The 72,089-nt window shown below is 37.2% G+C and overlaps 2 protein-coding genes across 3 annotated transcripts; one reads left to right on the top strand and one right to left on the bottom strand.

The window, feature by feature from the left end:
- The first annotated feature begins 23,410 nt into the window (after positions 1-23,410).
- Positions 23,411-24,478, top strand: LOC136771431 (apelin receptor A-like). Its single transcript, XM_066723748.1, has one exon. It carries the CDS (start codon positions 23,411-23,413, stop codon positions 24,476-24,478), a length of 1,068 nt encoding a protein of 355 aa, XP_066579845.1.
- A 15,010-nt stretch (positions 24,479-39,488) lies between these two features.
- fam107b (family with sequence similarity 107 member B) lies at positions 39,489-67,562 on the bottom strand. 2 transcript variants are annotated; one of them, XM_066723981.1, is made up of 4 exons: positions 67,366-67,562; positions 46,830-47,016; positions 40,876-41,029; positions 39,489-40,519 (listed from the first exon to the last, which is right to left on the bottom strand). In XM_066723981.1, the coding sequence occupies exons 2-4, from the start codon at positions 46,955-46,957 to the stop codon at positions 40,400-40,402; spliced, it is 402 nt and encodes a 133-aa protein (XP_066580078.1). In that variant the 5' UTR covers positions 46,958-47,016; positions 67,366-67,562; the 3' UTR covers positions 39,489-40,399. The 2 variants fall into 2 exon arrangements, with proteins under 2 accessions (XP_066580078.1, XP_066580077.1); XM_066723980.1 differs by lacking the exon at positions 67,366-67,562 and adding an exon at positions 48,004-48,160.
- Positions 67,563-72,089: the final 4,527 nt, after the last annotated feature.

Raw genomic sequence — 72,089 nt, 5'->3', positions numbered from 1 at the left:
GGGTACCACTCATCTCCACTACAAATAGGAAAAAGAGGCTACAATTTGCACAAGCTCACCAAAATTGGACAGTTGAAGACTGGAAAAATGTTGCCTGATTTCTGTTGAGACATTCAGATGGTAGAGTCAGAATTTGGCATAAACAGAATGAGAACATGGATCCATCATGCCTTGTTACCACTGTGCAGGCTGGTGGTGGGGGTGTAATGGTGTGGGGGATGTTTTCTTGGCACACTTTAGGCCCCTTAGTGCCAATTGGGCATCGTTTAAATGCCACGGCCTACCTGAGCATTGTTTCTGACCATGTCCATCCCTTTATGACCACCATGTACCCATCCTCTGATGGCTACTTCCAGCAGGATAATGCACCATGTCACAAAGGTCGAATCATTTCAAATTGGTTTCTTGAACATGACAATGAGTTCACTGTACTAAACTGGCCCCCACAGTCACCAGATCTCAACCCAATAGAGCATCTTTGGGATGTGGTGGAACGGGAGCTTCGTGCCCTGGATGTGCATCCCACAAATCTCCATCAACTGCAAGATGCTATCCTATCAATATGGGCCAACATTTCTAAAGAATGCTTTCAGCACCTTGTTGAATCAATGCCACGTAGAATTAAGGCAGTTCTGAAGGCGAAAGGGGGTCAAACACAGTATTAGTATGGTGTTCCTAATAATCCTTTAGGTGAGTGTATATACACCAATCAGCCATAACATTATGACCACCTGCCTAATATTGTGTAGGTCCCCCTTTTGCCACCAAAACAGTCCTGACATGTCGAGGCATGGACTCCACTAGACCTCCGAAGGTCTGCTGTGGTATCTGGCACCAAGACGTTAGCAGCAGATCCTTTAAGTCCTGTAAGTTGCGAGGTGGGGCCTCCATGGATCGGACTTGTTTGTCCAGCACATCCCACAGATGCTCGATTGGATTGAGATCTGGGGAATTCGGAGGCCAAGTCAACACCTTGAACTCGTGATTCATCAGACCAGGCCACCTTCTTCCATTGCTCCGTGGTCCAGTTCTGATGCTCACGTGCCCATTGTAGGCACTTTCGGCAGTGGACAGGGGTCAGCATGGGCACCCTGACTGGTCTGCGGCTACGCAGCCCCATACGCAACAAACTGCGATGCACTGTGTGTTCTGACACCTTTCTATCAGAACCAGCATTCACTTTTTCAGCAATTTGAGCTACAGTAGCTCGTCTGTTGGATCAGACCACACAGGCCAGCCTTCGCTCCCCACGTGCATCAGTGAGCCTTGGTCGCCCATGACCCTGTTCACCGCTTTTCCTTCCTTGGACCACTTTTGTTAGGTACTGACCGCTGCAGACTGGGAACACCACAAAAGAGCTGCAGTTTTGGAGATGCTCTGACCCAGTCGTCTAGCCATCACAATTTGGCCCTTGTCAAAGTTGCTCAGATCCCTATTCTTGCCCATTTTTCCTGCTTCTAACACATCAACTTTGAAGACAAAATGTTCACTTACTGCCTAATATATCCCACCCACTGACAGGTGCCATGATAACGAGATTATCAGTGTTATTCAATTCACCTGTCAGTGGTCATAATGTGATGGCTGATCAGTGTATATGGATACTGTAGCCTGTGAATTGTGTAATTTTTTTAAGTTGCTTCATTAAAAGTGCTTCACTTCTTCAGAGGAATATGTTGCATGGTCACAGATATGAACAGCACTACAGCAACAGTGGGATCCAACATTTATTCTGCCCAAGAATGAGTTTTGTAAAAAATGGGATTGGAAGTCCATTAAAAGAAAAAAAAAATACAGGAAAAAAAAATATTGTTTATTATTATAGTAGGAAGCTACATTGTCTGTGGATCAGACTGGCAAAGCACTTAGCCATTGAGATCTGGGTTCCGGTTTGGTCTCAGCAGGTCCATTTAATCAATATATTGTCTGGTCATTGTTAATTGACTGATTGATATCACTGTATGATACACAGATCAAACATGGTGGTTGTTTAGGAGAGGACACAGTAATCCTGTCTGTAAACTGCTTAAGACCCCATGAGCAGAAATCCATGTAACCTTCTTTGTGTGCAAAACACCAGTCAATACAATAGCAGTGCCTGAGAATGACTGGGGATAAAGCTTCATTTTATAATTGTCTGAGAGCAAACAAACCAACCCTGGACATGACAATACAGGGGATTGTATTTACACTAAAATAATTGGTAAAAAATAGTTGTTGGCATTTTTAAACGTTTTCTCTAATTATTATAAAACAGTTATGTAACAGGATAGTTATGTCATTCAAAAAGACATATAATTACAAAAAGTCTATCTACGTTCTACTGTTGTGATGTTATATTACTATATCAATAAATACATGCTTATAAGAAAGCAGATGTGTGTGTTTTGTGCACAGTTTGGCTATTAGATTAAAGACAATGAGGAAGTGCATTTACGCAGTGCCCAAATTTCTGGGAAATTCAAATGAGATTTACAGTTTAAGCCCTAGTTGTTTCCCTGTTATACATCACAGTACCTTTATCTGAATGTAGTCTAGAGGTCAAATCTGATTATCTCATCCTGTCTGCTACTATGATACCATCTCCTTAGAGACGAAATGACATCTCACAATGTACAGCCTTTAACTACAAAAACCAAATGCTCTGTTTCCAATACAGAGCCAAACTGAAAAAGGTATAAATTAACCCATGCAAATAAATTAATGCAAAACCTCTCTTAGTTTTCTTTTCTTAAATCAATGTGATTTATGGATTTGATGTATTTCACAGATTGGCAAAAGTCTTTCACATCACTGATCCTCTTTCTGTGCCATTATATTACTTCAGATTCTTGCCAATTGCTTCTTCTCAGCATTGCTTAATCACCCTGAATACTTGAAAATCAAACTGCAAACACAGTTCAGATTCAGCACAACTGCATGTATTTTTAATGAATCAATGTTTCAAGATTGTTTGAGAGTTGAGGTCATACTAAGCCCTCAAATGTAATTAATTCTACATCTAGATCATGATATTGGGTAGAACAAAATGACTATATGTTTGATCGAGCCCTTCTGGAAATCCTCACACTTTCCCCACATTACCACTTGGGAGCAAACAAGATCATCCTATTAACTGAAAATTACAGCTTATCTCAACCCTGGGGCAATCCAAGCAGTGAGATTTCTTTTTAACCCTTTTGCCCCACAGAAATATTCCCTACCAGTATGATTCAATTGTCAAGATAATACTTGTCTGCGGAGGGCTGGGCAGCCACATGTGACAAATTGCAGGAGAAGCACCAGAAGCTGTAACTATGGTGAATAAGCGAACAGGTTTATAGGTTGCCCAGCGTGAGGCATCGGCAGTCATACCCCTGTGGGTCCTGATCTTGTTAGCCAAGCTAAGCTGGCCCCAGTCATTTCTATGATGGCACCTCAGCCCTGTAAGAATATGTGTTTGGTGGAGAACTCAAATCATTTTCTGGGGATAATCTTGATGATCCTAGGAAACACAGCAAGTTAATAACTAAAGCCAAGACCTGGTATCATACCAGGCATTTACAGATCGCAATATGCTCTGATACTGCAGTTTTTTTATATAAACCTAGTGGAAGGAATTTGGATTTCCCCGATAACGTCTTCCAGTTTCCATTGGTGTGTTCGGATTTCAGATCAATGCAGCTTCACTGCGAATCAAGTCTCAGCACTGTCAGTCAACATGATGGGCAAGTGGGATACCAAAGCTACTGCAGCTACACTGAAGATGTTGGAAACTGACACTACCTAAACTGCTTAATAAGAAGCTATCCCTAAGGTGAGAGAGGGTAAATAAAAATGCCCCGAGTCTTGGTTCAAGTGTGTTGCTCATCCATTACCTAAAGAAATATGCTGGAGTCAGTCCCCCAAGAACTTGGCACGAATCAATCAACAGATGCTAGTTATTTCAAAGGGGGAGAGGAGGAAACGGTAAGGCATTTTGTTTCTATGGCAGAAAACAGCAGTGAAGTTGCTAGAGTGCAATTGGAATATTGTTCAGTACTGCATAATAGGGACATAAGACAAATATTTCATTTATGTAAAACACAATTAGCATTTTATCACCCAAATTAACAAACTCAGAATCATATCATAAATATTCATCAAGGTGCAAAATGTGAAACAGCTTGAACAGTGTCCTAGTAAAATAACACTTTTAGGGCTAAAACTAAATTTGAAAATTATTATAAATGAAGCATTAAGTATGATAAACATTTATATAATTTGAGCTTGTTTTATGTTGAGTTTTTAGTATTATTATTATTGTTCAGTGTAAATTAAGACATGTTAGTTTCTTTCTGGGTGCATAATAGCCAGTCAATCAATAACTCATGTTTTATTGAGCACCTCTGATGGCAAGCAGTATCTCTTATATTATTATTATTATTATTATTATTATTATTATTATTATTATTATTAATAATAATAACTCCTCTTTAAGAGTAACTGTCAATGAGTACCAGAGTGCAAGGGTGGTAAGAAACTATTGCAATTCTCCTTCAGCAAACAAACGAGGGTTAGCCTTAGAAGCTTAATTAAGACGTGTCAGACATTTGTCCAGTTCTTTTTAAGGAATGTGAAGCAAAAATATTTCAGTTAGGGTACATAGTGCACACAGAATACACTAGCAATCATTTTTTAACCTAAAAGAGGGCTTCAGTTTTCAATGCTGGGTTAGGGTTTAAATGATATGGAGCAAAATGAGCTGAAAAACATCATTAAATGTATTAAATAATTTGTTTGGAACTCTAATTGTAGTATTGACACATTCCTGGGCATCAATGCACACACACACACGCAACATGCAGGTAACCATAGTAACATACAGCACTGGCAGGTGCAAGCCCAGGTACCAGCTGTATAAACCCATATGGAATAGGACTTTGTTGTTATATATACAGTTCTAACAAAGTACAATGCAACCACAGCATGCAAGTGATATCGGTTATATCATTAAATACCCACAACATCCTGCACATGTGCTGCAGAGTTGGCATCCATTACCCACACGGATTTAAATGAGCCTTGAAATTTTGACTCCACCAGCAAAAAATATTCAAAGACAGTTTAACCTAAGTCCTGTCACAAATAGGCGATCAGATTGTGCAGCAGCCAGGCTGGTAGAGAGAAAAGGTCACAGTTCAGTCGTATGCCCACTCATTGTCAACCGCTTCTTCAACATATTTACAGTGTTTTCCCAAATGAGGCAGCAATAACAACCTTGCAAAGGCACTGCAAACCTGCAACCTAAATCAAACACAGGCTTTCATCATTATAATTTTATCATCCTGTAATATATTTGTCGGATACATCTTCTGCTGAAACGCAAAAAAGAGACGCAAAAATCAATGAGCTGTGTCTCAGAGAACGCAGAAGTACTTTTCATGATTAAGTCAGACAAATAACTATTTAGAAGAGCAGACCACATCAAAATGAATACAAAGTACACAATCAAAGCCAGGATATTATAAATATACAGTAGTGATGAGTGTTAAATGAAAGTACTACTGTACAGTTCAGGTATCAGTTATCTAGTCCCTTCATTACAGGAAGAGAAGAAATGCATGTTAATAAGAATTTTGACAAGTACCTCCACAACCAGAGCAATGCATGCATATCACACAGCTCTGTGAGGTTCCAAAATAATGCAAAAAATGCACATTTTACTTACCATTAGCAGACTGAGAGCCGAATCAGGCATGAGCTGCACAGCCATGGTGTTTCCTCTCTGCAAGGCGAAGATGTTTCAGGTAACTTCACTCTCAGCCAGCAAGTCCCTGGCCTTGGACTTTAGCACAGCTTTTCTGACTCTCACAGCTTGCTGGAATAAAAGAAGCAACCAACACTTTATTGTGTCTACCAGCCAAGCAGGGCATCAGTATCTACAATCAGGAGCTTTAGTCTCAAATTTGAATTTCATATCTTGAAGCCAATATGAGAGATGGAAAAAAAAGAAAGAGGAAAGGAGAAAAAAAAGAGCTGGAGCTGAGCAGGTTAAGAAGCCAGCAAGAGATTTATGCGAGGAATAAAGAAGCCCGCCCAGTCATGAAGAACGCAGAAATCATATCAGGCACTGCATGGCTGCTTAGAATATAAGTAAACACACCTCAGCGCACTTAATGTAATTGGGCTTTTAACCCTCAGAGAGCTATAGCATTGCAGTGCCGGTGATAATCCAGACTCCATTTTTTTTTAAAGATGAATGAGCACAATAGATAAATTATTCAAAAAGAGCTACAGCAAGATGTTTTTTTTCCTTCCTTGTGCCATCCTCCAAAGACAGAAAGGGAAAGAAAAGAGGAGAAGATGACTGTGAAGGTGGATGCATACAGTACGAGTGTCTAAGCAGCACATTCGGCAGTGCAGGAAAAAGCTAGTGGATGGCAGGGGAGGAAAAAAAGAACATATATATTGCTGGCATGCAACTATTACTGTACTGTAGTACCTCCGTCTCATCTGCATAGAAATCGGGTTAGGCAGTGACCCTCTTTCACCTTACAAAAAAATCTGTTCCCTATTGAGATGGGTTAGAAAGCAGCATGGTCCCTCTGGGGCTAACACACTTTCTCGAAACATGCAATTATACGGCTGGATCTCTGTTAGTGCTCCCCTCGTAGTAGCTGTACCAGCTGCACCTCGCAGACAAAAACCATCCCCCCTTCTCTCGGCTCTATGGGGCTCCATGTTACAAATCCCAACAGTTTTTTCCTCCTTTTTTTTTTTCTTTTTTTTTTTCCTTTCTCCACCACGGCATACACATAGGACTAATTATTGCAGTGGAGGGCTGTTAAGACACAAAGACAAATTAGCCCTGAACATTTTCAGTGACTGATTCGACTGGTACTAGCAAGAATTCCAGTAAGGGATAGAAAAAAAAAGTTAATAAAAAAAATGTCTAGACTTTATTATACGGTTGCCTGCCTGTGTTTTCTAGGAAGTCTTATGGGGATAAGAGGGAAACCCGGCGTTAAACTGAACCACCTCTCTATGAAAAATAATTGGCTGCAAACGTGAGTGAATAAATACCTGCATTGTATGGTAGTCTAAGGTAACTAGGTAATTTGCACACCTTCATTTTATTATACAATTACATCCATGGATTGCCAACGACCCCAACACTCCTCCACTGCTCTTGAAAAACTTATTTCTCCTTAATAGTCTGGACTTCACCTCAATAATTATCTTCTCAGTCACGTAGTGTCTAAGCCAAGTGATATGCAAATTCTAAGCACAGCCCTGACTTAGCTTTGAAAGAAGAAGGCCTTTGAGGAATTACAGGACTGTCGGGAATTACACATTTTTCTGTCTCAAATCCCACACATTTACTCAAGCAATAGGGTTCCACCACATGGACTCTCCTTATTGTCTTTGGAAGTGACAAGTGAAAATTTCCCAAAGTCATCTATGAACCTCATGTGCAGAATAGGTTGCAGTCAATTTGTCTTTGAGTTAGAATATGTATTTAACATTAAACAGCATGAAGAGAAATAATTATTATTATCTGGACTTGATCAGCTTTTCAGATTGTATGCGTAAACATTTTTTAAACCGAATAAAAATGTGCCAGATAATCCCTTCTCACAGCAAAAGGTTAAATATGTCTTCAGTTAATAGAATACTTTAATGTACTCCATAATGGTATTTATACATCAAAAAATGAAATACTGATTCAACTTAATCTGTGTCTATAGTTTACCCTAAATCCATATAATTTTACTTTGGAATGTTAACTTTCTCAGATACAAAAAAGGACTACTAAACTATTTCCTTAATTTGCATTACTAGCTGTTGGCATAAACAGAAGCAAAACTCTTAATTAATCAACATAAATTAAAGATCATAAAAGATATCTATACAGCAAACTGCTATTGTGCGATTTCAAACCAAAACCAAATATATATATATATATATATATATATATATATATTCATTGCGTTTTAAGTCTTAGAGAAACATATATTTCATGTTTTGGTTTCAAGTCCAATCACAGGTGGGGAAGCAGATGTATGTTTGGGACAAGGCTAGGATTTGTAATCCCCCCAAAAAAGCAAGCAAGAGAAAGTTAATGGTTTTGGATGGTTCACTTCACTGTGCCATAATACCTGCTGACTTCCAAGAAAAAAAGTGCTGTGTCAGTACATTGACACCTGACCCAGCCACGGAATGGAAGCATGACTATATTTATATTTAAAGCATGTTTCAGTCATGACATTCAAAATGAGGTTCAAGGTTTGTGTGTTTAAAATCTTTCAAATTCTAGGTTTGACACCTGATATTTAGACTATATAACATGGAGCGTGGACCATCTTGCATCATGGCCAGGAATGGGGGTTTAGTTTATGGTTTTATTTTATGGTTGGAATAGTTTCAAATACATCTCTGACACCCTCTATAAGTGAAATAGGTTGTCTAAAACCTAGGTTTTGGTCCATGGGACACGATTTGCATTATCCAACTCATAAAACACATACATTTGGATGGGTTTCATATAAATGTCAGCAAAACCCTGCCTGACACGAGTTACATTTGATATCAAATTACACTTCTGTATGAGAATTAAGCTGTGCTTTTTTTACTGGCACGCAAAAAAAAAACAGATGGAAATCAATCTTGTGGCAATATTTATTTATTTTTTGGTTCTTTACAAGAGCTTTACTCACTATTACCAAGAAATCCATGCATGCCACAATGATTAAAGTCTGCGAGATAAAGAACGCTGCATGTTCTTAACATTAATCAGTGTACATGAAGCCGGCAGCATACACATTTATCTGACAGCGCTACACTTCCTCTCAGAGCCTGTCATGTTATAGTCACAACTGCAATCTGCAGCCTTGAAAAATTAATTTGTGGTATACATACATTTGTCACTGGCAGCAGATAATTGCTTATTGGGTTGTTTTATGTTTTTTTCTGTTAGTTGTTGTTTTTAATAGCAAAAACAAAAGTAATAGATTTAAGAAGCAGTTAACTACCAGAAAGCACAAGTAGTTTTCTGTGTGGAAGTGATGTAACGGTTATTTTTCTACACAGTTGCCCTTTATGTATATATGCATCTCATTCAAGAACAATAAGCTGGTAATTAACTAGTCTATGGAGGCCCCAATCTGAAAAGGAAGAATCTTGTTATTTTTAATGGGTCTGTCAGTTGTAATAAGGTTCTCAGAGCAAGCACCCCTAACTCGCCTATAGGTGACCCAGGAGGCAGAAGGGTGAAATGGCTGCCAAGTGGAAATAATGATCTTCCCCAACTTGCTCCATAACCTGCAGCTGTACTCCAGGAGGGAAGCATTCATCTCTCAGTGCCTGGACCAGCACATGGACGCTGATGGCAAAGCTGAGCTACACAGAATGCAGATGAAATCACAACCCTATTTATTAGTTTTTCCAACCTCTTGTATATTCATGAGCCTAGTTAATTAAAAAGATATTCTATGCTCTTTATTACAGTGTCCTGAAATAATGCCATGGAAGAACTGAAATAATGCATTTTAAATCACTGAATGTGCCTGATGAGACTGTTAAACACACACACACACACACACACACACACACAGGCATTATGTCTTCTTTCTAATTGAAATGACATATTGCCATGTACTAAACTTCCAAATTGACGAGCAAGAACCAGTGGATCCCTTGTGGTTCTTGTACTCCGTCTCCATTTTGTTACACCTTAGCCCCATTTTACACACTGTGGTGGCACTAAAAATAACTTGAAAAGATCTCTGACACTACAGCAGATATGTCTGAGGAGCATTTGAGCATCTCGTGTGAAAGATAGCCTTCCCAGCACTTCTCTTGCGCCTCCCAGTGCAGAACTTTACACTCAGGGCATTTGTTCTCCAGCCACATGTCCCTCATAGGATTATTAGTTTTACACACATAAAATAAATACTGTTGCAGATATCCGTTGATGAGAATTGTGTTCCTTTTTTGGTTTGTTCTACGTTCATCAGTAATGAATGACAACATGAAGCCAATAAAATGCCAAGTAAGACCAAGATATGGTGGCCCAATAGCTAGACATGACTAAAACACTGATGGAAATTGAATGAAAGTGTAAATCACCACTTTTCTGTGACAATAAAAGTAATAGACTAATAAAATGCTGCCTTCAAGGTCAGTGTATTTGACAATGTATGAATGGTGGGAGCCTGGCTTCACTGTAAAATATCTTGCCTTGACGGATTTAAATAATGAAGATTTCTGGTGTACACTATACGTCTCGCTTTTACACCTTCATTTAAATTGAACATTATACAATCGGTATATGCAATGCTTTGAAACCCAATATCTGAGTGAACAAAGCCTAGGCTAAAACTCTACAATTTTAGTCAACTTGACTAAGACTGAACTAAACAATAACAATGGGCTAAAACCTGATTAAAAGAAAAGAAAAAACATTTGATTTGATGTGGTTAGGACCATGAATTAAATAAAAAGAAGCAGACTAAATAAACTCTGCAGCTGTGCTAGGAACACCTTCCAACTTGGCAGCTTTATGGTAAGCACTGTCTAGCATCTGGCAGAATGGTTTCAACCTATCTCTTACTTATTCTGCTCATTTAGTGTCACAGCTCATCAGTTCAGCCTGTAGCTTGTCGCTTTCAGCTATAATACCTCACTCCATCTACTCCAGCTGGACAAAACCTGGACGAACCGGTCCCACTTAATGAGTTGCAGGCTCCAGACAATTACATTCATGCACACGCCAATAAATACCACAGAAAACGGACAGAACCAAAACTTCACAGTGACATTATTTACAAGAACAACCCACAACAAATACGGAATTGAACTGACAGTCTGCCACTCAAAGTCCAGTTCAATTGACTTCCATGTACAAGTGCTTTTTGTGTGTGGGTTTACATAATTATATTACAATCATGCTAACTGCCTGTGACATATTTTTAAATTACAAACATACTAAGGCTGGTAGAGGAAGAAGGAGATTATGCACCAAAACCACAGCTTAATTTGTTCAGTAGATGGTGAACAACGGTACAATAAACGAAACAAAACAAACATAAAAAAAATACTATACTTCAAAATATAATGTTACACTGTGAGAGCTGTGGGCAAAATTGAAATGTACAACTATACACTGTGTAAACACAAAGATTTGATACAGATAATGGTGGCATTTCCATTAATGAAACGAAAATCTAGCAAACTGACAAATAGTCATTAACTATTCCTAGAGTACAATAAAGCAGACCCTTACTGTCTTGACTTGAGCCATATATCAACATAATTAAATTTGTTTAAATGAGCTGACATTCTAGATGGATTCTATATACTGGCCCGTGGCAGCACAGACAGGAAACACGGGTTTCATTTCCTGCTTAAATTAGGCTTTTAAATCCAAATGACCATAAATTATGGTCAGTTCAATACAGTTTCTGTTACCTAATACCCATTTCTTTCCTGGTAAATATAGTGTAACAGACTCATATGGCTCATACAGACTTTGACATAAACAATGTTTTTACTATCTGCTATAAGTTAATGGGTCATGTTAAGAAGGATCTCACTGTGCAAGAGATCTGCACAAACTGCACGAAATTACATCTATTATACAATGAGACACTCCTTGCATGACCTACCTTATTATAAATCAGACATTAGGATTAGACACACAAATATTTTTACAGCAGGGGTCTCCAACCTTAGGGCTACCTGAAGGGTAGAAAATAATATGGAGGGCTACTTGTTTCATAACCTACCCGAAGAATATTTATTTGCTTCGTTTACCTTAACTTATGCATATAATGCAGCTATTAAGACATTACTGTCTATTTTCTCTGAGTATTGTTAATGATTCCTCACAATCATTATTAATGTTTTATTCACCAAGTGATCATAGGAAAACGTGGACATATTTAAACATGTAAATGTACAATGTTTTCTCTGTTAATGAAAAATTTAAATACTTCCCTGAACATTTTAAAGTAATACAGTATCACAATATAACATTTGTATAAAATTATATTAAAAGTTTAATGTGAAAGTTACAATTTCTGATTTTGTGCAGTTGAAATTACTTTGATATTTTAAAGCAAAAAAAAAAACTACACTGCTCCTGTAAAGGTCTTTTAGAGGGAAACCTGGCATTGCATATTGTTCACTTGCACAGTATAAGCGGACACTGCTACTCTGGTTGAGTCCTCTAGATGTGTATCAGTAAGGCGTGTTTCATATCTGAAAATGCAGATTCTGCATTGCAGTGCATTGCATTGCTGTGCAAACACCTTTGTACTTTTCTGGGTCAACAAGGCTCCAAAAGTTAGATGACCCCTGGTGGGCTCTGAGGTGAATGTCACTTTGCAAAGTGAGAATTTCCATCTCTACCTCACTAGAATCCAAGTTAAATGCTTCACTTAGCTGCTCAGAAATGCATGGCATGTCCAATTGCATGAAAGGATTTGAAATGAATGACACACATGGCTCCAGCTTATCAAAGTCATTGTTCATAGCCCTGTCCAATGCCCCAGATGCAGAAGCATTGTTATTTAGCAATGACTGGACAGAGGGAAAGTGAAGCAATTTCTTCCTCTGTAAATGCACAGAGAAATACATGAAAGTATTATGAAAAAAAAAAAAATAGGCTATTTTTAGAATGTGCTCTGGGGGCGACTGCTTTACAGTTAAAAACATTTAAATTCAATTTGGTAGTCAATCTGCATTGTATTTTCATTCTAGTTAAATGTATTTAAACTATTAAAAACAAATGTACATCCTGTGAAACTCGCAGCACTAGCATTTAAGAATCCTGAAACATCATTGGTAACTAAAGAATTTGCCCGGGATGACATTTATACACAAGATAAGAGCTACAGGAATTGGCCAAAATGCATGACATTTTAAACACATACTGGAATTTCCTCTGTTCAGGTTCAGCTGTCCAACAGAAGGTTGTTGTGCATATAAAGATGGGTAGTTCATATGGTAGTGCATATGGGTAGTTCATGACTGGCTTTGTGATGCCTTACAGAAAATAATCATCAGTTGTTATGCAGTCCTCGTGGTTGTACATTTTGGGATTAATTTTCGTAATAAAAACTATAATAACACTATGTAAACACTATGTAAAACTACTATACACTTTCTAAAAATTAAGAGTGCAAAGCTTTGATAAAATTATTTTAAGTCCACAGACATTTTCCCAGTCTAACAATCTGTGCTCAGGAAGGCCTGTTTACCTTGATATGAAGGATTATAGCTTTGAACCTTTTGAACATCACAAATATGCTTAAAGTGGCAATTTTGCAGACTGAAAAGCAAACTGTAGCAAATTCATTTTTGATAAACAGGCTATATTTGGTAGTAAACCAGTGAATACAAGAAGCTTTCACAGCAGGTTAGCTATAGATCCAGCTACTTGATTTATGTTTGTTTTAGGTTTATTTTTACTGTTTCCGACACAGAATATCCGAATCGCTTCAGGCACAATTCACATAACAAAATGCTACTGTACTTCCACCCACCTACTCCATGCTTGACAGTGACCTCTTGTTTCTACCTATCGCAAACCCACTGTCAGGTTTTGGGAACCTAGCCTGATTTTTTTGATTGGTGGGTGGCATACCACTGACGTTTTTCAAATTAAAATGCCCAGTATGGTAACATGGTGTCAGGTCAAACACAGAATTATACCCAAAGTCAGTCTCCTTTGTGGAGAGATGCGTTTGATGTGTCTTTATCCCCACATTAAACCCCAAGCCTCTAAACCATTATATCGATACTGTTAAAATAGAATAAAGACGGTCTTTACTTTTTCAATATTTCTGCATATAATTTGCGGTCTTAAACTTCTCCCTATCAACAGAGCTGCCTACTGAAGCCCCCCTTTAATAAATGCACACAATAACTTCCTCTACCTGTATATTTCAATATTTCACTGAGTAGAAATGTTTAGTATCAAACAAGACTTGAACAAGGTCCCCTCTACCTCTATCAATCGCTGCATGGATTTATTCTGTCTAAGTAAACACACTCCCTAAATGACTTCACCACTTTTTTGTTACTAGGAGATTTGTGACATTGTGCACAAATTGGCTAAATTTCTTCTACAACCTCCTGGGTCAAATATTGATTCCATACTGGAAAGCTGTCCAGGTGGCAGAGGAGTTATATCTGAAGTGTATAATAACAAATTGTCTCTACACTGTCCCTCTATCCACACTAAAAACACCTCATGTGAACAAGATTATGGAGAAAACCGATGATATCTGGTAATCTATTCTGCCCTGAGCACATTGCTGCTCAGTCCATGCTCATTATGGGCCGAATCCATTCACAATTCTACAAAAGGGAAGGGAGCTATCCTGTGACAGATTCAAACTCATTCAGATGTTCTGGTCATGCTCCAGGTTGACTCCTTGCAGGACTACTGTGTTTGAGACAGATCTTACAAGTGCAGATTGATCCCATCCCTTTGATTCTGTTTTTTGGGTTAGTGCCTGATAATGTCAATTTTTTTAGACTATATTCAAACATACAACATCGTATCTACTCATACCAGTACTTTAGTACTTGATACCAATCGTAAACATTGCCCGTATAGTCCAGTCAGAGGACTTGTGGAGGACAGAGTGGGTGGGTTTAAGTGGTACCATTGGTTTGTCGCACAGCACACCAAACCACTCACAGTGACGTTATGCAGACTCAGGAGGTTTGAACTCCAACACTCACTCATAAATCACCCACTGATTGCAATTAAAAGAAGGAAAAATATATAAATTATCTTACCAGGTAGCTTTGACAGATTATATTTTGTTTGAATCATACTCCTGGAAATGCACAGTATAGAAAACAGCACAATAAATGCACTGCTCTCACTGTAGCTTTGGCACAAATCCTGAGGTCAATATATGTGGTTCTAGTTTAAATTAACAAGCATTCACATGTTAGTTTTGATGAACGCTAGCATCCACCAGTTCTAGTCTTGGTTTTATTTCAGACTCAGATATGTTGGACTGCAATCCAACACTGTTATTGTCAGTTGAGTTCATTCATAAAGGGGTCCACTAGCATTGGTTAAAACTTAGAAGGTATGACAATCCATCAATAAATGAATCAAACACAAAATAACTTGTCACTTTGCATAAAATGTATAAACCAATTAAAATATGCTAGTATTAATAAAGATTATTATATATATGATGTATATATGATTTATGGTTTAATTTTAGATATAGACCATAACAGATGTAGATTAATTAATTAATGAAGAATTGAGCCATCATTAAATATTATTAACCAATTAATTTTAAAGTTCTGTTGAAGCTGACAATAGAAAAAGCAAATTATATATATATATATATATATACACAGTGGGGGAAAAAAGTATTTGATCCTTTGCTGATTTTGTACGTTTGCCCACTGACAAAGAAATGATCAGTCTATCATTTTAATGGTAGGTGTATTTTAACAGTGAGAGACAGAATAACAGCAAAACAATCCAGAAAAACGCATTTCAAAAAAGTTATACATTGATTTGCATGTTAATGAGGGAAATAAGTATTTGACCCCTTCGACTTAGTACTTGGTGGCAAAACCCTTGCAATCACAGAGGTCAGACGTTTCTTGTAGTTTGCACACCAGGTTTGCACACATCTCAGGAGGGATTTTGTCCCACTCCTCTTTGCAGATCCTCTCCAAGTCATTAAGGTTTCGAGGCTGACGTTTGGCAACTCGAACCTTCAGCTCCCTCCACAGATTTTCTATGGGATAAAGGTCTGGAGACTGGCTAGGCCACTTTGTTGTTATTCTGTCTCTCACTGTTAAAATACACCTACCATTAAAATTATAGACTGATCATTTCTTTGTCAGTGGGCAAACATACAAAATCAGCAGGGGATCAAATACTTTTTTCCCTCACTGTATACACACACACACACACACACACACACACACACAGGAAAAATATATATTTGGAGCTTGCTGTTGATTGTCTTGAAAGTACCCTCTTAATTAGCACTCAGAGCCATGATGGCTCACTCAGTAATGAACAGACAGGGTCGAGGCTCAGGAGAGGAATAAGCCCCACTATCTACAAAGTTGGCAAATTCCCCTCTAATACCAATAAGCCTAAAAGAGATAAGTGCCCTGGGGGCACAATAGGATGGAAAACGGGAAAGGCCATTTATCTAACCTTTATCTACCATTGTTAATTTAAGATATAAGGTATATGAATTTCAGGAAGAAAGTTATGAATTCAGTTAAATTACTCAAATCAAGAATATCACAAGTCAAGACAGGCAAAAGGTGAGGACAAATAGTTATAAAAGATTGAAAGGCCACATAAGCAATACAGAGTTTAATATTAAAATGATGGCAGAGGCACTATAACTAATTATGGTATACGAATTGATGTCATATACTAGAATGATATGGCCAGGGCTCCTACATTTATAAATTATTATAGCAGCAGTGCATGAAAGTGACATTAAACAAAAGCAAAAAAACAAAATAATAACATCTGGTTAGGACATATGTACCACATAATTGAATATAAACCACTTAAGTACCAATTTGCATAACAGCCTCATAATAATTACTATCGCTATAGGCATCCATAACAAATTGCTTTAAAATACAAGAGACATATACGCACATTATTGTGAAAATATTGTGAAAAAAGGTACCCTGCTCACCGAGAATTGTTTCTGCAGTCGTGCCATCACCACCAGTGCGTTCTGAAGGATTCTGGAAGGCTTTACCAACATTCTCTTGATCTTCAATTAGGCTGGATCACACCACTTAGAGATAGTGTATGGCAGGTTACAAATTGGGAAGAAAAATAAAAACTTTAATAATTATTACTGAATTGAAACAACAGTGAAAACAGCATCAGTTATCAGCTTACAGATACATGCATTTTTTAATAAATTCGGTAAATAAGATCAAAAGCCATATTTACATTAGGCCACAAGAGGGGCTATAACCTCTGCTCTTCAACAGTGCTACCTTATACACAATGAAAGCTGCACATAAATGTTTACAGAAATCATTTTAAATAATAATATTATATAAGTAATTTATTTAAATTGAACTCCCCTATTCAGCATTGTTCACTTGTAATTTAAGGTAAAGGGTATTTGATATCTAATAACTGGGTATATACTGTTTATTCAAGGACAAATGTTAAATACATAATCCAGATATAAAAATAAGAATATAGAGACTATCTGCAAAATACATTTATATTTATATGACCAACAAAGCCACATTATACAATTGTTTTTGAAACTGGCAAGCATTCGCTCAATCATTTTGCGTGAACGTACATTACAGAAGCACTTTTTTTCTTCAGGTCTAATTTTTAGATAAACCCCACACTGAATTTGTTGTGGGAAACACTGCAATCAGAGATACTCACGTATAATTTGTGAACTGAAAACATCGAGTCATTACAAAAGTCTAGGTGATGATATATGTTCACCCACGTAGCAGAAATTCTGTATGATGTGTTTGTGATCAAAGAACAACTTGGGGAAAATAACTGTAGAGCTGGTATTCACAGATAGGAAAGATTTCTGTCTAATTGTAGTTTTTGTCAACCCTCTGTAGAATACAAATCCTACTTAAAATGTCAGTCCATATTACATGTCCTAAAGGCTTCACAAGTTCAGTTTCCATCTTGTGAATTAATTGTGTGAAAGATATCACTCAGGTTTCAGTTTTCTATTTTAATACATACTTTTGGTTGTCATATTCTTTAATATATCATGCCAGCTGCATCAGACAAAAGGGCATATTTAAACATAATGGACTGCCTGGAATTCTAAGCGTTAGTGACTTGATTACATTTTGTAAATGAGGCCAAATGTAGAAATTAAGAAGTGTCACACCATTGCTTTGTTATTTGTTGAGCTTACTGTAAACAAGGATTGAAATGTAAACTGGTTGTACAAGAAAAAGGATATTCTTCCTCCCAGTAGTGAAAGTGATTACTTTATTTCTTAAACCTGTTTTATAAAAAATAATTATACATTTTTATAAAATTAGTATTAGTTTTCTCCATTTGTTAGACTGAAGACAAACTGTTCTTGCCAACAAAGTAAAGTCTGTGAAACCCCCTCAGTCAACAATTACCATAAAGGTTATCTATGTATACACTACAGTAGAAATATGACGATGTTTTGAAAATATTAATACACTTCATTAAAATCATGCTCTCAGATTCTGAATACGTGTGCATGGGTGTGGGTGGGACTGTATGGTTTTCTGTTTTTGCATAGAAAACGGTTACAACTGATAATACACCAAACTGTTTCCCCCACCCCCCATCAAAAACTAGGGAGCAAAGGTGCAGGGTTGGTAAATAATTGATCTACAGCTTTTTATTAGGGTGTTTTCAAATATAGTCCTCTTTAAAATAACCAAACTAAGTCCTCTTTAAGTGGACCAAGAAAAAAATAACCCAGTTCTCTTTGCATTCATACTATCCCTAGCCTTGAAAGAGGACCCAGATCTTACTGGTCCATTTCAGCTGTGATGGGGTCTCAGTCCACTTACTGTTCACACTATTGTTCTTTGGGAACCCAGACTACCAGTGTATAAAAATGTTTAAAATTAAATCTTTATACACCGATCAGCCATAACATTATGACCACCTGCCTAATATTGTGTAGGTCCCAATTTTGGTGCCAAAACAGCGCTGACCCGTCGAGGCATGGACTCCACTAGACCTCTGAAGGCGTGCTGTGGTATCTGGCACCAAGACGTTAGCAGCAGATCCTTTAAGTCCTGTAAGTTGCGAGGTGGGGCCTCCATGGATCGGACTTGTTTGTCCAGCACATCCCACAGATGCTCGATTGGATTGGGATCTGGGGAATTCGGAGGCCAAGTCATCACCTTGAACTCGTGATTCATCAGACCAGGTCACCTTCTTCCATTGCTCCGTGGTCCAGTTCTGATGCTCACGTGCCCATTGTAGGCACTTTCGGCAGTGGACAGGGGTCAGCATGGGCACCCTGACTGGTCTGCGGCTACGCAGCCCCATACGCAACAAACTGCGATGCACTGTGTGTTCTGACACCTTTCTATCAGAACCAGCATTCACTTTTTCAGCAATTTGAGCTACAGTAGCTCGTCTGTTGGATCGGACCACACGGGCCAGCCTTCGCTCCCCATGTGCATCAATGAGCCTTGACCGCCCATGACCCTGTCGCCGGTTCACCGCTTTTCCTTCCTTGGACCACTTTTGTTAGGTACTGACCGCTGCAGACTGGGAACACCACAAAAGAGCTGCAGTTTTGGAGATGCTCTGACCCAGTCGTCTAGCCATCACAATTTGGCCCTTGTCAAAGTCGCTCAGATCCTTACGCTGCCCATTTTTCCTGCTTCTAACACATCAACTTTGAGGACAAAATGTTCACTTGCTGCCTAATATATCCAACCCACTGACAGGTGCCATGATAACGAGATTATCAGTGTTATTCAATTCACCTGTCAGTGGTCATAATGTAATGGCTGATCAGTGTATATGGATACTGTAGCCTGTGAATTGTGTAATTTTTTTAAGTTGCTTCATTAAAAGTGCTTCACTTCTTCAGAGGAATATGTTGCATGGTCACAGATACGAACAGCACTACAGCAACAGTGGGATCCAACATTTATTCTGCCTAAGAATGAGTATTGTAAAAAATGGGATTGGAAGTCCATTAAAAGAAAAAAAAATACGGGAAAAAATATTGTTTATTATTATAGTAGGAAGCTACATTGTCTGTGGATCAGACTGGCAAAGCACTTAGCCATTGAGATCTGGGTTCCGGTTTGGTCTCAGCAGGTCCATTTAATCAATATATTGTCTGGTCATTGTTAATTGACTGATTGATATCACTGTATGATGCACAGATCAAACATGGTGGTTGTTTAGGAGAGGACACAGTAATCCTGTCTGTAAACTGCTTAAGACCCCATGAGCAGAAATCCATGTCTCCTTCTTTGTGTGCAAAACACCAGTCAATACAATAGCAGTGCCTGAGAATGACTGGGGATAAAGTTTTTCCAGCTTTGGACCACTTTTGATAGGTACTGATCACTGCAGACCGGGAACACCCCACAAGAGCTGAAGTTTTGGAGATGCTCTGACCCAGTCGTCTAGCCATCACAATTTGGCCCTTGTCAAAGTCGCTCAGATCCTTACGCTTGCCCATTTTTCCTGTTTCTAACACATCAACTTCGAGGACAAAATGTTCACTTGCTGCCTAATATATCCCGCCCACTGACAGGTGGCATGATAACGAGATTATCAGTGTTATTCACTTCACCTGTCACTGGTCATAATGTTATGGCTGATCGGTGTATATCTACAGTATGCATGTGTTTTGAATTAAGAGTTAATTAGCTTAATTAAAACCAGTAGTCTATAATAATGAGAATCATAACAAACAATAATATTAATGCTATTTTGGTTATTAACACCATTTACTTAAATCATTTGCATATTGTACTGTTATCATTAATTTACTGATTTTGATGTAGGCTAATTTCATATAATTTCAGCAAGTAATGAAATGAAAATTTAAAAATAATAAAAACAAAAAACTACACTAAAATAAACTTACATGTGTGTTACTGTGTATTGTTATTCAAGATCTAGCTAACGTTAAAGTTACCTCGGCTCACAAGCTGGGGATCCCCAATACTGAGGAAGACTGGGCTAGCTCTTCAGTCAAGAAGTATGCACAGATCGGGTGATGTCAAAACCCTGGTGTGTGATGATATACAGATCACATAATCTGTGCACAATCTGCTCAATCTCGCCCACTGATTCTGCAGACAGATGCAGAGGAGGACAGATATGGAAATCTTAAGGTGGACTCGTGTCATTGAAGTTAGTTCATCATGAAAAAAAATACCAAAGATACAACAGTCTAGCAAAACTCATGGTATTGCGAATAACGACAGGGGAAAAAAGTATATTTGTTTTCTATTGACTAAATGCTACTTGACAGGTGGGCTAGTAATTCATATTTGTCACTTTGTGAACTTAATTCCCAGCCCTGGTCCTCGTTCCCTATCTGGAGGAGTGCTGTCTCCTCCTCGGACCACACAACCCCACGACCAGCAGAAGCCATGACTGTTTCGATTTTGAGCACCCCAGACAGTGTTGTTGTGTCATGTGAGCTATGCATGGGAAATCGCAAGGACCAAGAAAGTAATTGGAAAAGCGACTGTGAAAGCAAGCGAACCTGGAGCGTTTTGTGTTCACAGTGCACCTCCTATGATGGTCCGAGTTCTGTTCGCTTCAGAGGAGTCTGCTAACTGCTCCGAGTTCACTTTGTGCAACTGAAACTAACCATTCAGACAATGTGGCCTTTTTGTAAGAGTGTAAGACATTCTACGATTAAACACATTATACCATTTGTAACTGCTGATTGAGAAATTCCCCACCGATAGTCTTGAAATAAATCATCAAACATTTTTAGGTTCATATTTTCTCATGGAGAATAAGGTAACAGTAATAAAAATACATGGGACAATGGTATCAAACTACAAAATCGCAAATTATGAAAGTGACTCATTTTAACACTTGAATGTTGAAACGACACACTGTGGGAACTAGAAAAAAGGTCAAACTATATGCTGAAAATTAGCGTGTGAAATGTACATGAAAGGATGAGAAAGTGATTCAGAAACCAACGAAAGGTTTGTTCTCTAGAAATAAATTTGTGTGTGTATGTACAAAGTATAATTTGTGTTATTTTATAAAGAAAAGTCATACAACAATTTAAATTAATGTATTAAAAAACACATTACTGTATTTTAATATATTAAAATAAGAAAAAAGTGTATTTGCATTGTATACTAACTGCTCCAATAACCCAATCTAGACTAAATTAATTAGATATGTGCCCAACTCTGTAAAATATATAACACATCATTAAAATGTGTTTCTTAAATGTTTTCTTTCTTTCTCTGCCGTTTATACTCTCTGCCAGGTGCAGTGTTACTTTGCGAGAGGCTCTGAACACCACAGAATTTGAATTTGTATTTTCTTGCTTTAATAATCATATTTTAAGAAGAGTCTTTCAAGCTCTATCTTCCCTGGCACAGTAATGTTTTCTTTCCATCAAGTTTAGCCTGCTTTGAGGACAGAGTGGAGAGGGATGAAAAAGGCTTATGTGGGAAGAGAAAAACACAGAGCTCTGCTCCAAATTGAATGAAATTACTTGATTGTTTTCACCCACTATATGAAAATGTGTGTTACTTTGACAGCTGTTTTAAGTGATATATTATTTTACATTTAAAGTTTATATAAGGCCATTGGTTTCATCAATAAAATAAAAAATGTTTTCATATTAAAAAAGGCACACTTCTCAACAAAATAAAAGATTTACCACAAAAAAGTTCCATTCAAAAACATACTTTAGAAAGTGTTAATTATATAGTCCACTTGTTCCTTAGTCACATAATCATAGGCTACTATTATTGATCAGACACTCAACTCAGTAAATATAATGGTCACAAAAGGTCAACAACTGAATGGTTGAATATTTTATCAGTGATTATTATTGGTCGTTACTTAACTACACATACTTTTACTTTTTTTTAATCAAATTTAATACTGAGGATTATAATTTTTACTTTGATTTTACATTTTTAAAGGATCCACTAGCAAATACTAAGCATGGAAAATCTGTTCCTGTTATATGAAAATGTACCCTTAAATAATTCTGTTTATGTAATCCACAGAGCATTCGCCTTGAATCTAGGGCTCACTGTTTCATTTCAGAGCGTTTAGCCAGATGCAGGGGTGTTCATCGTTTCTATCCCTGAGCTTTTGTATTGAAGTGTGTGAATCACTACTAAGCGTTGCCTTGACAATCAGCTATGGATTAGGGCCATAATAACTACAAAGACTGTGACTCATCTTTCAGGCCTTCGTCTATCACTTTTATTTTTCCTCACTTCTGGTAATCCATGGAAGTTTACCATTTATTTTTTAATGAGACACCGTGTACACATTATGTCTTCATCTAGGGCATGCCAATGGCAAGAACAAAAATGCAGAAAAGGAAAAAATAGAACAAAATATCATGTTGTTATTGTTGTTGTCGAAACTGCAGACAATTGAGATTAAAGAATACTATTTTGAATAACAGGGTTTAGTATTTACTTCTATTTATTTGGTTGTCCTTTTCCCACCACATTGCATTGTATTAAAAGTTTGAAATACTATTTTTATCTGTTTAAAAGTGTCATACTAAACCTGTATTGAAATAGTTTTTTGTAAAGGATGTCATCTTGAACGTTAAAATGTGACGTGCATGTGAAACCACGTAACTGATTATCATTTCACAGCATATCTCCACAGGAAGGACAACAGTGCTTTCCTTAGCTCGGTCTGTGCTGCAGATATACTATCAGTACAAATATGGCTAACTCTACCACAAATGAAACTTTTCTCATATCAGACGAACCAACGAATTATTCTGATTTTGACTTTGACTTTGATATTCCTGCAGAAAACATCACTGGGAATGATGAGTTTGTGATGTTCATCATAGTTATTTACTGCTTTGTCTTCTTCATTGGGACAGTGGGTAACATAGCTATTATCTACACCATGGCAATGAAGAAGACCAAGAAGAGGCTGGCGGATATTTTTATTACTCATCTCTCAGTTGCAGACTTGGTTTTCCTCATCACCTTACCGCTGTGGATAGTTTCACTGGCTTTGAACAACCATTGGCCATTCGGAGTGTTTCTGTGTCAGTTTACCTCCTACATTCTTTCGGTGAACATGTTTTCGAGCATTTTTTTTCTGACTTCCATGAGCATCGACAGATACATGGCTATCGTTTTGTTATCCGACACTCGGACATTAAGAACGAAGAGGTACGCTCATCTGACGGCCGGGGTTGTGTGGGGAGTTTCCTTTGGGCTTGGCATCCAAAGCTTTTTCTTCAGGACTGTTGATGACAATAATCGCTGCACAGACAGTCAATCTGAGCAAAAGCATGTTTTCAGCCTGGTGTCAAGAGTACTCGCCTTCTTGTTGCCCCTGCTGACCATTTCCATTTGCTACTCCTCCATTGCCATCAAACTCCACCGACACTTCAAACGAATGAACAAGGAAGAAAAATACAAGAGGAGGTCAGTGAAACTCGGGCTGTGGATCATCGCCATGTTCATTGTCTCCTGGCTTCCCTTCAACATTTTGGCAACCGTCCGAACTCTGTTTGATTCACAACACATTGACTTGTCTTCTGAGGAGATCAACAGGCTGCAAAAAAGCCTTATGTTTGCTACCTGTCTGGCTTTCAGTAACAGCTGTGTCAATCCTATTATCTACATCATACTCGACAGTTATGTTCAGAAATGTATTTTTAAGCTGCTCCACTGCTCACTGACACATACAATGGCCTCAATGAAATCCAGTATGACTTCTTCAACTGTATACGCTGAGAGAGACTCTATTTCATCCAAGGAGCTCTCCTAGAAGTGCTGCGTCAAGTTCAAAGACTGTATACTTTCCATCAATACTAGGAGATAGTTGGCAAGTATTTCAATTGCAAAATATATTTTTTTTTATTGTGTTATTTTAGAAAATGTGTATTTTGGAGAATTGAAATCCCAGTGCTTTAACTCTTATCCTTTCAAATGTATTACATCTTGTTTTGTTTTTTGTAAAATAACCTTTAATCATCTAAATGTTTTATACATTATTATATACATTATATATTCTCCATGTCAAAATGCATAGAACGGTTAATAAAACCTGCATAACCACCATATATATGCATCTGAATTAAAAAGCAATTTCTTGAAATGTGTTAAATACATTTTAGTTTCCTGTTGATTTATATCAGCATCCTTTTCTTTGACTAATAAGGATCAGAAGTCAGATATTAGATTATGAAAATCACAAGGTTTAGTTTGATGTATAAATGCAAAAGTTAAGGTCAAAGGTTGTTATGTTCACATACAGAAAATTAGCTCTGCATGTGCTGGAGTAATCTGACTCATAATATGAGAAACACCTATTTGTACAGAACAGTTAAAACCCACATTCTGTCATGCAAGTAATTTAGTTAAAACACAGTACAGCTTTTTCATTATGTCAACATAATGATATTAATAGTGGCATCGTCAGTTGCTTAACCCTGCCTGCTGTCAGAGATCGACGATGTTCTGTTAAAAATTGGCCACAGGAAACACTTCTTTCAGCATCTACAGAATTGGTAATAACTGGCAAATAGCTTATCTTTTGTGTTAAATTGGGAAATAATTCTTCATCTTTAAAGCAAATTAATTTTGAACTTTGCACATCTGTAAGCAATTTCAAGAGGTTCTTTAATACTACAGTGTTCGGTGAAATTTGCATTTAATTTTCCATGAAACCTGCGTAAAAAGGGATGTATTTAGAATGATATTCAGCAGCAGAAAAGGCAAGTGCTCCATCATGTTATGTGTGGCTCAGGTGGTAAATTAGGTAAAGTACAGACTTCTTGTTGCATAGCTTCGGTCAGGTGGTCTTTAAGAAGTAGATTTCTGCTTAAGCAGTGTATAATATTTTTAACAGTTGCAACCAGCTTGTCTGCTTTCAGAAAATGTTTTGCCCAGATATTGCTGGCAAGGTCTATTGTTTGTGCAAAGTCAAATGTATTAAATTTGGCATGAAACCTCAAATAATTTTGCTGTATGCCTTGATCGTGTAACTTGCATTATCAAAGACAAATCCAGTCACATTATTAAAAATAACCTCAAATGAGTTTAAACATTTTTTTACATTGCCAGTGCAAATTAACTATCGGCTAATACCAGGCTAAGTTTGGTGGGATTCGACAGTCCTTGTAGAAACAACAAAATGTGAAAAACATACTGATCTTTAACAATTGTACAATTTTCATCTTGTACAAATTTGCTGTAGAAATTGCTACCGCATTTATTAGGACTGTATGACAATCAAGAAGATACTTGTCAAAATGATTTTTAAAGCTACACTATATTCTAAATCAGACCCTGGCAAGCAGTATTTGGTGAATCCACACACGTGTATGTACTCATTCATCAATGTATTGAGATATATATATACACATATATACATAGATAGATAGATAGATAGATAGATAGATAGATAGATAGATAGATAGATTATTATTTATTTATTTTATTATTATTATTATTATTATTATTTATTTATGTTTAAGATATTTTGTAATGATTTTCCCTAAAAAGTTTCAGGACACAAATGTCAAAAAAATAGTTTTTAAGTGTTAAATTCTTAATTTTAAAATAGCATAGACATGAACATATTTCAATAATAACAATAATTTAAGAATATATAACCAATATGTTGGATTAAGACATGCAATCCCCTCAAAAACATTTTTAATTTTGGTAAAAATGTGAGTTCTGGTTTAATGTTGTTTTCCACACAAAAACACAGGGAGATATTTGCAAAGATGCCACAGTCTTCTTTTCACTGTTAAGCAAAAGTCCTTATTCTGAAACCAAACTTGCCTATTATTCCTTGCTACATTTTTACCATCAACACATTGACAATATATTTATATCACAAGAGAAGAATGTAAATCATTATTCATCATCATCAACCATATACAAAAGTATTTGATCCCCTGCTGATTTTGTATGTTTGCCCACTGACAAATAAATGATCAGTCTATAATTTTAATGGTAGGTGTATTTTAACAGTGAGAGACAGAATAACAACAAAAAAATCCAGAAAAACACATTTCAAAAAAGTTATAAATTGATTTGCATGTTAATGAGGGAAATAAGTATTTGACCCCTTCGACTTAGTACTTGGTGGCAAAACCCTTGTTGGCAATCACAGAGGTCAGACGTTTCTTGTAGTTGGTCACCAGGTTTGCACACATCTCAGGAGGGATTTTGTCCCACTCCTCTTTGCAGATCCTCTCCAAGTCATTAAGGTTTCGAGGCTGACGTTTGGCAACACGAACCTTCAGCTCCCTCCACAGATTTTCTATGGGATTAAGGTCTGGAGACTGGCTAGGCCACTTTGTTGTTATTCTGTCTCTCACTGTTAAAATACACCTACCATTAAAATTATAGACTGATCATTTCTTTGTCAGTGGGCAAACATACAAAATCAGCAGGGGATCAAATACTTTTTTCCCTCACTGTATAGACTTGGCATGTTGGCAATATAGTCTTGTTATTTAGTCCAATATTTTCTGACATTTACCTGAGTCTATATTACAGAGTGAAAGCTGAATTATTACTATATTATGTATTATTTAAATGTATTTCTACTCAGTGTGTACTGTGCCTTTCAGATATTTTTTTCAATAAGAAATGTATACCATTAGCTAAGGCCCTGGCATAAACTCATGGATGTGCTATCAGCCTCATTGTTTAATAATCAAGTGTTTAATATGGACATTATAAGGAGTACAGGTATGTGACACCTATCAAATTCAACTAGACAACCTGTACTATAATATTCTGATCATATTAATTATTGATCATGACAAACTATATTACACTACTACCAAGCTTTTTCACAAAATGTGTTAGACCTTTTTCCTCCATTAAAGTCTACGAGAAATCATTTCTTGAACATTTTATGAAATACCAGTTTCTGCATTGTTGATCATGATCCGACAGACTGTTGCAACACTACCATTGTTTTTTCCAAGATAAATAACAGCATAATTATGAATTAGGATATTTGGGGATTTTATGAAAACAATGTCAATGTAATCTTGTTTTTCTTAGAAATGTCCCTTCAAGTACCAGTCATAATACAACTTTTAAGACAAACTAGGTGACAATTGGATACAAACTGAAGGAGTTATGATAGTTTATTTAAAATTGACAGAAAATAGATTGGGTTCGAGCAGGGTTATATTTTCTCCTTACTTTGCACAGTCAATATCTCCTCACAGCAACGTCAGATCTTAACAATCTTAGTATCATTTGACATTAATATATTAATTAGAGCTGCCTCGATTAATCTGGTCTATTAATCAACTAATAATTGATCGACGATCAATATTTTCTCTATTTAATCCAGCAGATTTTTGATTTTAATTTTCATTATAATGATTGGCAATTCTACGGTTAAAGGCAGGTTTACACTCCGGCCCTCGACCATCGCCCGACCACAGACTCACAGCGTCGTGCGTCGTGGGCGATCCTGCAGCTGCACTAGGCCCAGGTTTCCATGTGTCCCGATTAACAGGAAAAACATTGTTGGCAAACCTGCTGAGTCATAGATGACCAGAGGCGATCATGGTGACTCAGGGGTGCAGATTCCTGTGTGTACCACCCAGACTCTTGACTTTATAATGTTTTCCACTGCGCCAAAGTATATGCCAAAACATATAAGATAGTGTAACATCATATTATCCTCGATCACCTCTCCTGAGCACCCGGCTTCTTCAGATCTCCACATGGTGTTCCTCAGACTGGCTTGAGCCTGACGACTGCGCAGTACGCATGTCCACACTGGCGCATTGAAGTGCATTGACATTGGAGTCACGTGATTCTGATGACGCGGGAAATGCCGCTGCAGGCGGGAAGTGAAAAGCAGGGGGACGAGATGGAGGAAAGTCCGTCCTGTAGTGGTTCTGACGCTATTACGAGAGAGAGGTATAAACACAAAATCACAAATGTTGGACGTGACCCTTATGTTATGAAGAGGAGCGATTTTTCAACTGAATTGAAAGACTTGCCTGCTATCGAGGCGCTAGATATAAGCAGCTACCTTGTCCTCCAGACATCCTTCTACTCAAGAAAACAAAAGCATGCACAAATAAGGAGACGTACAACGTTTGTGTTAGTGGTTGGGTCGACGGTACCAAGGTGCTCCACGATGACTGTCGTTTGGTTTTCGCCCGGGTGAGTGGCATTTATAAGATTATTATATTCCTCTCGGTGTTGGCGCTGCGGTTGTTCACTGTGCGTTCAGGTGAAGCACAAGGGCCGCCGTAGCGCCACTATCACGGCCTGACAGGCGCTCATACTGCAGGAGCCCGTTTAAAGCGCCGGCAGCCTACAGAACAGCACCGCGGCAATAAATAACGTTACGTATTTCTGTTCAGTTACAGTGGTACAAACTCAAACAATGAAAATAAAAAACAATTACTTTAATTTTACAAAGTACGGAAACCGCTAACGTTACATAAACACAGCCACTTAACTTACCGTTGACGAAGTGCTCACTGCACACACGAGCATTGTCCGACCGCACACGCAGGTTTGCAAGCCATTTTTTCCAGAGTTTTTGGGTAAATTTCTTGCATTTCCCCCCCCCCTATAAACAACAACTTTTGGTACACGATAAAATCTCCTTGTGTTTTCTCAGTTTGATCGATTGGAGCAACCGTAAAGGATGCAAAACAGGCATAGTGAGTTTGTGGTAGTGCTTCCTACGTAGAAACGCAACGCAGTGACGTCATACGCAGACAAGCTGTGAGGTTCTGTAATCTTTTCTCCTAACGCTGATTGGTTCATTCATCTTCTCTAACTGTAGTCATACTCCTCTACACTCATTTGCCCATTTTTAAAAGGGTCCAGGAATGGCATTTGCTTTGGGCATAATATGCCTATCCGCTTCCTTTTAGGAATATTGTTTTTATGTCTGGCATAAACATCCCTCAAACTTTTGAAACGTTTTTGCAATGTTTAACAAGACGCATTAAACATTTGTAACAAATACCACAACATACTTAATTATCCAGAAATATGATGTGACTAGATATGTCTAACATCATTAAACATGCTTATGGTGTGATCATATTTAGATAATGTATATGTGTGTACATTTCATTCCATTTGAAAACGAATGCGTCTTTATTTTAATAAAGGAAATAAAGTTGTGCATTAAATAAACTTTGTTGTCCATGCCACACTACTGTTTCGCAACAAATGTATCTACGCATGATGATTTAACTAAGCTAGTAGTATAAATTGTAATACAATCTAGTTCTCACTATGTTACACTAACAAAACACTGAGATATACATAAAATCAGATGCAATGGCCCTTATACGATGGCAGGCGTTATTTATTCGTCATGGTACGTATTTATTTACACCGATGCTCTTCAGCGACGGAGCGACTTGACCTGTCGACATCCCTACAAGAGCTCATTTCAACCGACAACTCTTGAAACACTAGTATTAATAATGAAAGCAAACCACCATATACAACTCAGTCAAGTGTTTATTTGCGGGATAATCACTCAGTGTCCACCAGGGAATACAATTAGCACCTGCCAGTGGCGGGTAAACCTGTCAATCTTACCAGCCACTTTGCGGGTGGCCAACAAGTGTACGGGAAATCAGCTTGTTTTAATTTCTCATAATGTATTGGTCGATGTGTTTCAAAAAGTGTTTTCGAATGATAATAGTTAGATTGTGCGAATATGAACTTTGTCAATCGGTGGAATTCTTCCTTACAGAGAAGCACATGAGGGCATAATAATGTGCAGTGCAATTAAACTACCACGAATCAAAACGGGTATAACCCACCTAAAAGCCAAACACCCTTCTGCGAAACTAGCAATGACAGAAAAGGGAAGAGGCGCAACAGACACATGAATGAATACACACACAGCAGCTGTTGCTGTTCATTCTGTACTCGCTGGAACTCGAACCCACAGTTCTGTTTCGAACGCAGAGCAGCAGTGCGAGGGAGGTGTGGAGAGGAAGATCAATCGTTTAGTCCAGTAGATTGTATGAGTTTGCTACATAGAGAGGTCTTATACATTTTGTATTTCGCTCTTGGGACCGGAAAACATTGCCACAAGGACGCTAATTTTAACGCATTTTCATTGCAGCTCACATTGCTAAACTGGCAAATGAATGAAAACGTATAAAACATGAAAAAGAAAAAACATGTTGGTCGGTCAGTTACAGCTGTAATGGCAAAATATTCCTTTATAAACATAGTCAGAACCTTTATGGTTAATTTTAAATTGTGACAATAAAAAGTTGTGATAATGTCAAAGAACAATAATAATACGAGAGTAGGCAGGTCTGCTGTTATTATGCCATTTCCATACGTCTTCTAATGTATTTTTATATAGATATTTATTTAACAAAGTTGTTGTGTTAGATAATATTGATCAATTACGATGTATTAATTTATGGGGAAACGATGGAGACGTGCATATTTCGCATATTTGTTCGCATCGCGTCTCTGCTGGCGTTTGCGCAGCTGCAGAGCACAGGCCTGGTGTTGACCAGTGGAAAGCACGTCACTGCTGTCATCATCCCTAGAGGTTCTGTGTTTTACCCAACCCACAGTAATCCACAGTAATCCACAGTAATCCACAGCAGCTCTCTCAGATGATAAGGCAGGTGTCAGGTTATGCGAGAGCAGTGGTCAGACTGCAGATGAGAGAGAGAGACAAACTTTTACATTGTAGCGTATAAACAATGACTTTTAATGACACCAATCATTTTAATGACTTTTAAGGAAAATACTTTGAAATGTAATGATTTTTAATGACCGTGCGGAAACCCAGAGAAGGGAGTAGCAGTGAAGAGGAAGAGGAGTATGAAGAGCAATAATGTGTCACCATATAACCCCTTCTCATGTGTTAGTTTAGTGTGTTTATACAGATCCCCATTAGCTGCCATGTTACTGCATATGTGATTGATTAATTTGAAAAAGATGTTCCCGCACAGTCTCTACTTGAGATAGTCTCTCAAGTGTTATAATTCAATAGAATATAGTGTTTTGGTCAAAGACCAATACTTGTAACACTTGCAAGTAGAAACAGTGTGTGGGAGCATGTGTTTTTCTATCCAGAGTCTATACAGGTGTGGGATTAGCTTTTTTTATTGTGATTTGATTAATTACCTGAATAAATGTCATGTTTTAACATGTTCACCACACATTTATTTCTGGTGATTCTGTTTGACTTTGGTTGGTAAAAATACCAAGTGGCTGGTAAGTTTTTACCTTCTACCAGACACAGTGGCTGGTGGCCAAAAAAGTTAATTTTATCCCCTGGTGTCCACTCAATTTGACTACAGCTGTGATGATGTTCAATGACTGACTATTGTCAAGTGCAGGCGGGATGTTTTAATACAACATATTTAAATGAGTGTTGAAAATAACCGATTTTGCCTATTGCCTAGGTAAACTTATTTATTGCAAGGAAAGGTTGTCTGTTTCATTTGCAAGCATTGCTTTTCTTACAAGGCCAGTGCGAGTAGCTTACTGTATAATCTGGCAGCAAAACATCCATTTGCTGTAGCAATTATAATTTAGTTTGCTGATTTTATAATTATTTAGTGTTTTTAAATATACATTTCTATTTGTTTTACCATTCCTGTTCACCGTTGTTATACTGTAATGGATTGGGTGTAATGGGTTACACATATGCATTTTTGCCTCTATTTTGTGTCTGATTAAATTAAAGCAAATTATCTTTTGCATCTGACCACATATAGTTTGAAAACAAGTAAAAATGTGAACTATCTGTGAAGCATCTACTATATTGCTGCTGTGTGATTTCTTGTAAACATGTGGTTGTTTACACTGGCCTTGGTCAGCAGAGACCACAGACCACAAGCACAGGAAATTATGCCTTCAACGTTTTGAAAGCAAAGTTTAAGTTTCAAAGCACATCTGCACCTGTTTTCACGTATTTTTCAATTTCGTTGGTTAAGCTGTTTACAATAACAGAAAACTGACTTTCAGCATATGGTTTTAAAACCTTTACAAAACATCTGCAAATAAGCAAGGTTGTTGTAATTGTTTTTGTGTACTTGCATCACATATCCTCTGTCTATCCTCTACATCAAGGGTGGCCCACAGGTTTTTGTGTTATGCAGATCATTGATTGCTTAATTGAGTGAATTATGGACCTTATTCGTTAACATTTCCAAGTATCTAGTGACTTAAAACACCTTTAGTCTGTCTGCAGTGTAATCTCTCCACACACAGCAATGATAACTGATAACATTTATAATTGTAAATGCAGTATAAGTGTTCATAATCATAATACAGCAGTCACACAATCGACATATCACAGAAGGCCTGCCCAGCACTTTTCGCATTGTGTTCTGTGTAAGTTTTCTATTTAGGATGACAGAACAAGGTTCATAGTAGTGCATGCATTATACATTGAACTTGATTTGCCTGCCTAATTTAAAACGGTCCAAAACCATTTTACCAAGTTAAACAAAACTCCTGGGAACAAGCGTTCTCCAGTTAATGAATAACACATATTCTGGACATATGTCTGCATGAAGTAAGGATATCTTCAAATTTTTTACACCTTGACCTCAATGTTTTGTGCACACATTTTAGCAAACACTGATAAAGACTATACCAGTGAATAGCGGATTTCTCACCAGAAGCTATAAACTGCACAGTATAAATATACACACAGTTTTTCACTCTCAAATGGTTTGGTTCAGATCCTGTTATCCCTCCGAAAGCTCCCACTTAAATCTGAGACACTGATAGTCGACATCTTTCAGTTTGGATTTATCCACCACTAGCAGTGTATTGAAGTATTAAAGTGGCAGCTTACTCCTTCACTCATTAAAAAAGGGATGCAAATCAATTTTTAAAAAGTAGAAACAAAACATCCATGGCATGTCTGTTTAAATAAAGTGGTATCAATAATGGGACAATTAAAAACAAATGCAGTTTACATAAACAATTAAACCAAGTGCCGCAAAACTGAACTGTTTTATTGAGTCAGTGCTAATTAAAATTTAGATTTTTGAACACTGAGATTGGCACTCGCTGATTTACTCTGCTGTTCGTGGATGAAATATGTAGTTAGAGCTTAAGACCTGATCATGGCTAGACAGACATAACTTATGCAATTATTTCACATAATATGGCATGAGCACAATTTCATATTTAATCTAACGTTGTCCAGGTCAATGCTATGAACCCACATATATTTAGGTATAATTAATGTATGATTAGGATTAGGAATGCGGTTGGGGTTTGAACAGAATAGAACAGAACTGAGTTGTAAAATTGAAATACACTGTAAAGGTACCAGAGGTTGAGCAGTGGTGCAGGCAGTGACCCACAAGCCACAATTTCCATTTAGAGAAGCGATAAACATGCAGATGGTTTACCCATCAGGTTGGACTATTGCATATGAGGGCAAACCGCTTACAATGTGTCAAGAACAACACAAATTGCATGTTAACACAAATGAAATGTTAAAAAAGAGAATTAATCTAATTCTTAATTGGTGGTTACTAAGGCTTAGGAACAAAGACAAAAATAATATAAGTAATTAAAATGCCAAAAGGGATGTTCTTCATTTTAAACAATGTCTACATTATTTGAGACTCAGCAATCAGTCAAGATCAGTCTCTGTCAGACAACTGATTCCCAACAGAGTTTGGAAGAATACTTGCATGTATTAAATAATCTTGTACCAAATACAAGCCAAATATAGGAAGTTTAATGCATACTAACCCGAAATTGATACTACATAGTATAGAAATAATTATATAGATGGTATCGATGTAATGTGACATACATTGTGGTTTTGGTCAATGATATGGGGGGCTGAAAATGAACTATACTGGGGAAAAGGTCAGAACCATACAGAACAGCTTTTCAATCTGAGCTCCCGCTCCTCTCCTGACACTGATCATCTCAAACAGGAAACCCAAATACAGACAGATTTAACAAGAAGAAAACAAGCAGACTGCTTCAACGAAACCTAAATCCACAACCACGAACAATATCTGACACGATCATCAGTGACATCAATGCATCTGGCCAAAATCACTGATTCCCTGACAAACAGCATCATCTAGTGGACCATGTGATGTACTTTCAATGTGACATTTACCTTGTAATCTTGTATTAATTGATATCATGACCATGTCACTGAGAGCTACAGAAATGAATCCCTTATTAGGCTGCAGGAGAGAATAGTATAACAATTGCGCTTTACAGTCAGGGATTACAGTACAATATGCAACTCTACAGATTTGTATTTTTCTTACTTGCAATACAATCTAAAGCCACACGGTCACCCCTTTCTTCTTTAGACACTACAGTTGTGTGGTTTCTAAAGACGCATCACAAGGATGCTTGCTCAATAGGTACAAAACCCAGCACCACTGAAAGGCGAAGATAAAGTAACAGAAAGTCACTCATTCACAGCGTATCGCCACATATGTTACAACCTCAGAACATAGGAAGGATGTCACATTCATTGAAGCCATTTGGCAATACCAGTCGTCAACAGCTTAGTGATGGTCTTGCCACAGTAATTTGTCATCTGTAGCATGACTTGGCACTTTTAGCACAGCACTTTACCCTAGCTCATACTGACTAATTCTTTAACACATTGTTTCTGTGTTATGAGGTATTAAAAAACAAACCAACACACTTGTACAAAAGCAGGAAGTCCACAGTAGATTCTGTTAGATTTAATATAACGCATCTGTACCGCAAAATATATTAGCCTGCTAGGTGTGAAGCAAGTACATTAAGTTTGGCACTATAAGTAAGCATAGTTGAATTATATCAGCAGCCTATTTATTGACAATTACTATTACTAAAATTACAGAGCCTTGTTTCTAGTTCGAAACAAAATATATGCAGCTTTGCCTGCCAGTGCTGCTTTTGAAATAAGGCACAACTGTTGCTCTGAATGCTATAAACTGATTATTACCCAAATAAGTTGTTCATGTGTGTACATTTTTTGAGACTCAAAGCTGTTCTTGACTTGTGCAAGAGCCCAAAGACACTGACTGGCTCTGTGTTTGTGCGGTTGTGCATCAATATTCATCTTCAGTGTAGCATGCACGGCAATGGCGCTGCTCCGAGCAATACAATGGTATATTGCACTGATTTCACATCAAAGATCAAGATCAGTTCTTGCGAAGCCAGTCAGCCCCTCCCATGACATATCATTGACGCTTTATCTCGGTTTAAAAATAGTTTTACGACTAGTATACTTTTATCTGGTTAAACCACCTTGATACAAAACACAAATGATTGATATGACCGAATTATAGTCTTGTCTACATTAATGATTATCAAGCGCTCACACAAATTGTGCTTCTATCAATTGTCATCTGATTGGCTAAGACGGGATAACAAACAAGTAAAAACACCATAACCTTAACCACGAAATAAGTGTATTTATTCTCTATGGTCGAGCGTGTTGGTTTTGTTAACCTTGGATATTTTAATGATTAATAATAATAATGATAATATACACTGTATAGGATGATATGAATCTGTTCTCAATGTATTCATATCCCTAATGACAACTATTGGTCCACTACAGGGGTGTAAAGTAAGGATGTACACAACCCGTTACTGTACTTGCATTTGTACTCAAGTATTTATTTTTTAAAGCCTACTTTTACATGCACCTTTTACTTTTCTACTACATTTCCCTAAGCCCAAAGATGCCATGAAAAAGTGCCACATTTTGCACTAGCTCGCTTGAACAGTGAGTTGCGGTAAGAAAATTGTAAATATGATTTCAATGACTCGTTTTATACGATTACCGCAGTCGATTGATTTGTCAAGACGTCTATGTTTATAGTCTAACGTTACCCTTTCTTAATAATTAATACAAATGAAAGAAAGTTCCAGATCTGTGCCTAAATAACGTTTATTTGTGTTGGTCGTGGTTTTCTTCAAGATAAAAGCAAGGAACAGTAAAAATATTGATTGTTTAAAGGTCAAATGAATCTCTTGTGTGCCCCCTTTAGAAGACACACACACAAACACATGCATAGTCACGTTATTGCTAAAATCACACTATTTATTTGCTCTTTTGGTGTTTAAGTACGCTTGGAAGTATATACTTTATACTTTCATTCAAGGACTGTTTGACTGGGGGACTTTTTTCTTTTACTGGAGTACGTTTTTGAGTATTTTTACTTTTCTCGATTGTAACTGCCGAATATTGTTTACACCACTGCCTAAATATTACTTAAGCAGGAATATTACCTATGAAAAACGGGTGAGTGGTGCTAATGAATGACGTCACACTGTGCTTTGCCTTGGTAATGGAATCTGTTCCCACAACAGAACCTTGGTTAAAAGGCAACAGCACAAATCTTTTCTTTAATGTTGATGTGCTGACTTGTCATAACTAAGAGAGAGAAGCTCTTAGTCCTTCACTGACTGCACAGCTCAGCTTCAGGCGATTCCTGGATTAAGATCAGCTTCAATCGACCATGAGTTTCAGCGAATTGAGCCGTGGAAGAGGGCCACACGCTTTTGTCAAAGACCCGGATGTGAGAGGTTTAATGAAACCAGGTGAGGACGCTGTTGCAGAGCTATCGTTTTCTTCCATCTTCTTCTTTCAAGCATTGTACATAGATTTTGTTTCAATAGTGTTCAATATTTATGTAACCTTAACGTACATTATAAAACAATATTTATAATTGGTCAATATGTTAGAAAAGTTACATAGAGGTTTCCATACTGAAGCTGAAACATATTCATGAGTATATAGTATATTGTATTCTGAAAATGTTTATCTGTGCTCTGTTAGTTGCTAGACTACTACATTGTGTACATTGTGATGCACTTACAGTTACAGTGAGTTATTTGTCTGATTTTATTTATTTATTATTAACAGAGCTCCAGAAGGCTGATCTTTGGGTTAATTACCCCCGCTTCCAGCCCTCTGACCCCCGTCTGGATCTCAGCATGCCACCCCCTCCCTACACCTTCCCCAATATAGAGGAGGTACACAGTGGCTATGCCTACGCCCCCTGTGCAAGCAGCTCCTCTCCCCTTGGCTCAGTGGACCTGGAGGGGAACATATGGGAGCCCCTCATATCCGTCAACTCCCCCCTGTACCAGCTGATCCTGCGCTGGGAGAGAGAGGGCACAGAGGCAGTGCGGAGGCACAGAAGCAGAGGATAGAGCTAGGGGGTGGAGGTAGGTGGCCACAGTGAGGGGCTACAGATACAGATATCACAGGGGGTACTGCTGTAGAGGAATGCGTTCAAGCATTGGCATTCCCCTTCGTTAGTTCATATCCATTTCTTTACTGTAGGAAAGCAGCGCACTAAGGGCTGGGCTGAGCTCTAGTTCCTGCTCACAGGGACCAGCAGCTGAAGGGCAGGACAGACTGGTTCAGACCAGGGCAGCTACAGGGGGCACAGCAAGCCCCACTGCCAGTAGAGACTTAAGTGTTTGTGTCCAGTGGAAACAGCCTTATTTACAGCTCTAGTGGTGCAGCTTCATGCATCAAAGCCAACACAGCAGTGTTTGTCAAGGGTATTTGAACTAGAAGAGGAAGGAGCACTTGCTGCAGTGCAATGGGACTCCCAGAATGCCCTGTAACTCAGATCAGTGCTGCAGGGGAACAGATTCACATACTGACATTATTTCTTTGCTTCCTCTCCTAGAGCCAGTGAGGCATCATCCATCCTACGGAGGACTTGTGAAACATGGGATTCCCGTCATCAGCCAACAATGATCATTAGAATATAATGAATACATAAATATAATCAATAAATATTATCATAAACCCTTTCCACTCTGTCCTGGTGATTGTTTGCACAATGTATCTGAAGTTATGGATCATAGCTTTCCAGGTAGTAGCTGAGTTCCACACACACTGTCACAATGAAAAAGAAATTAAAGCGTCCTTCCCGTTGGTAAAGGGATTATAAAAAGGTTTTAGAAAGCACAGTGGACCAGTTGCCAGGGGCACACAAGACATTCATTTTGTGTTTTAAATAGTACATTTTGTTTAAAAAAAATTAAGGTATTTACTGTTCTTCTGGAAGAAAACTAAGTCCAAGAAAAATAAGGCACATCTGGACATCTCTTTAATTTGAATTCAGTATTAACAAAGGGTAACATTAGGCTACAAACCTATACATCTTGACAAATCAGATTATCGACTGAGGTAGGCCTAATTGAATAAAATTAGTCATTTATATAATATTGTCTGTTCTTCTTACTATAACTCACTGTTCAAGCTAGTTACTGCACAATGCAGCAGTTTTATGCCATCTTCGGGCGGTCCTTGTGCAAAACTATTTCAGTGAGGCTAACAGGAACAACAAACTCTTAATCTAGTTACCAGCTTTCAATATTGATTTCTAATTTAATATTAATTCAAATACACCAAATACAAATAAACTATGTTATCATTTGTTTTACCAAAGGGGAGAACCAAAAATGCAGTTTTCCCCCCCGAACACTACTGAGTAATGATAAAGCACTAAGCAGAATGAATACAATCTATATTTTTAGCATGATCTGAAATTTTTTTAAGTTCCTATAGTTCAGTGACAACTGGAAGAGGGAGTGAGAAGGTTAAACCTGCAGGAAGCATGGCCGGTGAACTTGCTTACATCAGCAACATTTGCAGTGTCATTGTTCTTTCATATGTAAGATTTCCTGAGTTGCTGTATGTGTCTATCAAAGAGTATGGTCAGAAGATTAACTCTGTTCTCCTTCATGAAACAATTGGATGTTTAGAAAAGCTTTACAAGGTGACAAGATTTGAAAACTATACCCCCAGAAAGTAAACATTGTAAAATAATCTTTATTCAAATACAATGTTTTGAAAAAGGGAAGAATAGAAAGCAGGTTAGTAATTGAATTATGTGTATCAGGGACATTTAAATCCCCTTCCAGAACTGCAACAAAACTCACAATTATCACAGCATTTCTTTAAATTACCTCCTTTTGCAAAGAGCTAAAACTCCACCAAATGTGTGGATAGAAATATTGGCATGGGTAAAACCTAATTCTCATTAACCTATATATATACTTTTTTTATTATTAAAAAAGCAACACAAAAATATGTATTTATATAAAGGAAAATTCACTCCCAAATTCACTACCAAAACTTAAAACAGGCTTGGCTGAGGGGATAAGGATAAAAAAAAAGAAAGAAAAGCAAGCAAAGTTAATCACACAGTCAAACAGCTCCCCTTCTGGTTTCAGAAAAAAGCAAAGCTTAAAAAAATGCACAAAAAAAGAACTCTTAACATTTTACCTCCTATGTATGCAATAAACAAACACAAAAACATGAATAGTACATAAATAAGACTGTGGTAACAGCACTGAATTTGGCCTACAGATATTTCAGTGCTGTTCCACCAGTTCATCCAGTGTCAGTTTCCATCCTTAAACTGGAAAGTGAAAGTAGCATTTCTCTGTTCTGGTTTCAAAGTTCTGTTCTCAAGGTGACCAAGGACAGTTTCAACTGCTTTCAACTGCGGCACATCGGTCGGTCCTCCTCTCGCTGCCCGCTCTCAATGGAAATGAAGAAGTAAATACTGGAAAGCTTCCCAAAATGCAAGCTGCTTGGGACCTTTAATCTAGGAAGTCAGTTTCTTTGCTGCTTATAGGGATACAAGACCTAGACAACTGGGAAAAGACTCCAGACTGTGGATGTTGTCAACATGTGCCAAGGACTCCCCGTTCGTCTTTAAGTGTCGTGTTCTTGCTGCTCCTCTTCCTGTTTTGTTCTCCTCAGGTTTCCTTTCATCTTGACGAACTCTGGGGTGTTTTCTTGCTCCTCTTCATTTTTTTGTTTTTCAAGTTCAAGCTGAAAAAAACCACAACAGCAAGAATAAACAAGAAGAAAGATAGGCGTTACTTTCCTGATGTGAGTCACCAACAGCTATTTAATACGTTTGTTTTGTTTTTGTGCAACAACAAAATCAAATCCACTGTCATGCCAAACGATGTCGTTTGACTTTTGGATCGGCATATTTGTCTTCAAACTTTTAAACTCACTCTTTGTCCATCAATAGCGACATTCAGAGTATTTGATACAGATGGAGTCGCCAATAGAGGAGCCAAGGGGGTCACTCGAATATGGAGAATTTTACCCCCTTCAATTCACACCTCTAGATTTAAAACGATGCCTGGGAAACTCTCGGCACAGAGCAGCACCCTCACCTGCTCCAGTTTCTGCTGCCTCTTCATGAGCTCGATTTCCAGGTCGCTCTTCTTCATGTGGGCCTCCTCCTCTCTCTGCTGTTTGATCACCTGGTCCCGTTTCCGCTTTTCCATCACCTTCTGCAGTTCAGGCTTGTTCTGAGGAGCCAGGCCCCTGAAAATCACAAATGAAGGAACCCGTCAATTAGTATAGTGCTCCCAAGAGTCTTAGATAAAAAAAACAAAAAACATTAAAATCCTTAAGTTGCACATTAAATTACTATTTGTACATTTCCAAATGGAATATTGAATTAGCACAGAATTTCATCTAACCATTGCCTGAATATTGACAAAGAAAGGTCTCTTTCATATGAAATAGCAAGTTTAAGCCCAGCTGTAATGAATTTGAACAAAGTCAGGGATGTGTTGTGCTGGAGGCTACCCCCGATATAGGGCCCATTGTGATTACACATTGGATGCCATGTGCTCAGATCGTCCTGCAGCACAATGCATGGATACTGGGCACATGCACATGGTGTTTTCTGCCAGTGTCTACGTGACATCAATTAAAAAGCAAGAGAAGCAATACAGGAACAAACAGTAAGAAAATGTACACTGCTTTTAAATTAATGCAGCAAAATGTGAGAAATGGAAAAAAAAAAATACTTTTAAAATGTAGAAGAAAACTGAGGAAAACAAACATTCATTCACTGAATTTCAGAGGCTTGTCTGGTATGTTTATAGCTACAAGGAACGTTATGTAATACAAATGACCAGTTCCCACTTCGACATATCCCTGATTACCCCAGTTTTTTAAATCCAGACTCAGAATTAGAAATGTTAATTTATTTGTAAACAATGACGCACACAGGGACATGTTTGTGAAGACCCCGCATCTGTTACACGGGCAAGTAATTTGATGGACAAAAGAGGTGTCCGCGTTCCGCCTGAACAGAATCTGCCTAATTGTACACACAGCTGAACTAGTTTATATTTTATTTTATTTGTTCAGGACTTTTTTTAATAATCAGTCCTGATGTATGCATGCATCTGTCTACTTATACTATACAGGACATAAAAATATAAATGTGGAACTCAAAAAGAATAAAAAATAGTCATCTCTGATTTTGCATTTGTGGTTAGTTTAAAGGGTTGTCAAGGAGACCACTGACACATCTTCCTTAATGTGGTTTTATTCTTAAAGTAGACCACTCGTTTTGACAGGTACTCTATATAGAGTACATCGGATATTGAGAACAAAATGTAATTATGTAACATTATTATATCATACTTCCATTATGCAATACAATATAAAAATAGCACGGCAGGTCTATCGACCAGTCCACTGTTGTCCTGGAGGCTTGTATGTGTCGCATGTGATACTGATGCAGGGCAAACCATTAAACTGCTAGCAGTCATTTATATAATTCTACTATTTAACAACAGGGGGGGAGAAACAATAAGAAAAGTAATTTACCTTCACACAGTTAATCTCAAAAGCTTTCCATGTACGAGGATGTACAATAATTGATGTGTTATGTATAGAGCCCTTCCTTTTGTATGACTTCACTTTTTAAACTATTATTTCAACAAGGCAAAACGTAGGGCCTTGTATTCAGTACAGCACGGGATACGTGCGTCAGGATTACTACAAAGGTGTATATGTTTTGTGTTTATGACTACATCCCAATACTTAAGAGGAACACAATCATAGGAGAACTTGTCCCACTTTATTTAAGTTTTTTAACTATACAAAGTTTTCTGTTTAATTTGTATAGTTTTGTATTCTTATTCCATTACAGCATGATTCACTTTTTTTATATTGAAATTAGCAATAATAGTAATTGAGGACAAGGAGAAGAGTTCATTCTGTTAACCGAAAATCCTCCATCAATTGAATCTAGCTTATATAACATTTGATTTCACTTTTCTGCGCTGTGCTCAACTCGGCAGTCTTTTAATCCCCCAAAAAGTTCAGTAATGACATTACAATCTGATGGACTACACTGGGGACATATCAGATTAAAAAGCGGAAAAATAATGAAAAATTCTGCTTGCACAGATTGAGAAATATATTCTTGTGGATCAACGTTCTAATTTCCATGTGTCGGTTTTGTTATAATGCCATCAAAAGCAGCAGCATCAAATGGAAATTAAAAAAGACTATTGTAACAGAGAGATGAGACTATGACTGTGATAAGTCATAATGTATGAAGCAGGAAGTGCAAGTGCATTTTCTATCAGTATTAACTATATGATTTATTAACAAAGCTGAAGCCTACATTACTGTAATGATTTACATGCAGGTAACAAAAATGTCCACTATAATGAAACTATGGGAGGAATAGAACTAGCTGAAGTAATACTTGAGAAAGACCTAGGAGTCGATGTGGACTCCTCACTTCCTCCATCCAAACAATGTGGGGAAGCAATAAAAAGGCAATCACAATGTTAGTGTATATTGTCAAAAGTGTAGAATTGAGATTAAGGGCAGTGATGTTCAGACTGTACAATGCACTAGTTAGAGCTCATCTGGATACTGTGGACAGTTCTGGGCTCCACACTTCAAGAAAGATATCGCTGCTCTAGAGGCAGTTCAGAGGAGAGCAACCAGACTTATTCCAGGTCTGAAGGGAATGTCCTACTGAGAGACTGAGGAACTGAACCTTTTCACCCTGGAACAGAGGAGACTACCTGGGGACTTGATTCAAGTCTTCAAAATCATGAAAGGCATCGACCACATCAAACTAGAGGAGCTTTTCCAGATCAGCAGGGACACACGCACCCGGGGACACAAATGGAAATTGGGCTTCAAGGCATTCAAGACAGAAAACAGGAGACACTTCTTCACACAGAGTCATCACAATCTGAACAAACTCCCCAGCGATGTGGCTGAAGCTGAAAATGTGGCAACATTTAAAAATAGACTGGATAGTATCCTTGGATCACTTAGTTATTAATGGACACCAAACGAGCACGATGAGTCGATTGGCCTCCTCTCGTTTGTAAACTTTCTGATGTTCTTATTTAAAAACCATTTTAAAATGTCACTAACAAACCACAGTGTGTGTAATCTTACATAATCATCTGTCTGACCAAAACATCTGTGGAAAGGATGGCATCATAGGTGAATGCCCACTAAGGAAGCACAGTCAAAAGTGTTCAAGCGTCTGGTATGAGAGAAAGCAGCAACTCTGTGGCAGCACTGATCGAAAGTGATTGTTCTGTTTCCTGTGTTAGCGATTCGATTTTTCTAGTCTCTCCAAAACGTTTTTCACAGTGATCAATATGGCCTGAAGCTTTGGATTTCATAGTGGAAATGTGACTTCTGAATGGGGCAGCCATATGATACAGTTTCAACTTAATATGAGCACAGAGATGGGTGTTCAAAATGTTCAAAACTTTATTTATCCACTATTTGTTAACCCAGAGGAATCTTTAAAATGCTGGAAGACAGGGAACTTTTTTTTTTTTTTTTTTTGCTCTTAATTAATAACACACCTTGACAAGTAGTACAGCGTCAATGGTTCAAGTTGCAAACATCAGGACGTATCAATAAGGCTGGGCAGTTTATTAATTCCAAGTCATCTCCCAGACAATGTTTCAATTCCATTCTTCTGTTAAGGTCATCCATTGATATTTCAATAGGGTTCAATTCAGGGGAAAGGCAATCAGTTATTTTAATTCTGATTTATTCTGTATTTGTGTTTAGCATCATTACATGAGAAAAAACTGCACCTTCAAGTGAGCTTCCCGAGGATATTATACAACACTGAGGAATTTAATGAAAGTGTTCCTTTCAAATGTACTTTCGGTTTTCACTATATATACTGTACAGTGGCAAAACAAAACGTATCCTTCAATCACCTCTGTATTGTAAGGGGCGTGTTTTAACATGGAATTGCAATTCCTCATAAAATCTCAAAGTATTATAGAAACTGTAAAGACACATCCTTGATAAGCTGATACAGTGGGTAGAGTAGCACCATGTGTACGTATGCAAGTACATTTCATCTTATGTGTAGATAAAATATTTGTGCTAGTGAAACATGTTTTTAAATAAATATTAAATAAATCAGTGATATCTGGATATAGACTCCAATATGCCACCTCTTTCACAATGTACACATTGGACATATTTAATCTTAAAGGCCACAATTTTAAAATTCAGAACAATGTATATTTATGGACAAACTGCACTCTTATTGATGTAAAGCAAATTGCCGTTTATTCAATTTTCATGACGATGTCTTGTTTGAAATAAAACAATCTTTATAGATTTATCCAAACCCCTTCCCCCCCAAACGCAGACTTTGATTAAAATCTTCCACTCAGTGACTCGCCCCATCAGTCATTCAGTCTCATGGATAAAAAAAATCCTACCGCATAAATCTTAAAGAACAGCTATATCTACCAGCCTGGCTTCTAATGTCTGACTGTTATTATATTATGTGAAAACTGTGGCCCTGTTAGGTGGGGAGTCAGTTTTGGAGGAAGGGAGGTTTAATTTTTCTTTTGGCCCAGACACACTCTCATGACAAACATCAGATTAGCTGTACATACATGCATACATTCATATAGACACGGTATACTCAAAATATCCCAGTGCACTTACATCCCCGGATTGCCTCAGGTAAAGAGCAGCATCTCAAAGCATTAACTCTCCTCGTTTGCCAGATCTATGTACGGTTGTTGAGCTCATTTCTTTACGTGGTGACTGTTTACCTTGGCCCTTTTAGTTTTGGTACATTATTATTCTCAATGAATATTACTGAGCACAACAACTCCACTATAAGCCATTGAAAAAGCTTCCAAATTGGGAACTTTCAGGGAAAACAGATTTGGATTAACCTAGTGTACTGATGGTGTCTAATCCCGCAAGGAAGGTAAGCATCAGTAGTGACCCTGTGCATCCACTGGAAAAATAATACAATATGTTCAATATGCCCACACTAGGTTATCATTCATGTCTTTAATTCGGAAATAAAATAGAATTATAATTATAAATATCTAAACAAACCTAAAAAACACAATTCATAAAACAGCATGCTTGTATATGGATTAACAAAAACAAATGTTAGGATTTCATAATAACAACATTCAAAAAGATGGACAGTTGCCTTATTCTACAATACTACAAAATAATACCCAGTGTATATCAATACAAACAGAGTATAATAAGATTGTAATAATGTTATAATAAGCATGTGGAGAAGCACACAACCATTCCTTTGAGAATGTGAATGTGCTCTGATCACATGGTTTGTTCTTAATCTTAGAAGATGCAGCAAAGCAAGACGCACAGATTATTAAAGGAAAAATCTCCTCTCTACAGCTGCTTTAAAACATTTCCTAGCTGGGGTCAGTGCCAGATCAGCTGTTACTATGGCTTAAATGGAAAAAAGTATTAGGTACTATTTGAAATATCTAGATGTAAACTTCTTGGTAAAACATAAACACACCTGCCAAGTAGCCATTAAGTATTGGAATTGGACTTTGCAATTGGCAGATGCATTTTACTTTGGTTTGAGCCATAACTTTTAGAAATAGTTTAATGTATTAAAATGAAAACATAATAATTAATGCGGTTTCATGTTAATAAAGGGCATTTTTTGATTTTGAGAAAATAATTATAAGATGACGTGGTTGATATTTTCATTCATAATATAACCATGAAATGTATAGCTCATAAAACCATGAGGTTGGGAATAACTCTTATCAGATTTATGAGCCCATTCACCCAATCTAATGGCAATATACCTTTATACAAACTCTGGCTTGTTTACTCACTGAATATGTACCAGTAAGGGACTGCACTTCTAACTACTGCTACTGCTACTACTACTACTACAACAACAACAACTGCTATTACCAATTCATTCTTAGTCACGGACTGCATTTAAAAAACATCTGTAAAACCAGGAAGAACAGAAAGTTACAGAAGCAATTCAAATGCAAGCATATGAAAGCCCTACCTTTTCTGATTCATGAGGAGTTCTCTGTGAAGATCCTGGTGGTTCCTGGATGTCTTCACTGGATTGACGAGCTTTTTGGGTTTGATCAACTCATCGCAGTCATTGTCGATGTAGTCGGGTTCGGCCATAATGCTTCTCACTGATGGTGATATCCCGTCCGTCAGATCGCCCTGGTCCAGGCAGCTATCTGTGAATACAATCAGAGAAATATCTCGTTAACCAGGAGGATTTTTCAACTCACTTCAACCATATCTGATGTTCAAGAGACTTTCACATATCTGGTAAATACCAGTCACATGTTGTACCTTCTCACTTTATTAATTATTATTATTAGTACTTGATTTCTTAGCAGAGTCCAGAGCCCTAACCACTACTCCACACTACTGCCTATGGACTTAGACTTAATTCATTAATTTGAGGAACACTTGTCCCTGTTGTACAACTAGTTAAAATCAGCTAAAAGTTTGAAATCAATGTTGATACAATATAGTATTTCTGTACTTATTGCTCCTCTAGATACACTCTTGACAGTAGAAGACAGCACATGTAAATTATAGTCAGATACATGAAAGAACAGTGATAAGTAGGAAAGATGAATCTATTTCTCATGATCCCTTAGTATCAGTTTAATTATATGCCCTGTCTATCACTCAAAAAAAAAACTAAAACCAGAAACATTGCTTGCATTTCTTCAAGAAGTTATATAAATCCCACCTTTATGGGACAGGGCAAAAACAAAAAAGTAAACAAAAACCTTCATGAATTTCATTTTAATTCCACCAAAACATAAATCATTGAGAATACGGATAGATAACAACAATAGTAACTATATCTTATACTCTCGTAAAAAAAAAAAATCTACAAATATATAGCCTGTAGAAGAGGCAAAAAACACAACTATATTATTGCTTTAATAGTGTGCTACTCATTTAATATATTTCTTATATCTCTTATATAATGCTTAAATACAAACAGACTGATGTAAACAATTACATTATTAGGCACGTCTAGATACATAATTTTCCGATTTCTAATGTTTATTATTTAAAAATTAGTTGACAAAAATAAAAGATAACTGCTATGGCTGCCTTTCCAAGATAAATACCACCCTATCGTCCTCCATTAATCGGCTATTAATGTAAAGAACAAAAGGAGAGCACACACTTTCACCCACCTTGAAGAAGGGGAAACACTGGAAACCTAAACATCGCTTCCATCTTTAATATCGGTCAATAGTGCAGTTCAATAATCAATCAATCGGCCAGTCTGCGAGAGACTGACTGTAGTCGAGCAGCTCCCACCGTGTGCCTGGAGTTTCAGGAAGGATTAGAGCAGTTCGGTCTGTGCTGTCCTTGGTCATGTTTTATTACCTAACAACCCACTACTGCCGAGGCCAACCTCTCAGTGGCTGGCTAATCTTTAAACAGCTGGAGAAGTATGAAACACTGCAGGTTTGTCCTTATATGGAGAGGGTAGAGTATTTTAACATGAATGCCTTTTGTCGATTAATTTGAAAAACATCCAAGCCGCTGCGATGTGAAAGAATGAAGGTGTGACAGGAATGTTTTTTCCAGGTTATAAAAACATTTTATGGCCTTACTGTGATGCTAATTTTAAACCCAGGCTTGATCTGTTGCAAAATCACCGGGAGATTTCCTTATCAAGATGTGCATATTTAAAGTAGAGATCATGACAGGTATGCAGGGAACAATAACCAAAATCTAAACCAGATTGTATATTAACACATCACAAAGGACATTTCCATTCAAAGGGGGAAGATTGACAGCAATGCAATTAAATGAAATCCCATTAGACAAAGTAATGGTTTCCTAGGCTACGACAAACTTCACAATGCCCGTCAGTGTAATAAGGTAAACCGCACTAATGAAGCCAAAACAGACTGATTTAAATGTAGATAATATTTGTCAACCAAATCATTAGGTTTGAAGTTATCCGTGCTTGTCAGCAGGCATCTGATAAAGCCATTACAGAGTTTTAATGGAATGATTGCTCTGCCAATAAGGAGTTCATTTTCATTAGATGACCCTTCCTGATAACACGGTTACACTTTTCATACCACTGACTGGTCCGTAACCAAGGACAAACACCGCCATACATTTCCATACCATGTGGATGTAATAAAGATAGGGTAATGCTTCTAGCACTAATAATATCTTGCCGACCTATCGCCTCGGATTCTGATTGGATAGCCACTCAATACAGGTCCTTTGAAATTGAACTGGGACACAGCCCTGACTGTATAAAGGGGTCATCATTTTAATTTGGTCTAATTGATGCATATACCGTGTTAGTAAATCACAGATGTTTGAAATGTTGCATAAATAACATCTCTGAACTATTTTACACATTACGGTATGTGCCAAACAGACCATTACAATTGAGAGACTCTGCCCATTAATGCAAATGTTTTTCACTACAGTGGCTTCACAGAGCAAAACATGTGCATAGTAGCTCCTGGCTGCTGGCCAAGCATTACAATTAATCCCTTATTGCTTTGCTCTGAAAAGCCTCATGCCATTGACAGCTATGACCCAGAAGTTTCATCTGACAGTCTTTAAACAAAAGCAGAAGGCTGCTTTACTCTATTGTGTAAAGCTGTCTGCTAGACTATATCTGTGGAAACCAAAGCCGTTTATTGTAAATATCACTGAACCTATTCAATTGTTTAAATTAAGTCCATTGTAACCTAACTATAATACAAATTTAATTATATTATATTAATTATATTAATTACAAATTACCCCAGATCTGAATGTGTCCTCATATTTTTATAAAAGTAAAAGAGACTACAGATATACAATCTGAAAGCAGCAAATGTACTGAGGGCATGGAAAATTATTGTAATCTTTCTGCACTTGAATGTTGTATTAATAATGTATATGTATCCTTAAAAAGAATATTGTCTCCTCTGAATGATGTGTTATCATAAATTTTATAGCAGCCCACCTTATTGCACTTACATTTTGAAAGTCACCCTGGATAAGGGCGTCTGCTAAGAAATAAATAATATCAGTGTACACACTGTGGAGGATGTGTGTGTGTTGCTTGACAATAGAGCAGTTGTACATTGCTTCCAAACTGAACTAAGTGTAGTACTCTGCTCTGGTCCGGTAATGTTAATGTTAATGAGTTAATGCTTATTTGCTCATGGTGGGCTCTCTGACAGCGCTGGGGGAATGGAAATGCTATTAAACGATCAAAACCGAGAATTTATTTGTCACTTTTTCCTCTAGATGTCACTAGACTGCAATATTACTCACTAATTCTAGGAAAAGAAGAAAATGAAACAGGTGGTAAATGACAGACTGACACCCAATCCACCTTGTAAATACTTAAAAAATCTCCAGGAAAAAGCTTAAATATTGCTTGCGCTATGAAATCAAACCAGTTCTAATGTACAAGTTCTATTTTCTTCAAACACCTCAAAACTTTGTATTAACACAAAAAACATCTGAATCTGTGCCACCTACAGCCATTCAGCAAGAAAGCGCTCTGTATATAATGTAAATGAAAGGCCCCCAATGCCAATTTTCAAGCATGTGGGCCATTTGAATAGTATACTAAAAATAACTGCAAGTGTTAAACAGAGAACACCACTTTTGTTTCCCCCCACATAAACAATGGACCCCTTTGGAGCCCAAAATACAGATGGCAACAGTGTCCTGTGGCTGCCTCTTGGCTCTCACACAATCCAAGTCGAGGAGATGCTCTTTGTCTCTCGCAGCTTTACACTCCAGCCACAGAGTATCAAATGATCAGCAGAGCCCTGCCAAACCTTTGATCCAGTAAGGAAGTAAACAGTTAAGCAACCGCAGCTTCTAAATTATTCCCCATATGTGTCAATCTGGCCAGACCGCCATGCAGACTTTTTTTTTTTTTCCAGGAGCGTGATTTATGAATATAATAGCATGAGCTTTCATATTCTGTCACTGAATTCAGAGGGAAAATAGCCTTAATGAGAAAAAAAGGCTGTTCCTACATGCTTCTTGAAAAGCTTCTTGACTCAAGGCAGTTATGGAATTCATCTTGAGGGTGGGGTCTTTGTAGGCCTGCAAGAACTAAATAAAAGCAAAATTCTCCCATTCCTGAGCAGTGACGCATCTGTAGGAACGGTTAGTTCAAGGAGCTCAATGTATCTGCAGGTATTATACCTACGATATACTCCGTCTCCTGTAAATATGCTTGACCAAATATGGGCAATGCATCTACACAATGGTGAGTATCCTAAAACTGGCTCACAAAACAACCAATTGTGCCATCAAAAAGCATCCAGAAAACAATAATTTTAAAAAAGATCTTAGCATGATATATTTAGGAATTAATTGCAGTTTTAAGCATGCATTTAATTTGTGCATTGTATGCTTTTCCAGTCTCTTACAGTGATGGTAAATAGTAAGGGCTTTCTAGTTGCAGCTTGGAATGCTGCCAACAGCAGCTTCCTCAGGTTATTATAAAGCAAGTCCTGTATCCACTCTTTAATTAACTTGATGCTGGTGGGGATCTACACTACTAAAATTACTGTCTTCAATAGAACCCATATGTAGTGGGTGTGCCATTCATCCTTCACATGCTAACGGTTATATTTTGTTGAGTTAGTTTCTTTTAATGCATGACCATATATTACAGCTTTTGGCTAACAGTCAGCAGTTTGTCTCCCTCCTGTGATCTGGAAGTGGAAGTAGCTCGGGGAGTTCAAAGTTCCCCAGTTCAATATCAGCTTCCCATTAACAGCTGGGTGACCTCAGAGCGAGGATTTGATGATTAAACGAAGGCTCGAAGCCACGGGCGTCTGGAATGCTGCCCACTTTGATCACACGACCGAGCCGTTTACTGCACAGCTAATAAGGCACAGCATAGTAGACCACAGACAGCATGGCTCAGTTCACATTTTCCATATTGTATTTGAACAGGTCTGAGGCTAAAATATTAGATTTAATATGAGGGGCAACAACTCAAGGTGGATGAAAAATGATAAATTATTTGAAACTATACGTTGTACTAAACCACTGACCAGCTGACTAGCTGCTGCATGACCTGTAAGATATAAAACTTTGTAGACAGTGGGTTGTTGTTTTTTCGGTTGTGTACATCAAACTTATTTTGTCAATAGTATGCATATTATATATATATATGCACTAGGCTATATTCAAAAAGATTTACTTCACAGGTCAGTCCATATGTTTCTGAAGTACTAGGAGGCAAACAGCACAGCTTATTAAGAACATACAAGCTCATTTAGGAGCCTCGTCATTGAGCCCCCCAAGGAAAAGTCACTGTAGGAGTTCATAAACCGTGTGCACTGAGCACAGCTGGACAGTCCTGGACCGAGACTCCACTTTCATATTCCAGTCAGCCAGTCCTCTAGGCCAGATTTGTAACTGTAAAAGCCAATCTGTGACTTTTGTATACATCTGAAAAGGAAAATTCTAAGAGCTTTAAAGGATTAATATCCTGTCACTCCCAGGTAATGCCATATGAAAGTACTTTAAGGTCTAGTTTGTATTACTTTATGAAAGAAAGCATTACTGGGTTCTAGGTTTTAGATTGTGACTGAATTCTGGTTCTTGAATTTAATATCAGATGCATTTACTTTGTTGTGTTTTGGACAATAACGGAATGCTTGTAGTCTATTTTAGATTAGTATTAATTTAGATTTACATATTCTCACATCAATGAGTGTTAATTTCATTCAATGTCTGCATCTTATAACATATTAAATGATGCGATCTGTTCTTTCTCTCTCAGCTTAAAATGCTGTTTACTTACAGTTATACATAAAAACAAAGTGAAATTCGTCCAAGAACAAATGTAAGCAAACAAAACCATAGAAATAAGGTAACTGCATTTTAAGAGGAACAAGAATACAGACTATGCTTTGTCTTCAAACAATATAAATCAAAACAGCGCAGCCCGGGACTAATTTGCCCTTTATCTTAAAGCATAACAAACAGACTTAATACTCAAACTTTTTAATCACTGTTAACCTTTACAAATATGTAACTTTTTTATGTATAAAATGCAATAACTTAAGGTTTAAAATCTTTAAAAGTAAGAGTGAAAATCCGGCAGAAAAGACTGAAGATGTGAAATACAGAAGGGAAACATTTTCCATGTTTTATGTGAATTTAACACACACTGTCCATTTACCATCTAGCTTAAATATGACTAAACAGAAGAACTGTGTCACAATGAAGTTGAGCAAACAGACAACACCAAACATAATGACATTTGATCCGTATAAGATAACCAAACACAAACCTCCTACAATACACAGCTGCAGACCCACTTCCTGAGGTTTATCCAGTGTCTCTGGGATTGTATTTTTTGTCCTTTCCCTAGAATGTGCTGCCCTCCCAACAATCACCTTTGCCATTCACCAGTGACCTATAGCTAGACAACTAAATTCACACAGCTGAGAAAAAAGGACCCCAACTCACATAAACAAATACTTGGAGAAGGAAAATATCTTTAATCATCTTGCTCTTCCTACAATTCACAACTTTCCTCAGACCCAATGTTTATTAATTCTAGAGTCTGCAACATCGAGATAAACACCCCTACCTTTATATCTGGAGGAAGAAAGCAGGAGGTCCAGAATATCTCAAGATTTAAAACAATTGAAACATAACTAGATCAAATAAATCTGTAGCTATAATATAAACGCACACACACACATAGAACAAGGCAGTTTTAAACACTATTCAGATTATCCTGTTTCTACTCATTGCACACTCAAAAGCTGACTGCAAACACTGTCATTCAAATAGTATTTTAATAACCAAACTGATAATGACTATGATCTAAATACCATTAAATCATGCAAGTGATAATTGAATACACAAGTGCACATTGGTAACTCACCAGCCACAAAAAAGCTTTGCAAAAGTATAAATGCCTAAGAACACTCAACATTAGGCTCAGTGTATAATTGTCATGCATAAATAATGGTGTTTTGGCATTTCAGTTGCCCTTTTTCTATTGTGATCATATCATAGCATCACTGCATTTTTAGGGAACTGATGTGATCGGAATGAAAAAGGAAACTCCCATTACAGGATAAATACAATTCTCATGCCTTGGTCTCACATACAATGTACATTAAACATCATAATTTCATACGATAACCAACATGACCAGTCAAAAAAGGTACGATTGATAAATTGTAAAAATGTAGGCCTGAGGTTTTATTTTATCTTAACACTCAGCAACACATTTACCTTTTAGCCTAAAAAAAAGGTAAATGATTCAATCAAAAGCAGTCCTACCTTGGTCTTAATTCAGGGCCCACCATTTTAAGTAGCTGTTTTTTCATCAAATATGTTTTGAATGACAGCTGCAGAAAAACTGTTACCAAGAGCTCTTTGGTGACACAACAGGGACTCACAAAACAAGGAAACACAAAAAAAGACCAAGCATTTTTGTCATTATGCAGCAAATTCTTCAGAAAACACTAACAGAACTGATTGACCATCATAATGAATGACTATTAAAATCCAAATCTATCACTACCTGCATTCTACATTCAGTTTCAACATTATTTAAGATTCAATATTTGCATTAATTCTAGTGTGAACATATTTGGCTGTTGCATGAAGGAAATGTCGGCAATATAACTATTCCACAGACACGGGCTGCAGCCCTGTTATTACCAATTGTAAGCGCACATGACCAGGGCTGACACCAGTTCCTTTTATCATTTTGAAACTTCCTCCACCACCTGAAAATATGTACCATCCGTGTTGAGAACAGTGTCACAACACAGAATGTTTGAAATTGAGATAAAAACAGGAAATAACAGAACTACAACCAAAAACAGGCTGCCAAAAGCATCATTAGAATACTGAATATTTCACACAGAAATCAAAAGCAAATGCTATAGGCCTTGTACACGTATTATAATTGAACGTTTTGATGGTTTATTATATTCTACGTGGAACTTACATTGGTAACATAATCAAAGCTATTAAAAATAACAGACTAATCATTAAACAGACAAATGAAACAGGAAATTGTGCAAAATGCTGAATCTGTGCTTAAACTTATTTGAACACAATCATCTTTAAATATGGATTATTTTCCTTTTTAACCCCGAAACAACAATTCTACATGACCAGATCTCACAGGGTGTTCAACCATGATCAAAACTTTTCATAACAGGTACAATGTGTCCGGTTCTGAAGGCTTTATTAAAGGAGAAAAGTGTGCACCCCTTTGTTCTTCCACTAGATGCTTGCTAACCTCATTCCCTCATTAGAGACCAAGAAGAAGACAAAAAGAGCAGCTGGCAGCGCATTTCACTGTCTGACCTTCTGGCTCTCTCATTGTAAACAGTTTACCAGTGGATCTGAGGCACTGGCTGGGGTCCCAAGCCCCGGGGAATTGTCCCACGTAGCACCTCTCTCTTATCTCTATAAAACTGCCGTCACTCAATCTCTGTCTCTCCTTAAAAATGATTGCAAAATAATATCCAGAGGTAACACGTTAATGAAAGAAAGACTAATTCGAAAAATGTGAAAAAACCATATGACGATCCATCTGGTAGAGAATGCCTATCAGGAAATTACATTTCATTTTATTTACAAGGCATTCTTGTACAAAATACTGAAGAACTGAAAAGTGTGCATTATTTGAGTATTTTGCACACATTGTCTAATTGTTTGCAAGGTAAAGTGCATTCATCAGTGCTGCAAGAGTCAATGTATGCAGTTTCAGATCACATTTTTTGCACTGTAGAGAACTATAATAAAACGCTACCAGTATTAGAAACAACACAAAGATGCAGTTAGAAGTCACACTGTACTGAGTCAAATAGTAAACTATAGACTGTATATTATTTTAAAAAACAAACAATATGTACAAAGAAAATACTGTATTGTGTTTTCTACCATATGATACAACTGACAGTGTATTTAAACTTATACCTCCCATGACGCAAACTAGTTTGAGACAATGGCAAAAACAGATGCAAAAGGTCTATCCCCCAAAAGTTGATTTGAAATGCAAACATCAACAAGTCCTGCAGTTTGTCAGTCAAAGAGCTCAAAGTGAAGGATGGACACTGACTACAATATGGGTCTAGTTGTTGCCTAATCTTCATAATTAAAGCAGCTAAAAACAGTATACATTTTAAAATCAGGGCAAAAGTAATGTACGAACTATATTACAGGGCTATTTTCTTAGTATATCGAAGTGTTTATTTGTATAGCTTTCCACTTATTTCTATAATTATTAACATCCCATGTCTCCAGGATATCATTGTTTGATTAGGAGATAAAGAGTACCAGAGTATGTAAACACAGCACACAGGCACTACTGACAAACCAAATTCAGTGCCTTCGTCCAAGCAGGGGAATCCTGGATGTACGTTAAACATTAACTAAGCACTAGGGAAAGCTTTCCCAAGCTCCATTCAAATGGTAATTAAAGACCAATAAAGCTTAAGCTATATGAAAAAAAGAAAGCTTTTCTACTGTAATCTGGTCTAATACAGAGTGACTTCAAAATGATTTACCCAGGTCTTTATTTATGATTTACTGAATATGTTTACACCAATCGACTTGACATTTCTCAATAGTGGGATGTCCACATTATTTTCAATGGAGGAAGTTTCTTATCACACTTTTTATATCTGTCTCACACATTTCAGTGTGAAGCAATGATAGACCTCCAACAAACAACATCCTTTTGGAATGGTTCTTAAAATTATCAGAAAACACAAACGCACACAAAAGAAGCTATTCAACAGTAGACAGAAAACCAACAAGCATTTCAAAATACCTCCTGTTATTGATCTGTTGAAAAGAGATCTGATTGACAGCATGTTTCACTTGACTTGCCAGCCATGTGTGTCTCATGTGGTGACAGCCTCTGTCCGGAATGGAAAATGAACGGCACAGCCTGGAAATTGCTGGTTCAGACCCAGGCTGGGAGACTCTATGACTGCAACTGGACGTCCCCAGTGAGGGATGTATAAACATCCAGATGCAGCCAGGATGGGGTGGGGTACTAGGACTGGAAGACCCAGGCATGTTCAGTTCACTTTCTCCCGTGGGTCGGAGCCCATGCCCTTGAGACGCAAGTTGTTTTTTAATCTAATCTGCATTTGAGCTCGACTGTATTAATGCCAATTGGATGAAAGCACAGATCTTTGAGGGCGTGGGTCTCAGTTGTGCATGGGTCAGGAGCTTAACAGAAATCAGCAATTCCATATGGGGGTTGGCTCTCCATTTTATGTTGATTTAATGTTCTATCAATTATTGCTGCATGCAATATGGTGCTGCTGTCCTTTAATCTTTACAAACTGTGCCCATACTGATACCAAACAAATGACAAATCCACAAGAGAAATCTCTATGGATAAAATTCATAAACACCAATGTTCCAGCCTGAAAACAAGCTGTTATGCTTCATGAGTATTCATTTTGGTCTGGATTTGACAGCATATATATGGCGGGAGGTGTGTGTGTGGCAGGGGGTTTAATTGCTCTTAAGAAACATTATGTTATGAACACAGCCGGTCTTCATTAGAATTTCCTATTTCCTATTACATTAAAAACGAGACTTAGGAGATGAACCTATTGCATGCCCAGAGCCACAAGGCCCCAATGCCCTTCCAACAACAAACTCCTTTTGTTTTTGTTGAGCGAGGATGCAGAACTGGAAACAAATTCACACAATCCTGAAAGATAATTCAGTCTCTCAAGATATAATTATATTCAGTTCAGGTTCAGCCTATAGCAGGACGGCTTGCAGGATTTTGAGAGACTCACTTTACAGTTCTCAAAGAAATTAGAGAGCATATGTATAGTTATTCTTCAGTTAAAACATCAAAAATGTTAAATAGCTAAAGGCTTGAAAAATAGCATGCTCAATCTTTAAATAATATTACTGACCCCAAGTTTATTTCTGCAGAATTGTTTAAAAAAAGTGTTGTAGTGTGTAATGTAATGTAATGTGTAATTAGCATCAATATTTCACCGCACCATACAGCACGGAAAACAGAACAGTCTTTTTATAGTCACAAAATCAAAAAGGATGCCTTTTATACAGGATGGGCTGTTTTCTGCACCATGCCTTTCCACTACCTCAGCCCACGGACCAGACAAGGGTGGGCCCCAAAAAGATGAGATTGAATAGATACTAAAGGAAGAGGCCGCTATTTCAATCACACTTTCACACCCTGTGCATTTCCTGTGGTGCAACCCGCTTCAAAAACTGTATATTACGGCAGTTTTCCTGTAGTCGCATAACTGAAGAGATATTAATTTTAACCCTTATGCAACTTTGAAGATACAATTGATTGATTTTGACCGATAGCTTTATTTCCCAATGTGCATTTGCTTTGTACTGTATTCTGGAGCTGCTCCATGGTACAAAAAAAGCAATAACAAATAAGCACTTTAATTTTGGGGGTAATTCAACTAACATTTAGTCAAATTTTAAGGCATTCATTTTCCATTTAGGCCTCAGCCTGAAGAGAACGAAGTAAATACTGTGCTCAGCTAAACTTCCATTAGCGAAAGGATAAACACATTAATATATATATATTATTACTATTGATGCATAGGTTTATTTATTGATAAAGGTCAAATTAAACAATATTGATTAACAACAGTAAATCAATATACTGACTCAGGCTTGCTAATGTTAGGCTGTTTTAATTAACTAAAATAAATTGATATAAATTAACAACTAGAAAAGGAATACAGACTAGAAAGGGAAAATGTTAAAATATAAATATGCATTTTTATTTACCGTTTAAAAGTAAGTAGCCAGGATTTAAACCCTTTAATATGTTGTGGTTAGGCACTGCAATATATCCTATACAGCTACACGGGTTACAGAATCAATGAGGACTATTTCAGATCAGATGCATTATATGTCAGAGTCTTCAGTTCCATCAGGGTAACTAATTATACACTGAGTGGAACAAAAAACCCCAGTGTGTGTCACATCAGGAGAATGTGATGAACTTGCAAATCAACGTAGTGACATGCCATTATTTGCTTTTTCTGTTGAATTGGAACTTTACTAGGATTATGGACCCTAACAAAACACAGACAGAGATTTAAACATGCTTTATAAAAAATAATAAAAAGGATCCATACCTTTTTAATTTACAATCCTACTACTTTTATGTTTGACAGAAGATGCACTCTGCCCGATAACAAACTATCGTGCTACATAAACAACTGTATTGCAGTTGGTGGATGGGTAGATTTTTTTTTCGCAGACCGAATTCTGATAATAGACTACATAATGTGAATGTTGTATGACTAGTTAAATAGTTAAGTGTAAGTATTCATTTTCTACATAGCAGTTTGGAACAATCCTTCCAGAGTTAATTCTGATCACCAGTTTTTAGATGTAATGCATGTTCTTGTATAGATACTTATTGCCTACATAAAAACAGTAATTTTCTATTATAATATTCAATCTGACTTCTTCTTAGATTTGGTTTGTAAAATGTTACATGTAGATCATTGCTGCATACTATTCAGTGTTACTCACCTCCCTATGATAAGCACTGTAGGCAGCTTGGCACTGTAGTTTAAACAGGGTGCACAAATACTAGATTTACTGCCGCAAAATGTCAGGGCAATCAATGAAAAGAATGGAAAGAATGTCAAGATCATTTACAAAAAGCAGGCTTAAAAACTCTCAGAACAATACTGGTTGTTAAAACACCTGTACTGTATGGTGAAATATTTGTCAAGACAAAAACAAACACCACACCAATGACTGTACTTTTTATGATGAAGCCATCAGCCGGGAAACTGAATATTCTACGATTATAACTCTCCCCGGTATTACCAGATTGCTAGTTCCCTAATACTTTTTTTGTGTGTGGTTAGATACACAAATAGTGATGTATGTTCTTGTGATGAAACCTCAATTGCAAGCTTCACTCCTACTTGATTCACAATTGCAACAACGTGGTCACAGATTTGGGAAACCTAGACAGCTCAACCTGCACAAGTTTTCCCGGTGAGTGACACAACAGCTCTCGGTCAACCTGTGCACACTTTTCAAACTGCACCAAATCCAAAAGTGGAGCACCTGTCCCACCGAGCCCTGCGTCCTATGGCAGCTGCCGAAGAGCATCACTCACGTCTGCGATGCGCACAATGGCTGCAGTGTGGCCCTCTTATCGGTGCTTACAGCTGTGGCTGCCGCCTGCACGTTTCACCGAGGTATGCGTTACAGTTCAGATCCGGGGGTTAACAGATCTTTAGTCAGCAGTTTCTTAAATTGACAGACTCTTAGGCACTTAGTGGGACTTCAGTGTAATGAAGACTGTTTTCACTAATTACAGGAAACTCAATATTGGCAGATTCTTATTTCATTGTGTACGGTAAATAACAAGAAACAAGTCGTTAAACTCTAAATTATCACCCTAAAGTGTGTCAGATTCAAATACTGCCAACACTGAAGTTTAAACCTGTCGAACATCATTTTTCAACTTCATCTTAAGGATCTTAATAACATTTCTATTGATATGGAATGGTACTGCAGGAACATGGGCCCCATAGGCAGCCAAGAGCTTTACAATTAAGTGTTGAGTAGAATTGTTTTTCCCCCCCTCTGTAATAAGTAAGGAGTTTGGCTTTTATACAATCTGGTACCTACTTAATTAAGTATTATACAGAGTGTTAGCTCTCACAGTAACATTAAACCTACAATTACAGCTTTCAGCAGGGCCCCAGCAAACTAAGGATTACAAAGGCTATTTCCTGAAGTGCAATTAAATACAACTGTCATTACAGAGCTAGAAGCCAGTATTTCATCATCATCTTGACCGCAAGAGAACAGACTGATAAAACCCAACCCAGCTACACAGATGTCCAGGTGTCTCCCAGCCTGGGGAATCAGGCCCTTGTTTACACCATATTGTCCCTTCAGCAGCAAACCTTCTCCAGACCCAACAGTGTTTAGATTTGACTTGTTATTTCTTAACCATATGCAGATACATTACTGGTGTGCTTATAAAATGTCGAATAACGGTTAAGATATAAACCCGAGTAATTTTTCAGTCTGAATGTAAGCAACGGAAAATAACATTTTCTTTTGCCAAACAAATACGATTAGGGCTAATATTTCTTGTCTATATTTACTTAATCCTGAAGAGAACCAGCTGACCCAAAAGCATGGCTGTCTGAAGAGAGTTAAGCAAACTTAAAAAGATGTTTAATGAAGTAGACGAGACATAAAATAATAAACATAATACTTTTAAAACAGTAGACCGTATAAAAAAAGGACAAACGGTATAAATATGTACAAGTACAAGTGAACTGAAAAGAATTTGCCATTGCAAGCGTACAAATAACATGACCTCTGTTTCCCTCCACTGCCAAAGCAGCGCAAAGAGATAATGAGAATTGTGTATTGGTCTGTGACCATTACAGATAATTCTTTAAACAGTATGCTTACACTTTAAAATCAAAGGATTTGTTTTTTCACCAGACAGACATTACTTTTGAAGGATCGGGTTTCTCAGTAGAGATCATAGTAATTGAATCCTTGATGCTGAGCCAAGATTCTATCACATTAAGTTCAGTCTTCCTAACCCACTTTAAGTACAGAAAGGAGCCACAGTGCATTTACCATTGCTAGGGTAACTCACAGGTAATGTGTTTTATATGGATTTCTGGATCAGGTGAAAGAACAAATAAAGAAAAATCAATTAAATGTTATAAATATAAGCCTCTCTCATATCAAGTTTGAAATATTCTTGTACTATAATAGCCCGTTTTAGTGCCGATGTGGCTTTCCCGTGCTTTTTGGGATACTCCACATGCTCCCTGTACATGTGCTCGCCCTGCTGTCACAACACATTTCACTGACAGAAGGAGAAATGGGAAAATAAAGGAGGGGGGTAGTGGTTAACACACGTCGGGTGAAAATAATTAGACTACAAAAAGACTCCTGACGTTTCCAAGTCTGTAAGTCCCAAAAGCCTCCGTTCAAAAGCAGCCAATACTATTTATGTATCTGTTTATTTTCTACAACAAAGTTAAACAGTGTATAATCATGATGTTCATTAAACAACACTGTTTTGGGGGGGAAATTACAATGTAGTGCTAATGCAAAACAGTGTATTGTGCAGTACATTTATTTTTCTCAGCAGCTGCTCAACTTTCACCTTTTAAGTTTCCTTCCCACGGTACGGGACTGAAGTGATTTTTTGGGTCACAAAGTGTAGGTCAGACTAAATATAAATAACACCATCTTAATATATATTCTTGCGACATATGAATAATTGACTTCTTGCCATTTGTAAGAGCAGCCCATCTTAACTAGGTTCAACTTAGGTCTGGTTAAATGCTTTTGGGAACACATACTACAACAACTGCATTTGAGCAATGTTTTTAAATTGATACACTGCTCTGAAAATGACTTGAGAGACAGGCTTGGAGTTCACAGAGAAGAGAACGGCTGAGTTGGAGCAATGTTTTGGGGGATAGGATCTAAACTAAATAATATATATATATATATATATATATATTATATATATATATATATATATATGAATAAAACTCTTTGGTAATTGAGTCACACAAATTATATACTACATTACTTTGAATTACTTATGGGTTTAACATATCAAGGAAACTCTACATCTTATGGCACATGAGGTAATAGCAGAAACTGCCAAAACCCAATATGTGAATGCCAATAATTTTCTAACAAAGACACGTGTCGTAGAAAACACCCCTACACAACAGTTTTATTCTAGACCTTTTCTTGAGAGTTACACAAATCTTTACAAAATGCTCCAAACAAACCAAACTTTTCAACAAATCATATTTTCGAAACCATTCATTTTTAGGTTTAATGTTGGTAAAGTAAATATTATTTTAGGATCCTTAATTCATGAATATATATTGTGCTTTATTATATCTACACATTTTGTATTGTTATTTGAAACCTTCTACCTGCTCTTTAAACAAGTTAAACATTGCTGTTCAGCTACAATATGTAAATTAATAAATGCTTATTATTTGATTTAAATTTACATTTTTTATTATATCTACACTGCAGGTGATATTAGGGTTTTCAGAAGCTGATGAACACATCTCATGTTGCGTTTAAAAATTACATGAAAGCATGATTTTCGAGGAAGTCAAATTACAATGTTATCTGTAAAATGTACTCCCATTAGCTATAAACTATTGTAGAGAGAATTGCTCAAATAAACATTTCGGTCAAGCGATATTAGATACGTCTGTTTACTTTAGCCACTTTTGAATGTTTCAGTATTCAAATCACAACAAAGGACAGTATTTGTCAGGACACTTTCTGATTTCAATTGTTATGCTATTGTCCCACCTTTTACAATGGATAATTACAGTGAATAAAAATTACTTCATTATGGAGAATATGTGGATAAAACTGCCTTCAGTATTTTAAAAATGCAGGAATACAGGCAACTAGAAATGAATAAATTAAATGAAAGCCAGGGGCACGAGACACATTATTAACAGAAGTTCATTCTATTTGTTTAATGGTACTGGCTTCTATTGACAATAAAGATAGTTTTGCACTACAGAAACAATATGTTCCTTCTCCAGATGGATTACAGGAAAAATGTTCCCAGTGCGTAACTGAACTTGTTCGGTTTAGTCAGTACAGGGAACAAACTAAGACTGACATGGAAAGAGACATGCAGACTGAACTAACATTGTGCTGGATCAGCACGTTTGCTTAGTGGATCAAATCAATATGCTGAGTAATGTGGCCATTCACATTCCCCTATCGCACAAAGGAAATGTCTAATGAATTCCACCTCTGGCCAATCTGGGCTCTTTTAACAATTAAAAAGGACAGGCTTTCCAATGCCTTCACAATTTTATACTGGGAATAGTAAACTCTGTCAATTTAAATAATGTCTTGTTTTAATGTAGGCTCTCAACACAAGGTGTGTGTTTCCACCGAGGTCTGCAAGAGTTCAGCCTTAACTGGAAGGCCACAAGAAAACACTCTGTCCTTGAGCTGTCATTACCTCCTCCACAAACAATGTGGACATTTATTCCAAGATTAAAGCACATTAAACCTTTTATTGTTAATGTTTAAATTACTGTTATTTTTCTACTGGGGTTACCAAAAGTCATAAGTTCACATTTCCTGCCCCACGCCCTCTAGGAGTTTGCTCTGCTCTTGTGTTTTTCAGTAGGTGGGTGGATTTTTGAAGCATATTTAAATAACTAATTTAAACTATCTTATAAGAGAAAATCAACATTCCTAAGACACAACTCACCTTTAACATCCAAAATACCTTACACAATATAGGCTTCGGTTTATGAAAGAAGCAACAGCCAGACAGACTAAAGTGTCTGCTCTCCTGCACAAAATAATAAAAGTAGCCTATATGCAGTGCAATAAAGGTTTAAATTATATTCTAATCTTAAATGTAAATAATAATACACATAATAATATAATGTGTCTCCATAAATCCAGTCACAATCAACGTCACCCAGGCTTAAAAACTGGTCATGCTTGCACAAAACTATTTGTATAAAGGCGTACTTCTACAAACAATGTTTATATAATGGCTAGGTAATCATTGACTGACACCACTAAAAACTGAATCATTTATCATATAAATAGTGAGAAATCAGCAGAGCTTAAAGCCAAAACGCAAATTCATTTTTTAATGGACACGAAAATATAAAGCTCAGAAAACTATGATTCCTGGAAGTGCCACAATAAGAATTATTGAAGGAAAAAGTCACTGCCAAAATCCTACCCGGCATATCTGCAAGATGAGGTAAACTATGTACAAAAATGGTCTGCAAAGCTTCAACCAAAATCCAATATGAATGACCTGTTATTTGAATGATACCTGAACTCACAGGATATTAATAAATACAGGCTAAACTATTATACGCCTGTACTTAGGATAATAAACAAGACTAAGAAACTAAAACGCCCACACAAAATAAATGTTCACGACAAGCTTGAAGTAGGTCTGCTTTCTTCATTTAGAGACTGAAAAGCAAGAGTTGAAGTGTGACTGAAGGAGCACAGTACATTAAAAAGTCTTATACTACTGTTCGAAGTGGCTCTCCATGACAGCACAACCCACACATGCAAGTGAGGCTTGATTGCTAAGGACTCCCTTGTCTAAGTGATTCCATTGAAGAAAGGGGAAATGTTTGCAGAATACACAAAGTACTAATATATGATTGAGTGAATAAGATTGTCAGCTTTTAATATTTTGGTTCTATGCATTACAAATACATTTTTTATTTTAAAAATCAAAAAAGTTTGAAATTTTTAAGTGCTCACCCCGTTCTGCTATGAATTATAAACCATAACATTTACAACTTCAATACGGAATATTTATGCCTAATGAATTATTATGATTTGATGAAGTTCAACAGTACCCTTAATCATTTGTCAAGGACATCCCTGGCAATAGCCTACATTTATCCTGAGCTGCACTTTGGAAATCATTTATAACGCTACTATGCACAGTAGCCTGTAGATGTAAAATATAACATTCAACTTCCTCAAGTCGACTGTCAAGAAAAGGCTCTCTTTTTAAAATGTCACAGGTTTTGCTAAATTAAATCTGTTTTTGCATATGCATGCTTTGCAACTATTTTAAAGCTCTACATTACATTTTTTTTATTCAGCATGCATCCTCTACAAAAACTGGTTTTGGGAAAATAAAACAAACTCCATTAATCCACTGCTAAAATAAGTTAGGACCTGTAAACGATATTCAAGATTGTGAGGAGAGTGAAATGAAAGATAATTTTAAGCATATTTCTTATTTAATCATTTAAAAATATTTTATTATACAATACATTTTCTCTAGAAAAGAACCACGTCAATTTTGAGCATACTAGATAAGACAAGTGAAAACAGCTCTCCTTTCCGTAGTTGCACAATGTGCCATCTTTGCTTTTACTGCACATTAAGGAAGGGTAAACTTTTTAGATTTAGTTGAAAATCACTGACATCTAAGTCTCAACCCCTATCTTGAAATTTGGAAATAAAAGCACGCTCTCCAGTCAAAAGAGAAAAGCAGACGGATGTGTCTTGGAAAGATAACTGAGTTCCAACCCGTCTGTACAGGAACAAAGATTTTCTTTTAATTCTAGGTTATGTTTAGAAATTAGAAAATAAAATTGCTTGAGGAACAAACTTATAATATCGTCTCATCTCCTCTGCAGACCGAATAAACTCATCCTCCGTAATTGTTGTTCCTTTTCAGGAGCTGGCCTGGGTGAAGCACTTAAATGCCAAGGAAAGGGAATAATTCCACTGTATTAGTTCAAAGATCAAAAAGCAGATGTAAAAGGTTGAACAAAATACACACTAAATTGCTAACACATGTGTCACTTCCATGGCTGGTCTACTGCTTCCTGGACCAAAAAAAAAAAACCAGCCAACCCTACAACACCTCCGATTTCCCACATTCAAGATGTTGTGCCTTTAAATCAGGGTTACTTTACACCGCAGATTAAGGCCTAAATTGCATCTACAACATCCTCAGACAAGTAGCTGCATGGAGGAAGGGTTGCACAATTGATAGAAACTTCTTCTCAGACTACCTCAGTTCATTGTGAGCTCCCTTTCATTTGTTTGCATTGTTTTTAAGTACTTTTTTTTTTAGCTCGTAGGCTGTCATTCAACCAAAATAATCAGTAACATAGTTTCGACCACTTACAAAGCAAGATGACTGGCCAGATATGATTAAAATGCAAACAAGTTGAACAGCATGTACATTATTAAACCCTGACACACACACGGTTACCTGCAATGACAGGGGGAGTGGCACATCTCGGGCTTGACACTAGGATCGTGTTCTACTAACGCAGCTCTGCGCAGATCTGCAAAATCCCTCCGCTCCCATTGGCGGAGCCGCGCAGGACTGCAGACATCTGCGCAACACCAACTCGACCTAGCCTTTTTTTTTTTTGTGACAGCAGCCTAAGTCCCATGTGCCCACATTTATGCGCATTTCTGTGTATCTAATATACTGCACAATCACAATATAAACCTCCGAGGAAGAAGAAAACGAATATAAACCTCTAGTGTAATTAAAGAATATGATAAATATGAAAAAAGGTATGATATTAAATAGGCAATCTAAGCAATGCACCGTATTCATCCACACTCAAAACAAGTAGAAAATAGTCCTAAACTCCTCTTAATTATATTCGGCTGTCTGGTAGTGTAACCTATTGGCTTTTTCAATATAAACCAATCCGCTGACCAATTAAACGACCCCATTGTCAGAGACGGGGGGCAGCTTGCGTGTTTAAACCGTGCAGCCACAATCCCCTCAGCAGCATCCCCGCTACATGAGGCTGCCATATGCTTTTAAGTGCACTGGAAAAAAAGTTTATTTTTGCCCCTTTCTGTTCACAAGAGTCAGTCAATCCCTTGCGACGGTGAACAAGTAAGTGATTTCTTGAGACAAGGGAGGTTTGCCGCACTTTACCAAGCACAAAAAAGGCGCTGTGTGTCGTCGCGGTGCGGTGTACCCGAGCGGGGATCCGTACCTTGTGAACTCCGGCGGCGGCCCGCTTTTCTCCGGACACTTTCCCTGGGCGAGGTGGAGGCTAGCAGCGGCTCAGGCTAGGACACCATTCACACATCCTCCGCCTGCGTCTGGACTGAGGTGTGTCTCCCACTACGGGCTTTTCTTCCTTGGGAGCCGCTCACAGCAGATGAGCCCAGTAAATGTAAATGAGTCTGGCTTCAGAGGGATGGCCCCCCATGACCTCATGCCTGAGTCACACAGGAAGCTCCTCCTCTCTCCTCTGATTTTTATTCATTATTACCACAAAGAAATGCAGTCCTGCCCTGGTGGGGGTCCCTGGGGGGTAGTAGAGTACAGGGCTGATGTACTACACAGCTGACACACACAACTGCAAGGGAGAGATCCTATGCAGCTTCAAGCATATCAGGTCACTTTTTAGGTTATATGTTATGTTCTTGACTTTCTTTCTTTGGATGGTAATGTATTTTTCTATAGGTCTGCTGCAGTAAAACCATCTCTTCTTTTTAGTGCAACTTTCAAAAGTGGCGCGTGATCATATTTGACATACACCCCTACTATTAATCAATATACACTTTGTTGCTCACTAGCTGTTATCTAGAATAAATTATGAAGACATGTTCATGCCATCTGTCACAGATCGGTTCAGTATGCGTATTGTAATGTTTATCAGGAAAGGATGGCGCTGAAAAAGTCCATAAGTGTGTTTTGAAAGGAACCTGCTCAGATTAAGGCCCTCGTTTGCTGGTATAGATAAATGTCACAGATTAGAGGGAGGTTTTGCATCATGGCAAAGTCCTGCCTTACTTCCTGATGTGTGAATTTCAGATACAAGAGAATTTTGCCTCATGTTTGGATGCATGAACTTCCAGTTGTCTATTCTAGCGCAATCAGATTGTTATGAGGCAGTGTTGTGTCTGCTGAGTACTTAAAGAGTCCATGGTAAATCCCGGCTCTGCGGCTAGTTTTGTCATTGGTCTTGTGACACCAGCAGTACCCCATTATTGTGCTAGCCTGGCTTTTCAAAGACCCTGTGGCATCATTTTAAATAGATTGCAGCACCGTTTAAAAAAAAAGTGAAGACTGCCCTGACATTGCCACCCTCAAAATGCCTGCTAAGTTTCTGTTTCTAGGCTATATCAGTTTCCAAGACCTCCTGGAAATATGAGGAGATAAGATAAAGAAAATAACTTTTGTGGCCTTGTAGACACGCCCTTCAAATGTTCTTTAAGTCATTAAAGAAATACAGTGGTTTGATATACTGCATTTAGGATACATGTAGATGGTACAAAAAATATGTATTTGTTTATCATTTTTAAAACTTTAAATTGAACAACTGAAAAGCTAACCAACTTCTGTCTTTAATTGATGTTTGAAGAGAAAGTAAGATCACATGAGCAACAGTTGCTTTGGAATCTTATTAGCGCCACAGATTAAAAAAATGATTGCATTAATGTGAGATAATATTGCTTAATTTTGCAATACTTATTGCGTAATATGAGATAATATTGCGTAATTTCACACTGATTATTGTGTTAATACGAGATAAGTATGTTCAGGAGGGGGTCAGAGACTCATAGAGGGGAGGAGAAAGAAGTGGGTTCAAATGAGAGAACAGGAGGGGGATTTAGGTTTCCACAGAGGGATGTCACACAAGTAAATACTGCAGCCTTGCAAACCTTTGAATTGCATCTCTCCAAATGTTGAATGTTTCTAAATTGTCGGTTAGTGGGTCTTGTTTTAGGAAAATGTTGCCGTTTATTTTTTTGACAAAATTTTCATGTAGTTTCATGTTATAGTGAGTCAGTTACTTTTGGAAAGTCAGGTCTAAAAAACACAGATTTATTAGTATTTACAGATACTGTGCATTTGTAATCGTTTATTCATCTGTATTGAACATCATAAGATCTGTCCTTCTTTATCAAAGTTTACTTTTGATTTCCATACTGTTAAAAAACGGTTCATTTATTTACTTGCAACAAATACTGGACTTGAGTTGCTGTTTGAAGGATATCAAGAAATGTAGATTCTACTGAATACAGACTAGACTTGATTGTTCTGTATCAACTAACCAAAATACTAACATAATATTGTTGATCTGATGTTTTTTCTTAACAGTACAAACTCAACTATTTGATAACATTTTTCATGCTGGTAAATCATATAGGTCTACAGTTCTGAAACATGTGTTAAATATGTGAAGAAAAACAAGCAATAATGCAGTTCTGAGATTAGAATATATTTTCCCCCCATTACCATTTAGGAAAATGTAAATGTTAAGGGTTAGTTGGTACTTATTTTAAACCAGTGATTCTCACTCTGGTCCTGTGGAGACACGTTGATCATAGTTTTTCAATCTGAAAATGTAATTGCTTAATTGAACAAACTATTTTCTTAGTTGGTCGAAAATATTAATGTATTTATGCCTTAACCTGTTGATTTGCTGAGAGAGTTTCACAATTGTTTTAAAAGAAAACAATTAATTGCATTCATGCAATCTGGAAACCCCCAAAACATAAAGATCAGCACACATAGTAAAAACAGTATAGTCGCAGTAAAAAGTCAGTTCTGAAAAATTAAACCTTCCCGACTGGTGAAGGTTCCACTGATCTGAATCAGGAAACATACTTAACTCATATTAGCTGAATAATTATTGCAAAATTATGCAATATTGTCTCATATTACGTTTTTTTTTTTCTCTGTGACGCTAATAAGCTTCCATAAATAAGCTTCCATAAGTTGCACTGATATAATGTGCGATATAATTTCAGGATCAATCTTAATAATAATTAAAAATATCTCATAATTTTGTTGCAGTGTTAACTACCTGCAGCTGACTAAATGTACACTACCGGTCAAAAGTTTTAGAACACCTCAATTTTTCCAGTTTTATTGGAATTTATGCAGTTTAATGTCTCAATGTACTCTAAAATTAAAGTATAGAACAAATAAACAATTGGAGATACAAAATAAATAATGGAATCATTATGTTTAACAAAATTTAACCCCTTAAGCTTACAAACCCCTCAGGTACTCTTACAAGGGCACCAAATCCATGTGCTTCTGTTTAATCCCATGTGTACTCTTCACTGTTGTGTTGTTTGCGAAGTGTTTGGTATCCCATGAAAGCTGAGACTCTCAGTTTTCTAACAATGTGAAGCATTATCTGATGTGAAAAATTTGGTTTTTATACCCCCCTCCCCATTCTGAAATGGTGGGGTTGGGGGATACTTGGTCTGAGTAGGAATACAAAATCTCAGAAAATGTTGACAATTATGACATATTCTGGAACCAGACAGTCTGCTGATCAAAACAAGATCATCCACATTTTGGTAGAAGCAACACACACCCGTAGAGAGCTCAAAATGTCTAGATGTTAAACTTTTTACAGTGTACTACTACACAACGATGTTACATAATTGGATCTGAACTTCTCTGTGTTTGATAGAACATCAAATCATATATACTGGATTCATCAGTAGGTTGTTCTGAACTAAACAATCCTATTTACAAACAAATCCTATCGAAACGGAGTGATCTGTGACCGTCTGAATGAGACCCTCCAGGCTCTGAATGACGGGGCGACACGGAAACTGTAAATCGGATGTGTTTGAGAATGAAACACGCTGGTAGCCAAGAGAATAAGCTTTCAAGTGATGGGCACATTGTAGGAATACAGTGTAACTTCTATGCACAGGAGCTGCATGTAACACTGCCAAATAATGCTTAAGGGGGTGTAGTAACAGTTTATAACTCTGAAATGTACATTATTGTTCAGTTTTTGGTAACAAACATTTTTTTCAACCTCTGGCAGTTTACCGCTTATCTTTGTACCATTTCAGGTTATTCGCTGGACTTGAACAGCTTTAAAAGTTAAATAAAAACTGGAAAAAGGGGAGTGTTCTGAAACTTATGACCAGTAGTGTATGTAACACTTAAAATGAGTATACCATGTTGGTTGATTGTTTTATTTTAAAATGTTTTAAGCTATGTTAATTTGTATGCTGAGGTGATATATTTTACCAGATTTTACTGGATATCTCTTGTTTATGGATTTTAGTATTGTAAAATATGTAAATGATATCAAAACCTATCAATCAGTATTTTGCAGTAAACTACAATTCTGAATAGTATGGATGAGTAATCTGAACTGGTCCTAGAGATACAAGCTATGAGATCAGGTATAACAGTTACAGATATCAACTGGAATTTGTGTTCATGTATTTTAAAACACAAAACAGAATAAAACCATGGCTTGCAAAGTTTTATGAAAGCTTGAAGTGAAGAAATAACCTTTTATCCCAAGGAGTTAAAAGAAGATGTTTGTATTTTAACTGACGTGCAAGAAGCTTTTAGTCCCCTATCCCCAAGTGCAAGACTGTAAGTGTTATATCTTCCAAGACAAACACTCAGAGGAAGCTGCAAAATGTTAAATTACTTCGGCTAAGAGAAGTGAAAAACAAACTGAATTAAAAATGCATAACATTAGATCTCTTCTTAAAAGCCATCATAAAAATGACTAAAAAGCGCCAAAATGTTAATGGATTACATGTGTCTTTTTTTTTTTTTTTTTTTTTTTTTTTTGGTCCATGCCCATGTTGTTTATTTCCAGATGGGATCCTGATGTTAAATATATGCTTTCTAGCTTGATGGAAATTGTGATGTCCTAGTGTAAAACTTTCCATTTTAGTATTTCTTTTGTTGTTGCTGTTTCCAAATTTCTGA

The sequence above is a fragment of the Amia ocellicauda genome, chromosome 15 (genome assembly GCF_036373705.1).
Source record: "Amia ocellicauda isolate fAmiCal2 chromosome 15, fAmiCal2.hap1, whole genome shotgun sequence".
Taxonomy (NCBI): Eukaryota; Metazoa; Chordata; class Actinopteri; order Amiiformes; family Amiidae; genus Amia; species Amia ocellicauda.
This window is presented reverse-complemented; position numbering and strand designations above follow the sequence as displayed.

Excerpts from the sequence above, each read along its gene's own strand:
- LOC136771431 (XM_066723748.1), top strand. The coding sequence starts at position 23,411 with ATGGCTAACTCTACCACAAATGAAACTTTTCTCATATCAGACGAACCA.
- fam107b (XM_066723980.1), bottom strand. The coding sequence starts at position 48,046 with ATGGAAGCGATGTTTAGGTTTCCAGTGTTTCCCCTTCTTCAAG. Across the intron at positions 47,017-48,003 it reads AGTGTTTCCCCTTCTTCAAG|ATAGCTGCCTGGACCAGGGC; the intron begins GTGGGTGAAAGT and ends TTGTATTCACAG. Across the intron at positions 40,520-40,875 it reads GGCAGCAGAAACTGGAGCAG|CTTGAACTTGAAAAACAAAA; the intron begins GTGAGGGTGCTG and ends GGTTTTTTTCAG.